Source organism: Sphaerodactylus townsendi, linkage group LG06, assembly GCF_021028975.2.
Source record: "Sphaerodactylus townsendi isolate TG3544 linkage group LG06, MPM_Stown_v2.3, whole genome shotgun sequence".
Taxonomy (NCBI): Eukaryota; Metazoa; Chordata; class Lepidosauria; order Squamata; family Sphaerodactylidae; genus Sphaerodactylus; species Sphaerodactylus townsendi.
Genome location: NC_059430.1, coordinates 118372236 through 118444324, shown reverse-complemented (window position 1 = coordinate 118444324; position 72089 = coordinate 118372236). Strand labels below are relative to the sequence as shown.

The 72089-nt window shown below is 43.0% G+C and overlaps 1 protein-coding gene across 1 annotated transcript; it reads left to right on the top strand.

Annotated features, from left to right (window-relative positions):
- The first annotated feature begins 29573 nt into the window (after positions 1-29573).
- LOC125435462 (translation initiation factor IF-2-like) lies at positions 29574-69470 on the top strand. The gene is made up of 22 exons (XM_048501662.1): positions 29574-29642; positions 30574-30675; positions 30873-31019; positions 33597-33611; positions 35129-35143; positions 35976-35990; positions 36820-36837; positions 38135-38143; positions 40301-40315; positions 42713-42736; positions 48778-48810; positions 51569-51595; positions 51885-51911; positions 53152-53178; positions 53468-53494; positions 55014-55040; positions 56312-56338; positions 58390-58419; positions 59985-60014; positions 63732-63758; positions 67699-67731; positions 69224-69470. The coding sequence occupies exons 1-22, from the start codon at positions 29574-29576 to the stop codon at positions 69227-69229; spliced, it is 750 nt and encodes a 249-aa protein (XP_048357619.1). The 3' UTR covers positions 69230-69470.
- The last annotated feature ends 2619 nt before the right edge of the window (positions 69471-72089 follow it).

Sequence of the window (72089 nt, the reverse complement as noted above, 5' to 3'; positions counted from 1 at the left end):
TAATAATTATAAAATACACAATGAGCTAAACCGCATTTCTTCAGCTTAAAAAGCTCAATTGGCAGACCAATCCAATCCAAAAACCTTTATTAGGCTTAACATAACCAATTGGCAGATCTAAAATATAACTATTATGTAATATTGCTAGCAATATTAATATAATATTGCTAACCATTTAAAAGTTAGTATCCATCTAGGCTTATATCTATAACAGACATTTCGCAAATTTTCACTACATTCTCACAAAAAATGGGATCAAGGTTGTCCAAGATTAGAGGAATCTTAAGAGCATCTGTTAATTGATTATATAGGATTGGAGTGAGGGAAGATTGATTCATTCTAACTTTAGCAAATTTTGCACAATGAAAAAGAGTATAATTGAGTGTCTCAATTTGGACCGAATTGCATGGACATAGTTGTCTATTCGTTGGTATCTACCATAGAGAAGCATAGAGAGTCAGGGTGGTCCGAATCTGCAAGGTTCAGGATTCGGCCAATCCGAGTCCATTGACCCGAATCTGGTCCGAATCCAAACCTGGCTGAATCTGGTTGGTATCGACCAACTCTAATAGAGAGCATTACGTTAAATCGGGCAAGAATCATAGCTCTTCTTTGTTTTGGGTTTACAAGCCAGAAGAGATTGTTGGCTATGTGCCCTTGTTCCAGAGGAGTGAGCAGGGTTAAGGGGGAAAACATTTTCCTCATGGCAACTATCATGTCATAATACTCATGTTCTAAAAGCTTAGGCTGATTCCGCACGGGCCAAAAACAGCAGTGTGAAAACGGTGTGAAAACAGTATAAACCCTTTTACACTGTTTTAAACCCGTTTACACCATTTTCACACCGTTTTCACACTGCTGTTTTTGGCCCGTGCGGAATCAGCCTTAGTTTTCAAACATCTATATACCTTGGATAGAGTAAGAGGATATAGTGGCTCTAATGAGAGGCCTCAGGCCAATGGTACCATTTTTTCTTCAACTAGCTTCATCCATCTAATCCATCTTATATGGACCATCTTGTCAAATTAATTTAGGGGAAAAGGCCAGGTTATAAACAATATGCTAGTGACACCCAGCTATATATGTTGATGCATGGTCATCCAGATGCTGTCCAAGTTATATTGGCAAGTTGCCTGGAAGTCATAGTGAAATAGATGAAAGATGGCTAAAGCTAAGATGGAGGTCCTTTAACTGGACTGGCGGGGGGTGGGGGGTGGAGGAACAACTTGGAGATGTTAGTTGAAACCACCATCAATAGCACTGGACCATTTCTGGACATTAAATCTTTTTCCTTTCTTGATCAATTGCAAGAAATCCCTCAGGAACCACCAGATTGGTTTGGGGAAAATAGAAATAAATCCAGGCAATGAAGGGGACCCATTCAAAGTAAACAATGCCACTATCAATTGCACTTGACCATTTCTGGACATTAGTCTTGTTCCTAAAGGGAAAGCCCAGAACAATGTAATTTGCTCCCTAAAGGCTATAGGGGTAGAAGCTAACTGGAAGAACCAAATTGGAATATGAGGGCATCAACTTTATAAAAAGAATTTACCAGATTCAATTCCTGATGGATGTCCTCTAGCTGGGCTGCCACAGCCCAGGGGAAATAAAGGGGTGGGGAAATATTTGTATTCCCCCAAAACCAATCTGGAGGTTGCTGGGCATTTCTTGTGGTTGATCAAGAAAGGAAAAAGATTAAATGTCCTTTGAAGAAATCTTTGAAAGAGTACATTTTTCCTTTATTGTTACATTGCAAAAAAGTGCCCCTGGGGCTGGGGGGCTGGGGGAGAAAGGGATATAAATACATCCAGACAATGCAGAAAACCTATCAAACAAAATAAAACTGCAATTGATGTGTTGTCAGAGAAACTGACATTTCATACATTCAGAATCATTTCAAGAAACACAAGCAAAGAACAACGTAACATGCTCCCTGTCAGGTCTTGAGACTGAAGACAATAAGTGAACTCTGGTTGTTAGATCAGAAGTCTTTATTGATAACAGCAAGTACCTGGCTTTCAGAAAGCCAGTTCTTCCAGACCATGAAAATACAGTTGCCTTTATTTCCCCAGTTTACCTGCCATAAATTCCCCCTCCTTGTTTCCCATGGAATGTAACAATAACACAATGGAAAGAGATGTTTGGGAGTCAAGCATTTCACGGCCAGGACAATGCTGGTTCTCAGCCACCTCCAGTGTTGCTCCTACTTAGCTACAGTTACTAACATCAAAGGAAAACAAAAGGAAAGGAAAAAGGTCTATTAACATATAAAAAGGTGAAGACAGCTGCCCCCTCCCCACGGCCAGGTGTGAAGCATCGCACCCAAACCTATCCTTGGATGGCATCCTGACACTCCCTAAAGGCAGGGTGGGGCTGGAGCTCACTAGAGGAACCAAAGCAGGGCATGAGGGCACCACGCTTGTACAAAGAAGTTGCTTGATTCAATCCCTGGTGACTGCAGTTCCTACAAAACAAGCAACCCCTTTTTCGTATCAGCTTCAGAAAGCTACTAATGATATTGTGCAAAAAGGAGTGCATATTAAAATTAACATTTTTTATTTTGTCTTATTCATGCCTGTTTTTAGAACATGTTCGCTAACCAATCAGAATGCGTAAGTATTTCTGAAACACAGCTGGTTGAAAAGGCATCTCCTGAATGTGCTAAAACTCGCTCAATGGGGTGGGTTCAGGGGCAGACCTCTCCAACATATGTTTACCACATTTGAGGAGCTGAAAAAGCCTGGTAGATAATGGATATCGAATTTAACAGGTTCAAAGGAATGTGAAATATGAGATTATAAAATATTATCATTACAGAATTCAGGATTTTTTCCTTCTTTATTTGGAGGACAGCACATTCCAATGTTGGAATTTGTGACTCAGTTTCTCCAGGATTGGGAACAGCGGGTAGCAATTAGTAAGAGAACCTCCACATGCCACACTTTGGTATGCGGAGTCCCACTAGGGGCCCTTCTCCGATACTGTTCAACATTTATATGGACCATCTTGCCATGTTAATCCAGGGTTAAGGGTCAGATTATAAATGATATGCTGATGACACCTAGCTATATATGCTGATGTATGGTCATTCAGATGCTGTCCAAGTTATATTGGCCAGTTGCCTGGAAGTCATAGAGAAATGGCTGAAAGAGGCCTGGCTGAAGCTAGAGCCAGCCAAGATGAAGGTCCTGCAACTGGGCTGGGGGGAACACCAGATGACAAATACCAAGTGCTGGCTTTTGATGGCATGCAGTCCAGTTCTGTGCTGGCCATCAGTAGCCTGGGAGTGTTCCTTGATACCTCCCTGACAATGGAGGCTCAGGTTTCACATGTAACTCCTGCGGCTTTTTACCATCTCCAGATTCGCAGGCAGGATATCAATGAATCCAAGCAATGATGGAGGCCTATTGTAAACAAGAATACTACAGTGGGAACTAATATTAATAGAGCTTGACTATTTCCTACTTTAGTTTTGTTTTTTGAAAGAAGTCAAACCAGGGACAATGAAACCTGATTCTTAAAAGCAGCGAGGGGAGCAGCTCACTGGAGAACCCAAGGCAGACTATGAGGGCAGCGACTTCATAGGAAGAAGTTGCTAAATTCATTCCCTGGTAACTGCAGTTCCTGTAAGGACACCCTTTCCTTTTTATTTGGATTGAACTCTGAAAGCTACTAAAAATATTGTGCAAAAAGTTTATAGAACATTTCAGTCATTCGTATTATGACTTTTTTTTTAGGAAAAAGAATTTCGCAGACGATTTGTAAGTATTTGTAAACTGTCAGTTGCACGAGTTGTGCCTAAACCATGAATATATGCATTAGTTGTGGATGCTAAAAATCTATTAACGGTGTGTTGTAGAGGCAGGCCTAAAAATAATGTACTCAGACAACCTGTTGTGTATAGAAATTAATCAGTTACTTATTATGGACACAAATGTTTTCACTGATTGTTCTAGTCCAGGGGACCCCATTTGGAGATCTGATTGGTTGTGCAGATTAAAAAATAATGTTATTTGATAGCTACTACTTCCTCCCTTTTGGTTTTCTTCTCTCTGACACTCTTCTTTCTCTGGAAGCTTTAAAAATTAGTTCACCTGCCCCCTGTACACAAGTATCCTCTATTTGTATATAACAACAACAACAACCTTTATTAGGCATATAAAATAAGTTCCAGAACATTACCAGACATGTGTGATGTACAAAGCAAGCATATGATCAAAACAAAGACAGAGAAACTGTATCTAGCATTAGAGGTTACTTAGTAAGTTCCATCACTTGTAAAATAAATTTATGTATTTGTGGCTCTGCCCTTGATAGTTTCTACGTTCCAGTTGGCTGCAAATTCTGTGGCAGCTATTCTGTAGTTGTACTTATTACCCTATATTAGAAGTCCAAACAGCCCAGCAAGCTAAAAAAAGACTAATGATCTCTTTGCTATTTTGCTGTGTGCAACTTGCCTACTGCTTTGCTCTTCATTTTGGAGACCAGCAGAAAAACTATCGGCAGAAAAACTATGCTGCCCTTCAGAGACTCAGACCTTGATTGACTTCTCCTCTTCCTCTTTATTGTCCTGCCTTTACATCTCCAAAATATGAGGGTTATTGTGATTTCATATTATGTGGAAAATGAAGTCCATGCTCTTAATTATACATTAAACTACACCAAATCATTGGATCACCCATTAAACAAAGAAACTGTCTCAGCATAGATACCTTCCAAATCAACAACAACAACAACAACAACAACCTTTATTTGGCATTTAAAAATAGGTTCTAGAATGTTGCCAGACATTTTTGAGATACAAATCAAGAGTACATTCAAAGCGCAGACAGGAAGACTGTATATAGCAGTATACATTACTTAGAAAGTTCAGTCACTTTTACAAGAAATTTTGCTACTTTTTCCAAGAGAACCTTCCAAATCATTCTTTGTTACTCTCAGCATTCTTATTTTTTATTTATTTATTTATTAGATTTTTATACCGCCCTATCCCCGAGGAGCTCCAGGCGGTGTACAACAAAACTAATACAACACAAGTTCAGGAGCAAACTATACAATTAAAACAACAGCAACCCATAGAAGCTCCATTGTTAAAATATACTAAATTTCATTAAAAACAGCAGTAATATCATAGTAGAAGGCGCCCGGTAAACCCTTTTCCTTAAAACCCTCCCCTAGGGAGCAGCCGGACTCCTCCATAGGAGGGTAATCTAGATGTAATCGAGCGGGGGCACCATACTCAGCGGCTGGTTGCTTCAAAGGCCCAGCGGAACAACTCTGTCTTACAGGCCCTGCGGAATTCACCAAGATCCTGCAGGGCCCGGACAGCTGGAGGAAGAGTGTTCCACCTGGCCCGCGTGGAGGCCAGCCACATCATGGAGGGGCCGGGGACCACCAGTAAATTAGCCTCTGCTGAGCCCAGAGGGCAAGTAGGGTCATATGGGGTAATGCGGTCCCGAAGATACAAGGGTCCCAGGACGCGTAAGGCCTTAAAAGTCAAAACCCACGCCTTGAAAATGATTCAGAATTCCACCGGAAGCCAATGCAGCTGGCGCAACACAGGCTGGATATGGGCTCGGAAGGCGCCCCCTGTGAGCAAGCGTGCCACTGCATGTTGGGCCAGTTTCAATTTCCGAATCAAACACAAGGGGAGAAACCACAGTGGGAAAGGAATACAGGCAAATCAGAACAATGAAACATCCTGATGTAGTTCTGCAGGTTCTGTAAGATAGAAGCCGCTGGGCTTCACAGGGCAGATTGGAGGTCCCAGAGGAAAAGCTGTTTGCCAGCTGCCAACCTTCCTCCCCCCTCCTATTTAGACAGTGCATACAAAATGGTGAAGGCATTCATGGTACAGTGAACTGTTCCACACATCTAAGGTTTAAAAGTAATAATTAAAAATAAAATAGTTACAAGTATGTTTTAGCACTGCACCAGATCAAATAAGAATTTTCCTTTGCAAAAATTAGATATCTCCTTTGGCAGAACTGTATGCTGAAATCAGGAAGACACCATGCTGGAAGGCAGAAAGCTCTGCATACAACCACCTTTTAAACATAACTATTGGGTCTGGGATTCTCCCAACTTTTTTATCAACTCTCTGCTCATGTTTTACATTGTACATGGATGCTATTTGCTTTAGAACATGCAATGGTGAGAGTATCAGATTAGGATCTGCGAAAACCAGGTTTAAATTCTTTTCTGCCATGGCGGGTTGTTGGGTGACCTTGGGCCCGTCACACACTCTTAGGCTCCTTCCGCACATGCAGAATAATCCACTTTCAATTCACATTGTAGCTGTGCTGAATAGCAAAGTTCTCTTGCAAACAATTGTGAAAGTGGATTGAAAGTGCATTATTCTGCATGTGCAGAAGGGGCTTTAGTCTAACCTAGGCCCGCTCCCCACTCACCATAAGCCCCGGGGTTACCTCTTTGAAAGACACGGGGATCCTTGACGTTCCCCACATCACCAGCGCCCACTGCGCAGCTGCCCGGAATTTGCCGCTCTCCCACCTCCTTGCCGCGCGGCAAATTAGGTCCTCAAGAAAGAGCAGCATTTTCAAAAACCCCGCGGCAAGGAGGTGGGAGAGCGGCAAATTCCGAGGCGCTGCTGGAGGCTGAAGGTGCGAGCTGCTGCTGCTGGCTCCACAGGAGGAAGCGCCGCGGCGAGCAGGACTCAGCGACGAAAGCTGGGAAGCTTGAAGTGGCAGGAGGAGGAGGAGAAGAGAGGGCGACGGGACAAAAAAAAGAGGCCAGGAGCCTCCCGTGTCACCCGGTCCGACGGCCAAGCCCCCCCGGCCGGCACTCCTCGCCTGCTGCCCGACTTGCGGAGCAGCTGCAGGACCCCCGAGTGCCAGAGGAGAGGGGCGAAGGGCATCGCTTTGAAGGCTTCGCGCTCCGGGAGCCTGAGCAGTAGGAGACAAATGTCTCCGTGGTCAAAAGCCACGGAGGGTTTTCTAGTGGGGTCGCTGCGCGGTTGCACACAGAAGAGGTAAGTGGGGAGTGGCCCCTACTTTGAGGGTCAAGGTTTTATATGCTATTTAAAAAGGGGAAGTGAACTGTATAGTCTGACCAGGGCAGCCTCCACCTGACAGGGTGTTGGAAGCAACATCAACAGGGATCGAATCACACCGATCCTATACCATCTGCACTGGCTGCCGATTGAGTTCTGGATTATGTTTAAAGTGTTGGTCTTGACCGTCAAAGCCATTCGCGGTCTCGAACCTGCATACCTGAGGGACCGCCTCTCCCCATATTGCCCCATATTTGTATGAAGAAGTTGCTTGATTCAATACAAAACAAGTAACCCTTTTTTTGTATCAGCTCCAGAAAGCTACTGACAATATAGTGCAAAAAGGAGTGTATGTTATGACTAACATTTTTTAATTTGTCTTATTCATGCCTGTTTTTAGGGACCGTTTGCTGAACAATCAGGCCACGTAAGTATTCCCAAACCCCAGCTGGTTGAATATGCATGTGCTGAGTGTGCTAAAAGGTGCTAGATGGGGTTGGTGTAGAACAGGGGTAGGGAGCCTGCGGCTCTCCAGATGTTCAGGAACTACAATTCCCATCAGCCCCTTTCAGCATGGCCAATTGGCCATGCTGAAAGGGGCTGATGGGAATTGTAGTTCCTGAACATCTGGAGAGCCGCAGGTTCCCTACCCCTGGTGTAGAAACAGATCTTTCCAGCATACATTGCCTCAACCACATTTGAGAAAAACAAATAGCCTGGTAGTTAATGCATATTGAATTTAACAGGTTCAAGGGAACTTGAAAGACAGGATCATAACCTATTATTGTGAAAGAATTCAGGATTTTTTTAAAAAGATGTCACATCCCAATGCTGAGAAATTGTGGCTCAGTTTTAAAGTGGCTGTACTCATTTCTCCAGCATTAGAGACAGAGGGTAGCAATTGGTGAGAGAAGCTCCACATGCCACACTTTGTTATGTGGAGTCCCATTCTGTCTCTGATTCTATTCAAAATTTATATGCAGCACCTTGCTGGGTTTATCCAGAGGTGAGAGCTGAGCTGTCATCATTATGCTGATGACACCCAGCTATATATATATTATTTATTTATTTATATTTTAGATTTCTAGGCTGCCTCTTCCCCGGAGGGCTCGAGGCGGCTCAACAACATGGCTGTTATCAACAGCAACTCAAACAACATAACTTAAACATTAAAACTCCAGCAGCAGTTACATACAATTTAAGCAATCCACACAATCCAAACAGTTTAAAACAGTTTAAAACTGATGCATGATTATCTGGACAATGTCCAGGTTGTACTGGCCACTTGCCTGGCTGTTGATGGCATGGAGCCAAGTTCTGTGCTGACCATCAGGAGTCTGGGATTGTTCCTTGATGCCTCCCTGACAATGGAGGCTCAGGTTTCACACGTAACTCATGTGGCTTTTTACCATCTCCAGATTTTTGCAGGCAGGATATCAATGAATCCAAGCAATGATGGAAGCCTATTGTCAAAAAAAAATTACAGTTGAAACTCACATCAATAGAGCTTGTCTATTTCCCACTTTAGTCTTGTTTTTTGAAAGAAGTCAAGCCAGGGACAATGAAACCTGATTCTTACAATCAGCAAGGGTAGCAGCTCACTGGAGAACCCAAGGCAGACTATGAGGGCAGCGACTTCATAGGAAGAAGTTGCTAAATTCATTCCCTGGTAACTGCAGTGCCTGTAAGGACCCCCTTTCCTTTTTATTTGGATCGAGCACTGAAAGCTACTAAAAATATTGTGCAAAAAGATTATAGAACGTTTCAGTCATTCGTATTATGACTTTTTTTTTTAGGAAAAAGAATTTCGCAAACGATTTGTAAGTATCTGTAAACCGTAAGTTGCACGAGTTGTGCCTAAACCATGAGTACATGCATGAGTTGTGGATGCTGAACATCTATTAATGGTGTGTTGTAGAGGCAGACCTAAAAAATAATGTACTCAGACAACCTGTTGTGCATAGAAATTAATCAATTATTTATTATGGACACAAACGTTTTCACTGATTGTTCTAGTCCAAGGGACCCCATTTGGAGATCTGATTGGTTGGGCAGATTAAAAAAAAATGTTATTTGGTAGCTGCTACCACCTCCCTTTTGGTTTTATTCTCTCTTATGCTCTTCTTTCCCTGGGAGCTTTAAAAATTAGTTCACCTGTCCCCTGTACATAAATTTTCTCTATGTGTATATAACAACAACAACAACAACAACAACAACAACAACCTTTATTAGGCATATAAAATAAGTTCTAGAACATTTCCAGACATTGGTGATGTACAAAGCAAGCATATTACACTATTTGCTGGACAATCCTGATCCTTCTCTCTGTATGATAGTGGCAGACTTTCTTCTGGAAATTACTAAACTTACAGCAATTCCACTTACCTTAAGCCCCGCGCTACTCTCCTCAAGTAGCGCAGGGTCCCCCGGCACTCCCCACTACAGGGGCAGCGACAACGCAGCCGCCCCGACGCTGCCACTCTCGCGCCCCCTCAGTGCACGGCATCCCTGGTGCTCCTCAAAACAGCACCTTTTGATGTACTTTGCGCAGAGCACGGAGGTGCGATGGGGATCTGTCTGGCGCTTTGAAATGAGATGCCGCGCGCTGAGAGTAGCGCGCAGCAAAGGGCAGCAAGGGTAAGTGGGGAAACGCCCAGAGAAACTGTATCTAGCATTAGATGATACTTAAAAAGTAACATTACATTACAAGTAACATTACAAGTAAAATTAGATGTTACTTAAAAAGTAAAAATACATAAGAAATTTATGTAAATATGGGTCTGCCCTTGGTAGTTTCCACTTTCTAGTTGGCTGCAAATTTATACCCACAAGCTGGAAAAGATTGATGATGTTTTTGCTATTTTGCTATCCGCAACTTGCCTACTGCTTTGCTTTTCATTCTGGAGATCAGCAGAAAAAAATATCTGCAGAAAAACTATGCAGCCCTTCAGAGAATCAGACCTTGATCGACTTCTCCTCTTCCTCTTCATTGTCCTGCCTTTACATTTCATAAGAACCTAAGAACATAAGAAAGAGCCTGCTGGATCAGACCAGAGTCCACCTAGTCCAGCATTTTGCTACTCGCAGTGGCCCACCAGATGCAGGATATGAAAGCAATGGCCTTCTGCTGCTTCTGCTCCTGAGCACCTGGTCTGCTAAGGCATTTGCAATCTGAGATCAAGGAGATCAACTAGTGTTGGAGAGTCGATGAAGCAAATACCACATTCCCGCAATGCACCGTAACTGGCTCAGTTTCATGTGTGTCCGTTGCCCCCACACACAAACACACCTTCCCATCCCATCTTGAATTCTATGGGGCGGTGTAGGGGCACCCTTTTCAGACCTATTTGGGTGACCAGTGAGGGGTGCATAGCCCAGTTTTTCAGGAGATCCCTAATTGTCTACAAAGTACAGAAGCCATGAACTTAGGTCAAGGAAAGAATGCATAGATGGCAGTGGTTACATATGTCAAGAGTTGGTTACATATCATGGAAACATGGGTTAATGCCTGTTTTCTTCTGCATGGAGAAATATCTCCTGATATGGGAAAAATTGTGTTCATTTGCATCCTTTTTCCTGTTTACTCTGGAAACTAAAGTCAATAGTTAATGATGGCAAAGATACTTCAGCTGTTGAGCATTACTTAAGTGTCTGAAAGTGTACAATAACTCATTTTTTTTGTAATCCAGCATTTCAAATTTCCCACGAATATTTGTGTTACTATTAATGTATATACTAAGATAATTCTCTCAAGATTCCAAAGTACTTCCACAATTCTATAAATGTATTCTAGTCTGAAACACAAGACTTATATGTTTTGATAGATAAGGATCCAAAAAGATCAGGTTTTTTAATGATCTATGCCTCATTCACAAAAAACGAAGCCGTAACAATCTTCCATGTTATTATTTATTTATTCAACATATTGATTAGTCACATTTCTTCCTTTAAGAGCTCAAGACATCTTACAATATTAAGAAAAAAAATAAAATGTTATCAAAGATATAAAACCCAATTTTCAAATCACAATTTGAAACTACTTTCATTAAATGCAATCCTAAATAAAAACATTATACAGTGTTTTTAAGAGAGTGCATCATGCACAATGGGGATTCTTATATATGCTATACAGATATCTGTTGTGTTTGAATGTATAATTTACATCAAAACTTATCACCAATATGAATGGGCAGGAGCACAAGAATGATATATTTTTAAAACGGTGAATGGAGTGGTACCCCTTTGAACTTCTACCCAGTAGCCATAAGGTAGGCTTTGTAAAAGAGGGCTGCACTTTGATCAGTTGAACTCCCAGTTTTCAGTTGCACTTACTGTCTTCAGGGGATGTAGAAGGAAAAGGAGATGGACAGAAATGGGACGTGCAATCACCAGGTAGTTATTAGAACTCCTCTCTAAAACATGGCACTTAAATGGACTGTGCCTTATCCATCCTATTCCCATGACAATTTTGCTCAGTGGACACTGAAAGCTTCTAATTTTTGTATTTTAGGGACAATAAGCTTCTACTGAGTCAAAGGTGAGTATTTCTATGACATCGTTTCTTTCTTTGCGTGAAGATCTCAGTGAGAACTTTTCCTTTGCCATACAATCTGCAAGGAGACTCAGGGACCATGAAAACACATGCAATACAGCCCCATGAAGTAGGACATTAAGAAATAAAACAGCATCTGTCCTGACAAAAATTTCTAATACCACATGAAAGTATTACCTTGAACAAAATGGATATACATTCCAAAGAAACTGTCCTTATTTTGGAAAACGAAAATGACGAAATTCTGCTCTCCAAACCAATTCTGGTTTACTATCTTCATGAGATGCTTCTGAGGAATGCAGGAGGCATCATATTTGCACCTGGAGGTTGTACCCACATGCAAACAGCTGCTTTCACCATTTGGGAGGATGGTTGCTTTGGAAACGGCTGGTGTGGATCCTTCCCCAGTCCTACAACTCCATTGAATAAAGGACAAATGCTTCCTCCATCCTAAATAGACTTCCATTAAAGTCAGTCATTCAAGTTGGAAGAAGTTTCTTTAGGAAGGAGGATGTTTGGATTTTTTTCACTAAGGCCATTTCCGCACGGCATGCGCGCCTGCTTGAGCATCGCAGGGCAGGGGGGCGTGTCCCCAGGCCTCGGCGACGCGCCGGAGGGCCGGGGACCAGGTAAGTGAAGGGAGGGAGTGGGGGGGAGGGCGCCTTGGAGCCACTGCCGTTCACACGGCAGCGGCTCCAAGCCGGCATTTCCCAACGGGAAATGCCGGTTTCATGCCAGTCGCCCCCTGTGCGAATGGCTCCCTGGGGACAGCGTTTTTGCCGTCCCCAGGGCACCATAAAACGCCCGTGCGGGAAGCGCCTAACATTTTGTTATCCAAAAGCTTCCATGAGCAGTCATTTTGTCTTTGGTCCCACCTATCTTGGCAGCCATTTTGTGGTGCTACCCATTACCCTCTCAAAACTCCAAAAGTGATTCCATGATCAGCATGAGCGGGAACCCCAGAAAAGTAGGTGGGTTTTGGTTGAAAACATAGTACAATTCAGCAAAGCTTAACAATTCCATTTTTTTCCCCAATGGGAGAAGAACGTATATAATTAGAGGCTTAAAGTCTTAGCCCTTCTTAAGTCTGTAGTAAACCAGCAATCTACTTTCTTATTAAAGTTTTTAGCTCTCATTCCATAGGAATGTTTCTGCTAACAGTTATCCTTTGCTTTTTAAATCAATTAAAGGGAACGTCTTACTGGAGATGCTGGATCCTGACAATGACAACGGAACATGATGGCGATGACTTGCTTCTCTAAAGCCTTCTGCGCTATTCCTTCACCCAATCAAATAAAAATGAAAAGCCACCAACCACAGTAGTACAATTTAGACAAATTCTATGATTGTTAGTGATTTTGTTTTCTGTATGACAAAAAAGGCCAAGGACAAGGAGATCTGTCCTTTCACTGCCTTCGAGAGTGTCAGACGCTTAGAAAAAATAAAATAAAAAATTGCAACTGCAATAAACTGGTATGTGTGCTTTTGTATTGGTCTAAGTAGAAAATTATATTGTCATCCTTGGTAGAGCAAGATCCACTAACTATTATTCAGGAAAAGATTAGCTATGCAGACAGAGAAGGGATTGTTTAACTCCTCAGGTTAGCCATCAGAGGGTACCTTTTCATATGTTTCATGCTGTCCCTATAGGGTGTTATTACAGTTATTTCACAATTAATGAAAGTAGAAATACACTAGGTTGTTTGAACAGGTAAACATCATTGAAAAGCACAGGTGTTACTTGAAATGGTGCGAGTCTCTCCCTGTTAGAGGAATTAGCGAGAGCAGACTCTTGACTTAGCAAAAGGTCGGTCAAGCTCGTGTACTTTGTTTTCTAAATATGCCAAGCTCAGCTTTTGCAAGAAATTTTGCTGGAGAGTGAATATAGTTTTACAATTTTATTTAGGGAAAATTGGGGTACACAAGCACAATATAATCAAAACAGAAGAACACACACACAGTCCTAAGACATAAGCATTTGTGGGGGGATAGGCTGAGAATAGTGGAGAAAATGGGGGCATTCTTAGGAGTAATACCATACCAGATACCAGTGGTGGGATCCAAAAATTTCAATAACAGGTTCCGATGGTGGTGGGATTCAAACAGTGGCGCCGCAGCACACACGCACCTCCAGCCCCTATTGGGCAGGGAGGTTGCTTTAGTAACCCCTTCTCAGCACTCAGAAAAAATTAGTAACCACTTCTAGAGAAGTGGTGAGAGCTGGTTGGATCCCACCTCTGCCAGATACACAAGTGGGTTTCGGTTTGCAAGCAGAGCCCAGTGACCTGCATTGGGGTCCAGGGAAGCAGAGTAGATAGCAAGTGGCAAGCAGCAGCAAGTGAACTATTTCAAAGAAGGTGCTTCCATTCTCCCATTTTTCCCAATTGTTCTCAAGGGGAGATGGGGGCTACTCCTTTGGGGATCCATAAAATTGGAGCCCCTGAACCAAACTTCACCAAACATTGGTGCTCTTATTAGAAAAGCCTTCTAAAGCTACCCTGTAAGCTTGGTACCTCTACCTTAAAAATGCTCAACCAGAGCTCAACCAGAGCACCCCCCCCCCAAATGGAATCTTCAACACAGATCCAACTGAGCATAACAGAGAGCTACCCCCCCCCCCCCGCAACACTGCTTCCAGTGGAAGAAAAAACTTTTAGAACAGGAAAAATTTAGTCTTAAGTTATCGCTTCTCGGCCTTTTGGCCAAGATCAAGTAAGCCCTACTGTGCAGGTACTAAATACAGCCTCAAATTCCAAAGGAACCTGAAAGGACTAAGTCGCTAGTGTCTGAGTCAGGCCACCTTCACCAGTTGGGGCTGAATGCAACAAGGTTACTTTTACACTATTTAACTATTTGCAAACACAAAACCTCTACTCTTATTTGAACCCTCTAATATCCTATTAAGAAAGAAACTGAAACCCTGAGGCACTGAATGAAATGAAACTCTAACAACTCCTACCAAGCCCTTTACATCTAGCCTCTAATTAATTCTAACAATTGGAAAACTGTAGCTCAAATATGAAAAACCCAGAAATATTACAACAGTGCTACTACATCTTTCTCAGCAGTGAAACAACCCCTTCCAAAAAAAACCCCTAAACTATAAACACCAGTCTGAAAATTGAAGAAAACCAGCAAACAAAGATTCCACAGGAAGAAAAACTACCAAAGAGGTTGGGGAACAAAATTCAAATATTAGAACTACACTACCTGACAAGCCTTAATTGAAAATCTGCAAGGAAACACCACAAAACCAGAAAACACAGAAACACCAGGGGAAAGTCCCAAGGGGGAGGGGGAATGCAAATGCGGGAAACCTTTATCAGAAATTTTCAAACTGCAAACCAAAACAAGAACATAAGCAGCAAAAAATGCAAGAACACCCAAGGGGGGGGGGGGGGAGATTTAACTAGAAGCTTACATCTTTTTCTCACAACAGCATCCTTAAATCAGAAAAAAACACAGAATTTTTTAAACATACAATAACAGTCAAGTTTAAACAAAAACAAAGGAAAACAAGCAAGTTCTTTCCTCCTTAAGGAAACCTTTCACCAAAAATAGGTCAAACAAGTCAGTGTAGGCTTAGCCTAAGGCTGTGATGGTGAACCTTTTAGAGACCGCGTGCTCAAACTTTGCTTGTGATCTTCAGAATCCTCAATTACTGTTCCTGGTCTTTAGTATTCCCAATAAAGACTAGTATAGTTAATATCTACAGTTGCTTTATTTTGGACTAAAGTTTGACAGCCTCATACAAATCCAGTTGCAAAAGGAGAGTTTTCAGACATTACTGGTTGCAAGGGAGAGAAAACAACACACACACACGCAGATAACTATAACTGCTGCAAGGATAACCTAACAATACTACCTAATTACTCTAACAAGGGAACTGGCTACACCTGTCCAACCTACCGTCTATACAGGAAAAAACTAACTGCACTCCTTAACAATATACAAGGAGGAACTAACTAACAAATTAACAAAGCCCATATTGAAAGGGCCAGTGTCTTTCCCTCACTTCCACAGTCTACTGAAGGTTTCTGCCCCCAAGCCCTGCTGCTTGGTCTGTTGTTGACTGGTCTGTTGTGGGTCACAGTCACAACCAGGGCAAAGCATGGATGACATTCCTTTGGGCCTTAGTCATCAGCCTCCCCCCCCCCCCATCAATCCACCACCAAGAACAGGTGAAAACAAGTAAAACAACAGCAATAGTTTTTTTAAGTCAACTATTTTTTTTAAAACTTAAACTTGTTCAGTCAAGCCATTTGGCATCTTCTCCAGGCAGGTCTCCTCTGAAAAACTGATGGTGTCCCATGCAGACAAGTTGTCTAAAGACTAGATAGAGGGAGAATAAGTTCAAGGGAAATCCTGAGCTATCACTCTACCTTATTTTGGAACATAATGGGCTGACTAGAAACCAGCACTGTAAATTTTACACTGTTGGGCAAGCCAGGCACCCAAAATCCAGGAATTTGAAACTGAAAATATCCCAAGGAATATTAAAAAACCTTTCCTGATTGGTCAAGGAACACTGTTGACAGTTATGGTCAGTGCTCACCCTTCATTGGTTTCTTTCAATGCACCTGTTATGGGTACATATTTAAAGCTAGTGACACCAAAATATCAGGGTATCATCTGGAGACTGTCCTGATGATACCACTCGAGTGTGGTGAAATTTGGTTCAGGGGGGCCAAAGTTATGGACCTCAAAGGGGTAGCCCCATCTCCTGTTAGCTCCCATTGAAAACAATAAAGGATGGGGCACCCTCTTTGGAGATCCATAACTTTGGCCCCCCTTAACCAAATTTCACCATACTTGAATGGTATCATCAGGTCAGCCTCCAAATGATACACTGAAATTGTGGTGCCACTACCTTTAAAATGCACCCCCCTGCAGGTCAAAATGCAAAAAAATACCAAAAAATACCCCCAAAAGCCTGAATACCTTGCATTCGGATTTGTTCATATTTGGGCAGGACATATTTGGCCAATTTTAGCCCAAATTTGCCCAAATTTGCCTAGATTCAGGCTTAATCTAGTATTTGTTGCACCCAAATCTCCAAACCTAGCACCTAGCTAAACAAGATATACCACAACTTTCGAAAGAGCAAAGAGAGATAATGAATGCCCCAGTCTCAACTATGCAACTAACAGAGGCTTTGAAGCTGCTAAAGCTGAAAAAAGCACTGGGGCCTGATGGACTACGTCCCTTTTATTACAAAACTTTTGCAGATGCATTAATGGAACTTTTTCTTGAAATTATTAATGGTATTTTACAAAAATGTAAGATTCCAGATTTGTGGCCAATATAACCTTGATACCTAAAGAGGACCAAGATTTAACTGACGTTAAAAACTATAGATCAATATCACTTTTAAATAATGACTATAAACTGTTTGAAGTAAACGACGCCGACGCATGGACGGTCTGGGGAGGGAGGCAGGCAGCGGTGCAGCCTTCGCACAGGCTGCGCCGTCTCTGCAAGCTTACCTCGTCCCCTGGCCTCCAGCTCGTCGACAGCTCTGGAGTTGCAGGCCAGGGGGGCATGTCCCCTGGCCTCTGCGATGAGCCAGAAGCCAGGAGAGAGATAAGCTTGCAGGGATGGTGTGGGGGACATGGCGCCTTCCAGCTGCTGCCGTTTGCACAGCAGCGGTTGGAAGCCACTGTTTCTGAAAAACCTTGCTTGGGGAGCAAGGTTGGGAAACAGCGGCTTCGCGCCGCTGGGGGGGGAGCGAGGGCGGCACTGCAGCAATACAGCAGCACCCCCATGCGAACAGCTCCCTAGAGACGGGGTTTTTGCCGTCCCTAGGGCGCTGTTGTTGGCCAGTGCAGAAAGGGCCTTAGAGTAAAACTGAATGTGATGGAGTATTATGAGAAACACAGAGATAAGCAAGTAGCCCTGCTCTTTCTGGATGCAGAGACTTTTGACAACATTTCTTGGAGGTTTATGCAAAGTGTTTAAAGAAAAATGGGCTTAGAGTCTATAGAGGCAATCTATACTAAACAATATGCTAAAATAATTGTAAATAGGGGAATGTCGGGAAAATGTGAAATAACAAAAGGTACTAGACAGGATGTCCTCTGTCACCACTACTTTTTATATTTACATTAGAGATTCTTAACAGAAATATAAGAAGGGTAACATAAATATAAGATGGGGGCTACCCAGATGATACCCTGAAATTTTGGTGCCGATACATTAAAAAATGCACCCCCTGCAGGAACATCCCAGAAATTTGCCCAAGAATCTTTGTTCTGCATTCAGTTTTCTGCATTGCTATCAATGGGGGTTGAAGACTGGGGGGCACATTTCTAAAGGCACAGTCTCAAAACTTTCAGGGTCTCATCAAGAGACTGCCCTGATGATACCCCCCAGGTTTGGTGCAGTTTGGTTCAGGGGGGCAAATTTATGGACCCTCAAAGGGGGTGCCCCCATCCCCCATTCTTTCCAATGGAAGCTAAGGAGATGGGGCTACCCTTTTGAGGGTCCATAATTTTGTCCCCCCTAAACCAAACTGCACCAAACTTGGGGGGTAGCATAAGGATGGTCTCCTGATGATATGCTGAAATTTTGGTGCCCACATGTCTAAAACTGCACCCCTTGCAGGCACCAATGACCTGGTGCAAAAAATGTTTGGTTGTGGTGGGGTGGTCGCCCATGGGGGGGGGATCCAACTCAGGTTTTGCCCAAGGCTCCAGTTTGCCTTGTTACGCCCCTGGTTGCAAGTGCCTTGTTTAGCATGTTCTTTTTAGTAAAGTGCTCCTGCATTCAAGATTCTTGTGTCTGTCGTCATTTCCATTGGGAATCCATCTCTTCTTGCCGGACCGGGTTTTGCTGCCGCCCAGTTGATACTGTTTCAGTTCAACAGCATTAATTCTTACTCTGGCAGCGGGTAACACCTTCCCACAAACACACTTTTATGATGGCCAGACTGAATTCCTTTCCATCATCTTTTCATCATCTGTCCATCATGTGGGAGAAATATGTCAGATTCTATCTTCCACATACTGTTAGACTGCAAGCTATTTACTAATCTGTGAGAGAAACTAATTATCCCACTATTATAAGTTAAAACAACCCAAAGAACAAACTTTTCTTAGGCCGTTTATGCACGGCCCAAATACGACGGCCTGGGGGCGGTAAAAACGCCGCCCCCAGGCTGCCGTTCGCACAGGCGCCGCTGCTGCAACGCAGCAGCGGCGACCTGAATGCGCTTCCCTCCCCGCAGGGCGGCCTCAGGCCGCCCTAAACAACAACCCTTTAAAGGGTTGTTGTTGGGAAGGGAGCCGCTCTTCCTGGCGGCGCGGTCGCGAATCAGCGGCCACAGGGAAGACGCTAGTTCCCCCTCCTCCCTCCCACTTACCGTGTCCTTCACCGTGCGTCTGCAGTTGCGTCGCAGTTCGCTTCCATACTGTCCTCCCGACCTCCAGGGGTCGGGAGGGGCAGCGATGGGCGGGGCTGCGTTAACGTTTCCCCGCAGACGATGACGAAGGACACGGTAAAGTGGGAGGAAGAGAGGCTGAAGCGGCTCCGTCTTGAGCCGCCTGCCTTCTGCCACGGCCTCCCCTGCAGCCTGCTCGCGACGGCTTCCGTGCGAGCAGGCTCCCGACCACGCCGGCTAAGCGCTCTGCGCCCGGCGTGGGGGGGCAATAACCCGGAGGCCGTGCATAAACGGCCTTACACTTTTCAAATAATGTCCCAGTCTCTACCAGTGCTGTTGTAAATTACTTTCACTGGAATTAAAAACCAAAACTTGTCAAAAACTAGAACAAAATGGGTAAGCTGTACAACTATTAATCTCTCTTTTAAAATGTATTGATTTTACTGTTCAACAACTTCTAATTTATTTTTGTGTGCCAGTAAAGTTATCTGAATTTGGAAAAGGCTCTTTTTCTATGCTCTTCCTAGGGAAAGACTCTGGGAGAAATTTCAGTATGGTTAGAAGATTGATATGACATACATAAACTTCATATGATTTTTACAGCTCAGGTTTGCTGTACAGACCAAGGGGAATTGAACAAGCCTTTTGACTTGGTCAGATATTTGGATAAGGTTGCCTCCTTACTACTTTATTGTTTAATTTACATTTGAATTTACATTGAATTTTCAAGAGGTTTATCACCCTCAAAAGCAAGCTAACCATTTCAATCTTGCTTTACTCCTCTGACATTGTTCTTTTTTCTAGTACAAGAATTGGATTTCCAAAAAAATTTCTGAGTAAATAATCACAAATCAAATATTACGGTCTTCTCTAAGAAAAGAAAATTGCCCTCTTTCCAGTGGGTGCTGGTTGGCATTGATGCTAATTAAGTGTTAATCTTGGTATTCTCTTATAATCTGAGCTGGAAGTTCTATCAAAACATATGTCAAATAAAATCAAACCTGGTACTGGGGAAATTGTTTATTATTTTTATACCAAAGGTGGAAAGTGTGTCCCTGGAACTAATTTAGTTTTTAATCTAAAAATCATTCTCATTATTCTTTTTGGTGCAGCTATTTGAATAATTGCTGTTAATGAGTCTATAGACTCAAAGGCTCATTCCGCACACGCAAAATAATGCACTGTTCCAAGCAATGTTTTCGCACCCAACTGTTTTCTTAATTCCGCACAGCTTCAAAGAGCCCTGAAAGCAGCTTGAAAGTGCATTATTCTGCGTGTGTGGAATGAGCCATATTTTTTTTCAGAGGCTGTTAACACCCCTTTATGCATCATGGGTGTTGTTCTTTGTTCTGGGCTTGGCCAAATCTCTCTTGAAGCATGAATATGAGCAAGAATAATCAATACAATACAATACAATACAATACAATACAATAAACCTTTAATTTGCCTTTAATCTACAATTTAGGCATTGAGACTTTTTTGGCATTGAGGGATATCTAGGGCCGTTTCCACACGGGCATTAAATGGCGACCTGGAGATGGCAAAAACGCCGTCTCCAGGCCGCCATTCGCACAGGGGGCACAGCTGCAACGCTAACCCAGCGCCTGCTCTTGCGCCCGCTCCCGCCCGGTTGAAGTCGGCGTTTCCCCAGAAGCGCTGGGAAGCGCTCTTTTTTGGGAAAGCGCCGGTAGCAGCCGAATCTCGGGCATGTCCCCGGGCCTCCGGCGCGTCGCCGACGCCTGGGGACATGCCCCCCTGTCCCATGCCCCCGTGTCCCTGCGCGCCCTGTACAGATCCTCATGGCAAAAATTGTTTGATGAGAAAATATATTGTAGGACATGTCATGGGCTATTATAAGGGGTCCTCAGGAAATCAGAGGCTTTCTTGAAACAAAAAGGATATTAAAGAGATTTTTTTTAGTATGTTGTTTCATGCTTGTCACATTTGTTCATCTTAGTTCTTTGGAATTCCTCCCACACATTGCTTGCCTGTTTATATTTATCTCTTGACAGCTCCTCATTCTTAACAGCTTTTTTCTTTCTAAACTAAATGCCATCCCTTTTTGGATTATGCAAGGTAGGTCCATTAACCTACAACCTTTGGAAGGGTCTGCCCTGGTTTTTCTAGTTCTATTGGTTCTCTATGTTCCTGGAACGATGTTTTTTGAGGATCTTAGATCAAGTTATATTATTCCTCTTCTAATAGATTGGACAAGTACCTCTGGCCATTTCCGCACGGCCAGGAGGCGCCCCCACGCCGGCAAGAGTGCTGCCGGCGTGGGGGCACAAGCCCGCCAAGACGCCAGTTGCGAAGCAGGCTTAAGCGGAGGCTCTGCAGACGGGCAGGCTGCTCCACACCGAGCCGCCGCTTCGCCCTCCTCCACCCCACTTACGGTGTCCTCCTCGTCGCCTGCTGGGCGCCGCAGCCTCGCCATCGCTGCCCTCCCACCCCTGGAGGTCGGAGGACAGTGTGGGCGGGGCTGCCACTTCCAGCAGGCTTAATCATCATCATCACTTCCAGGAGGACACCGCGAGAGGGGCGGAGACGGGAGATATGTCTGCCTCGGGCGCGCGGTTTGCACCACGCCGCCGGGAAGACGCTTCCTCCCCAACAACAACCCTTTAAAGGGTTGTTGTTTAGGGTGGCCTGATGCCGCCCTGGGGGGAGGGAAGCGGAGTCAGGTCGCCGCTGCTGCGTTGCAGCAGCGGCGCCTGTGCGAACGGCAGCCTGGGGGCGGCGTTTTTACCGCCCCCAGGCTGTCGTTAATGGGCTGTGCGGAAACGGCCTCTGTGTCTGAGTTAATGTCTTATTTATTAACAGAGATCCCATGGTTGCAATGATATTGGCAAAATTTATCTCAGTCCTTATCCATAAACAATAGATTCAGAATTATGCTGCTCAAGATTTTTGAATCAAGGAGTTTCCAAGGGAGAAAGAAAAGGATAATCCTTTTAACCACTCAATGAGACATTGTTCAGACACTTTTTACCAATCCACAAAATACTGTTCTATTCAGGTTCCCAAAGCAATCCTGTTGCATCTAGAGGTATAAATAGAATTGCTTTGAAACAGCATAAATGTGGACATTAATGCAGGAGATATTCTATAAAATATGAACTAAATGGATTTTACAGGATAGCAAGTGTTTAAAAAATGCATATATTTGATAGCCCCAGGTCCAATTTACTAGAATGGGAGACTTGTATGTACACTGAACTCAAAGGGGTTTTTTTAGCTGGACCTTGCACAGATGTGCACTAACACTAAGGCATTGATTTACTGATTAATGTCCCCATCCTTAATTTCTGGAGGACATTTGGTCAAATATGTATCATTTGTTTTTGCCTTTCTAGACCTAAGGATATCAGTCCTCTAGCAGAGTGCTCTGGAGTGGATCTGAGAGGTGGGGGGGAGGGTGTGGACTTGTGATATCCAAGACAGAGGATTCTTCTATGGGAGCTCACCTTGCAAAAACAATAAAATGTTATGTAAAAGGTAGTTTGAAGCCAGTTTTTGAAAAACTGGATATAAAACTTATAATTAATACATATTTTATTTGGGTCACCTTGATACACTTATTTTCTTAAGTAGTGAAAACAGTAGATACATTGATGTGTCCCTATAAACTTTGTTGCCTCAGGCAGTTCCATCAGTTCATCTCTCTTCTTGTGAACAAAGGATCCAATAAATGGTTACAAGCAGATGAGATCATTGCTTAGTTGTGAGTGTTTACATCCTGACAACCTTATCCCTGAGCCTGGAGGCTGAGGATAAACTGTTGCATGATGATGTAAAAGAGAGCTTTCTGCTGCACTGCAAATTTAAAAACTGCCTGATGTTAATGGGGGTCCCTAGATGTGTGCCTTATGCTGCGTTGTGCATAGAGATGGGCCAAACAACTCTAGAAACCTTGGCATGGATAAGGGCCATAAAATATTGGCTGCATATACATTTTCTAGTGGGATCCAATAGTTATATTCCCTCTCTGTTATCAGATCACTTTATTTCAGAATGGTATACTTTGATCTTTAGAAAGATTGAAGCTATTGGTTTCCCTTTGGAATCACTCCTTATGCTCACAAAAGTGGAAGCCTTCAGACTAGTTAAGAATAGGCTCTTGGATCTTGATTTTCATAATTTGACTCTTGCAGCCAAGACAACCTGTTCCCCGACTACATTATTAATCCCATGCGAGCGTGGAATTATGGCAGCATATCTTCGTCTGCTGATTAATCCCACCCAAAGGAGAGCCTTGGCTACTGCAAGATGTAATGTGCTGCCATCAGCTCTCCTGGAGGGAAGATTCAAGAATATAGAATGTTCTAAAAAAAATTGTTAATGTGATCTGATTACGGTTGAAACACTTGACCATTCTCTGTTTGTATGCCCTAAATAAGATATGCATGAAATACATGAATTCCATTTTCTTGCAATGTTCTCAGTGGCAAGAGTGTTATAAGATACCCAATCTCCTGAACAGCTCTGATGTGCTCTTTTGTGAAACTGTTGCAAATTTTATACTGGAAATTACTGGAAATGTTGGATTTGAGGTTTGTAAGTGCCTACTCCGAAGTAACATTGGGTTTGCCCTGACCTTTGAGGAGTGGTTAGATAATGGCTGCTGCCACCAGGCTCTGCCATTGTGTACTCCAAGGTAAATTAGGTCTGAACTGTCAGTGCCAGCCTGTGTTGGACCATCCCTGAATTCTACTAAACAAACTACAAACCACAATACAACATTGTGAATCCAATCTGCTGTTGAAAAGGGAAAGAGGAGTTCTATTTGACCAGCCCAAAAGGCTATGCTGGGGATCATTGGACCTGCATGGACATCTGTGTGGGTTGTGGACTGTGATGAGGAGGACATTTGCCACAGCAACGCGTGGCCGGGTAACGCTAGTAGCTTATAAACACTCAGACCAAGACAAAAAACCATGAAGAGACTAAATGGGATTACTTCTTACCATATAAAGAATTTCCAAATCAAACTTAATTATTGCTGTGCTAAGACTATTTAGTCAAAATTAAAAATAATTATTGTTTCTGAATTCTTTTATTTTACTCAGTTATCAAAATTAAGGATATTTCTTCACAATAAAGTAAGTTTTACGTTCATAACTAAATGTTTTACTTCACACTAAGTTACAGTGCACTTCACACAAATGGCTTGATTCAGTTTTTTCATCAGTCCTATAACCTATAAACGTCAATAGGGTTGGCACTAACATAGCCGTTGAAAGAGAAAGGACTGATGGAAAAAACAAAGAATTTAACCCAACCTTCTCTCATTTTACAACCATTGTACAAGAAAAGGCAGTCCTGCCTGCTAATATCTTGACTAATTTGCAAGAAAAGGGCATTTTTACCTTTTAGGGACAAGACAGTTTTGCCAACTAATTTGAACTTCTATCCAATTTGCATGAAAAAGCCAACTAGACTTTCAAGAATCTTTGAGTGCATCTAAATTAAAAGCAGCTGGAACAAAGGCATCATTAGAGATTCAAATGCACTTGATTAGGAATTTGTCAGCCTGTAATAAGCTGTAGTAGCTACATGATGGGCAGCCCAATCCAGATGGGGGCTGTAGAAGAGGCCCCAGGGTGTTCCAACATGTTTGTCCTCTCTGGTGGCATAAGGGGCACCAGGGACATAGGTATAGGATTTTTATGGGGGGTTCTGGGGCAGGGCTCAGGGGGCAGGGTCACATGCCACCCACCCCTGGGGGCATGACCACACCTTCTCAAGGCCTGCCCCTCAGCTCTGCCCCTGCCTGGCTCCAACCCATCCCACCCACCCACCCACCCACGCCCATCACCCACCCCTACCCCCCATTCATCCATTGGCTGGGCTCCCTGAGTTTGGCGCCCCCCATATGGGTGGCAACCCTCCCCCACCAAGATCAAACCATGATTTTTTTTGCACCAACTCACAAAACGCCTCCCATCCCCAGCAAAACATACATGGCTCTCTCTTTCCTAATTTTGTCCTCACACCAACTCTATGAAGTCAGTTGTTAGCCTGAGAAACAGCTCTAAGCCAGTGCAAGTGGGTATTAAGCATGCATCATCTCTCACAAAACACCTCCAGTGGAATTCACCCCCAAACAGTATCACTTTCAATGCCGTTTAAACTAGGGAGCCTAGATTCCTCTTTTAAATCCACCATCAAGGGAGACTCTGGGGTCCCCAGTTAAAACAACATTGAAAGAGATTCTGTTTCAGTGTGCATTCTCCCCCACCCTAAAACAGCACCACTTTCAATGTTTAAACTGGGGACCTCACATTCTTCCTTTAAGTGTATGCCAAAATGGGTGGATTTAAAAGGAGAATCTGGGGAAATTTAGAGGGTGTCTGCTGTCATGGGTGTTCAGCTAGCAGCACCAAAATTTCATGGTATCTTTAGGAAACTCTCCTGCTAATGCCACCCAGATTTGGTGAAGTTTGGTTCAGGGGGTCCAAAGTTAGGGTCCCTCAAAAAGGTAGCCCCATCTACTATTAGTTCCCATTAAAAACAATGGGGGATGGGGGCACCCTCTTTGGGGGTCCATAACTTTGGACCCTCTGAACCAAAATTCACCAAACCTGTGTGGTATCAGCAAGGGACTATCCTGATGATACCACCTAGGTTTAGTGAAGATTGGTTCAGAGGGTCCAAAGTTATGGACCCTCAAAAGTGTAACCCCATCTACTATTATTTCCCATTGGAAACAATGTGAGACTGGGCACCCCCTTTGGGAGTTTATAACTTTGGACCCCCTAAAGCAAAATTCACCAAACGTGGTTGGTATCATCAGGAGAGTCTTCTGAAACATCCCTGAAAATTTGGTGCTGCTAGCCTAAAAACGGCGCCCCCTGCAGGCAAAAAACCAAAATACTAAAAATTGCAAAAACCACACAAACGTGCCTAGGAGCTTTGGACATGCAATGGGGGGGGTTGAACCTGAGAACCCCCCTCCCCTTACCTGCGTCCATGGTCCTGGCCTATGGCTATTCATATACAGGGTCCTAATACTGACTTAGAACTTTTTCACTGTACACAGTTCACTGTACACTGTACACAATTAGATAAAATTCTCAAAAACAAAACGTTAACTCTCTACTGAGATAAACTCAACCCAAATCCCTATACCCCAGACCCACTGGTACTCTAGAACTCTCCTCTCTTTAGAAACCATTTTTATGGCCTTCAACTTGGTTCTCCAATAAATCTAACCCCACCAGTATATGTTGTCTGTGTATGATTGTTTTCACATAGCACTCAGGCTGATAACCAGTACAATCAGTTATTCTCTTTGACTGATCTATTCCCCTCAGAGTTAAACACAGGTGGATTCTGCACAGCATTTGTATAACTGGTTGTAGTCATTATAAAGGAACCCTGTTTTCCTTTTTCCCATTCATATGCATTCCATGCAGGAAGCCATTGGAGCCCATGGAAACAATCCAGGTTGCTTTTAGTGCCTTTGCATGGAGACATTCTTTTAAAATTATTTCCCGCAACACATTGGCGGATTCTGCATGGGCGGGGGCAGCGTTAGGGTTAGCATTAGGCGCTAGGGTTATATGCTGGTGGAGTCCCAAGGCCGTTCGCATGCTGAGGTGTGAGTGGCCCCAGAGTGGCCGCTGCCCATGGAGGGTTGAAGGGCAGCATGGGCGTGCCTCCCCATCCCTGCAGAGCTCAGCAAGGAGAGAAGGTGAGTGTGGAGGAAAATGGAAGCGCCAAAAAGCATTGCCTCCAAGCTGGTGCTGTTTGCATGGCACCAGCAGGGAAATGCTGTTTCCCAAATGCCTCACTCATCGAACGAGGTAGGAAAACAGCATTTCCTTGGAAAAAGCACAGGGCTGTTTTGATTCAGAGGCAGAAGTCATGCAAACAGTGCCCCTGTAATGGTGTTTTTATCATTCCAGGGGCACTGTTTTTCGCCCATGCAGAATCCGCCATTGTGCAGGTCAACAGAAATGAACCCCCACATCCATGCCAATTGTCTCACAATACGATTGTTGCACCTGTGCATATTCAACAAGCAAAATTAAATAAAGAAAAAGGGACTTCCCTGCAATGGCAGGGCAATAATGAATGCATTGCTGTGGCAGGCAGATTCTCCTTGACTGTGGATAGCATTGTGGAAGAGAGGGAAATAAAGCATGGCCATTCTGCATGCATTCTGCATGGCCATTCGAGCAGCAGCAACTCCAACCCAGGATTAGGCAAAATAATAACTGATTTAGTGATTGTCGAAAATCACGGGTTGAGGGAAATAAAACAGGGCAAACTTGTTTTGGGGATGAGGTCTTTGTGAACTCCCCGGCCCCACCCACAAAGGTTTGTATTATACTCTACACCCAGTACAGTTAAGGGAGGCATAACTTAACCTCTGGAACATTTCAGGCCAAAAGCCTCAAACAATGTACTGACATTGCTTTCACATCCTGCATGTGAGCTCCCAAAGGCACCTGGTGGGCCACTGCGAGTAGAAGAGAGCTGGACTAGATAGACTCTGGTCTGATCCAGCTGGCTTGTTCTTATGTTCTTATTGTTCAATCTTCTCCCTCTCTGCATCATGCAGTTATCTGCCCAATCAGAGTGCAGGAGGCCACAGCCAATCAGGTGGTTCCCCTGTTCCCAGGCCTTCACTTTGGAGGCAAACACTATTATATTCTGACAAAATGGCACTTTAAAACTGTACATTTCTCTGCAGTCCATCACAGCAGGTATAAGTAGTACCCACTTCATTCAGCCCTATATTGGTTGGTTCATCTTTGCTCAGTATGTCTTCCACTTTTGGGCCATGCTGTTCAGATGGCCACTGTTGGTCCCAGCATGGTAGCTAAGTGGCCAGTGGCCACTCCTGGTACCAACATGGTGTAGTAGTTAAAAGCAGTGAACTGTAATCTGACGAACCATGTTTATTTCCCCATTCTTCCAAATAAAGTCAGCTGGGTGGTCGTGTACGGGTCACAGTTCTCTAAGAACTGTCCCCACCTACCTAACTAGGGGCCTGTTGCATATGGGAAAAGAAGCTGATTGAAAGCTATTTTGAGGCTTTTTTTGTTAGAGAAGAGTGGGATATAAAAACCAACTCTTCTGCTTGTTCTTCCTCATCCCCAACTGACCTCTTCCTTGCAGCCTCTTTGCTGTATGACACCTTGGCTCATTCCGCACATGCAGAATAATGCACTTTCAAACTGCTTTCAGTGCTCTTTGAAACTGTGCGGAATGGCAAAATCCACTTGCAAACAGTTGTGAAAGTGGTTTGAAAATGTATTATTTTGCATGTGCGGAAGGGGCCCTTGACTGGTAGTTTGCTTCCATGCAGGAGACAATGATTACAAGTTCACCCTTTCCCAGACCACTGACAAGTCCAGCAACCTCTTCCATTTCATTGCTCCAGTAGTGTATACTTTGGCTGGTATTCTGAATGGCTTCTTTTAAAAGATTAATTTCAGCTTTCACATCCTTTTGCCTGATAGCTTTTAGTACTTTATTACTTTCAAAACTGAGTTGCTGTTTCCGTAGATGAAGAGATAGCTTTTTTCTCATGTTGAGAATCTACATACAAATGATGTAGAGTGGGGAGGGGTGTTTCCTGACTTTACCCAGGTACCACTGTTTCACTCTTTCTTCACTGACAGCTTTTCAAATAAAAGATCATCTGTCACCTGCCTGTCACGTAAATAAGGATGCATCATGATCTCAACATTCTCACTCCATAATCCTGTTAGAACAGAGTGTAACAGCAGGTTTTGTAACAAGGCAGGGTCATACTTCAAACCAGATTTTGCTGCTAAGGTGGCAAATATATATTTTTTTGGTCTAAAATTCAGCAATCTGACAAGGATATCTCAGGGTGACTCTCAGGATCTCTGCAGTTCAAAGTATGGTACAGTTGCACTCCCCCAATATTAGGAACTCAAGATGTGCCTTAATTTTGTGAAGCTGAGATCCCCTCCAAATAACTCCTCAGACTGAGAACAGGAGAAATGGTCTTGATGGCAGTTTCTATGGTCTCTGTGTCAGTGTATCCTTCTAAAACTCCTGCGAGGTCAGGAGCAGCAGTTGTGTAGTGGTTAAGGCAGGTGTACTCTAATTTGGAGGAACCAGTTTGATTCCCCGCTCTGCCACTTGATATGTGTTGGCTGAATTCTGGGAAATATATATATATATTTATATATAAATATATAAATACCATGAGTATCATGGTATTGTTGAGAATTCTTGAAAAATATACCCTTCAAAATTTTAGTCTAGCTCTTCTCTGATAATCTTGCTCTGTTATTAGAAGGGAAATTGGCATTTCTACCTCTTTTTTGCTCTGGCGAATGCTAGCTGGCAAAACTTGCAAAAAAAAAGTTCCAGTTGGGGCACGTAAGCACTCTAGTCAGGAAGAATAATGTCACTGACACTTTAGGATCAAGTTGGCCTCTGGATTATGGCATCAATCAACGTTCCTCAGGATGATGGTTAACCTTTCATGATTGTCTAAAGTGACAGAAACGTTCATTATGGAGGCACTGTACTTTACCACATAGGCCTAAAATTCAAGGTCAGGGACATGGTATAAATATAGGAGCTACTGGTGTCCTCACACCAGTGCATTCATTCTTGAAAGGCACCCAAAAGAAGCCAAGATGAAATTCCAGGCTGTGGCAGTCATTCTTCTCATCTCTCTCCTTTGTCTAGAGGTCAAAGGACAATGGGTAAGTAGCATGTAATGTGTTTCATTAATCTCTGTATTCAGAGATGTTCATTTTTATGCATATAAAACCCCTGAGCCCCTTGGGGGAGGGCAGTATTTAAATTGAAATAAAATAAAATAAAATAAATATATAGGTTTGCAAGCTTTCTAGGGGCAGAAAATGCTGCTTACAAAATTGCTGTACAGCAGAGGTGTCAAACTCAATCACATGGGGGGTCAAAACTCAAAGCACACTTTAGGTTGCAGGCTGAACAGGGTAAACATCTATTGAACTGACTGAAACAAAATGGTTTTTGAACATTAATATACATCGAAACACAGGATATCATTCCAATATGGAATATGCTGGCACAGGAGGTAGTGATGGCCACTAACCTGGATAGGTTTAAAAAGGGCTTGGACAGATTTATAGAGGAGAAGTCGATCTGTGGCTACCAATCTTGATTCTCATTGATCTGAGATTGCAAATGACCTTCCACTGACCTTTATGTCCAGCATTGCTCTGGAGGGCTGCAGAGACCCACCCACGCTGCCCTCCGACCCCTGGAGGTCCCTCCAGAGCGATGCTGGACATAAAGGTCAGTGGAGGGGACTGACTGAAAGGAGGATCCGTGCAGAGCTGCCTCTCTTGCTGGGGGGGGGAAGTGGGGGCCGCTCACACACTAGTGTGCGAACAGTCCCTGAGCCTCTACCGGCATAAATTATGCCAGTGGATGATCGTTTCCACATGTGTGCAGAAAGGGCCCCAGAGGGAGATTGTACAAAAAGAAAAGGAGGGGGGGCATGTTCAGATCAGCCCAATGGGACACTTTGACGGAAGCCCTCCCACGCCATCAGGTCTTCCTTTGATTGATGTCACCTGGCATGAATTTGACAAACCCCACCTTGGCAGGCTCTTCATTTCCCGTTCAGAGATGCCCCCTGTCTTGCAGCCTGACTTTTCCATGTGCCGGTTCCTGCCACCCTGCCCCAGGAATGAGTTGGCAGCTCAATCCCCGACAGAGGGACTGGCAGCCATGCAGTCCGCTCAGGGGGTGCAGAGCTCCTTTTTCCTGCCGGGTAGTGCCACGTGGCTTTGCTCCCACCCCCACACCAGGTCCATGGCTATAGCACGGGAGATCCTCCTACACCACCTGGATGCTTGGGAGGTGGGGATGGGAATGGGTGCACCAGCCTCACCTCCATTCCCTCGCCTGCCAGTTCACAGTTCCTTGCCTTTGTCCCGTCCCAGGGGGCGACAGAGCCCAAGAAGGGGAGCCGGCAGTCGGGGGTGTTGCAACTGCGAGCAAGTCCTTATTTTGATGCTCAGCCCTCCTTCCCCTGCCTGCACAGAGATTTACTGCCACTTTTTGTGGAAATGGCCCATTGGCAGGTGCAGGTGCGGTGCCTCCAACTGCAGTCATGAGGTGCCTCTTCCTTCCCTCTCTCTTGGCCTACAGCTCTGCTCCAGCACCTGCGCACAAGTGCATCCCCTTGACCGGGCCAGACAATGGGAGTTTAAGTATGTGCTGAGGGACAGATATAATTATATGGAGGGCCGGATGTGGCCCGGGGGCTGTGCGTTTGACACATGTGCTGTACACTATTAAACTGAACCTTCTGTTCTATTTTCTGGGCGGGTCATGGATATAGTAATACTATTTTCATGCTACAGCTCAATTTATGTTTGCATCTGGTAAACGGGGGGGGGGTGACATGTGATTTCTGTTTTCTCAGTGGTAAAATAGATGGAGCTGACAAAGACATGGTAGTGAATAAAAATAGTAACAGCACCAGAAGTATGAAGGAATAACACAGTTTCAGACATTGACCACTTCCTGGGAGGGGCTTTGTGACTATTACAAATTATCTCTATATTAAGATAATACTCCCAGATTTTCAATATACTTCCAGAATTCTGTAGATATTTCTTACATTTAAAAAATAAGAATTGTGCTGCAGAACTGTGTTCAAAAGAACACAAGAATTGGGTTCAAAAGAAGCAGCTCATTTTTGAGCAATTTGTGTCTTTTTCATAATACTAAAGTCATAGCTAGATTGCATGTTATTATGCAATACTATTAATACGAGACACCATTCACAATGGTATTCTGATCTATGCTATACTAATATCTGCTGTTTTTGAATGGGTAACCTGATGTACATCTAAACAGCACCTGAAATGTAAAGGAATAACTGCATGGGGGCGGGGGGAGCAAAAGAGGACCACTTCTTTTAAAAAAAGCTCTGTAAGGATTGCAAATTATTTATAGTTCAAGATAATTCTCTCAAGTTTCCAAAGTACTTGCATTAGTCTATTAATGTTTCCTTTTACCAAAGAGGAAATGTATATCCTGCTGCAGATAAGACTTATTTCTTGCTGCAGATAAGTATCCAAAGAGAGCAACAAGTTTTCTGAAGAGTTTGTGTCTCTGGCCGTTTCCGCACTGCCACGTTGTGGTGGGTGCATCGGCATAAACAACGCCGACACACCCCCCCCCCCGGGACCGTTCACATGGATGGTCCCGGTAGGGGTGGGGAAGATGGTGCAGCCTGCGCAGAGGCTGCACCATCCCCTGAATGCCTTACCATCCCTCCGACCTTCCAGCGCATTGCCCAGGCCAGGGGACATGCCCCCCCTACCCTGCACGACAGCTTTGGAGTCGCTGGGCAGGGGGGGGCGTGTCCCCTGGCCTGGGCGACGCACCGGAAGGTTGGAGGGACAATAAGGCGTTTGGGAAAGGGGGGAAATGGCGCAAGGTTTGGAAACAGTGAGGTTCAGAAACAGCAGCCTTGCGCCGCTCGGGGGTTGTGAGGCCGCTGCTGCTGTGATGCAGTGGCTGCCGTGCAAACCCCTCCCCAGGGACGCTGTATTCTGCCCATGCGGAAACAGCCTCTTTCTCAAAAATCCTGCCATATCCAGCTTGCATGCCATTATGCAATAGCTACTATGCAATGATATTAATAGTGTATACTGTGCAAAACATATTCAAATATATGCTATACGAATATCTGTTTTTTTAAATGGGTATCTAGCAGCCATTTGAATAGGAGGGGCAATACAATTAATTAGATTTGCTTTGCAAAAATTAGATATCTCCTCTGGCAGAACTTTATCCTGACATCAGTAAGACAACATGCTGGAAGGCAGAAAGCTCTGCAAACAACTGCCTTTTAAACATAACGATCAGGTCTGGGGTTCTCCCAATTTTTTATTAACTCTCTGCTCATATTTTACATTGTACATGGATGCTATTTGATTTAATGGTTAGAGTGTCAGATTAGGATCTCTCTCTCTCTCTCTCTCTCTCTCTCTCTGTGTGTGTGTGTGTGTAATGATCATGACAAGAGATATAATCTTCCTTCCAAATAGTACACAGGGGAAGGATTGAAAGTTTGTGACTGGCCCAAAGTCACCTTAGAAGCTTCCATTGGGTGAGAGGAGATTTGAACCTGAGTTTTCTATGAGGTTTGCCATCCAAAGAGTAATGGGGGTCAGGGCGGACACTAAACATTACTTACAAAAGACCCCGAAGCTAAAAATCTGAATGTTTTGCTCTGTTCCCTGAGCATGGGGTTGAGAGAAGTTTCTTGGTATCATGAGGGACTGCCTCCAAAAGTAATTACAGTTAAGAACATAAGAACATAAGAACTAGCCTGCTGGATCAGACCAGAGTCCATCTAGTCCAGCATTCTGCTACTCGCAGTGGCCCACCAGGTGCCTTTGGGAGCTCACATGCAGGAGGTGAAAGCAATGGCCTTCTGCTGCTGCTGCTGCTCCTGAGCACCTGGTCTGCTAATATTGGTTCAATATTGGTTTGCATTTGTAATAAGGGGTGGGGGGGGGAAGGCAAATTTGATTCCTATTTCCTTGTGGTAAAAAAGATGAAAATCATTAAGAGACTGTGGTGAATAGAAACTGCATCAGCATGTGACGTAAGAAGGAATAACTGTTTTGTTCTGTTTCTTAATCCAGAAATTTCCTATCGACGTAAGTATTGCACTTTATTTATCTCTTTAGTTAACTCTGTCTCCACTGAGCAGACTGATTTGATGCCCAGGTGTTTTGAAAAGAGGCAGCAGCTTGCTGAATAGTCTGTGTCACCTTCACAGCAGTCAAGTCAGAACCAACTTGTCTACTATTGCGCAACATTACTAGTCGTGCACCCCTTACACAACAGATATTCTGATCTATGTCATGGTAATCTAGTATGTTCTTTAATGGGAAATCTAATGTATATCTAAATGTAGCACAAATGAAGCCTGAGAGGAAGAAGAAAGTACACCTCTGACCTCGGACAGAATTCCCTTATAAACGTGGGGATGCTTTGCGGTAGGCCAAACAGGAACATTTGGAGGCTCACCTTTTCTTTTCCTGGTTTTCCAAATAGATTGGGAGGGAGCCGTGATTTTTCAGGCTAGCAAAACTAATTACATGTTAGTAGTAAGTTACCTAAAATCCACTTTACAGTAACCTTCTAAATGCAACAGAAAAGAGAACGAAGAGCCCATCCACCCTTTAAAGAAAGCCTTTGAAGGCTGAAAGAGGACAGACAGAGATGCAGCCAGTTCTTTTCAGCTGCTTTATAAGAGCTTTGATTTCCCCAGAAAGTCCAGGTACAGCTTTGGGAAATCCAATGCAAAATTCTTTTGGCTTAAATTTAATAGAGTTTGGAGCGATTCCCTCCAGTTTGGGAGGCGGGTTGGGGACGGAGCTTGGGGAGGCAGGCCCCCTCCCCCTCCCCCCTGAACCCACCCCATAAAAATGTATACCCACGTCACTGATTCTCCCATTCTGAAAAGACAGGTAAAGAAGAAAATATGGAAAGAGAGAGAATGAGGAGGTAAATATAGGGGAAGGAAGAGAAAACATAATGAGGAAATAGAGAGAAAGGGAGGAAGAAATAGAATGGGGGAAAGGGAGAAAGGGGGAAGAGGGAAAGGAAGAGGAAGGGGGAAATAGAAAGGGAGAGGGAAGTGTAAAAATAGAAGACTTGTGTGTGTGTGTGTGTGTGTGTGTGTGTGTGTGTGTGTGTGTGTGTGTGTGTGTGTGTGTGTGTGTGGAATGATCATGACAAGAGGTACAGACTTCCTTCCAAAACAAATGCGCAGGGGAAAGACTGACAGCAAAATCACCCCGCAAGCTTCCAATGGGTGAAAAGGGAGTTGAGCCTAGCTATCTTAGGAGGTGTCCCATTGAAAGAGTAGCCAGTGTCAGGGCTGACAAAAACATTACTTACACAACATCCTTGAGCTAAAAATCTGAATGTTTTCCTCTGTTCTCTGTGCATGGTGTTGAGAGAAGTTTCTTGTCGTCATTAGGGGCTGCCTTCAAAAGTAATTAGTGTTCAATATACATTTCCAATTGTAATAAGGCACAGCACTTGTGATTCCTATTTTCCTGTGGTAAAAAAAGATGAAAAACAATTAAGAGACTGTGGTGAATAGAAACTGCATCAGTATGTGACATAAGAAGGAATAACTGTTTTGTTATGTTTCTTAATCCAGAAAATTCCTATCGACGTAAGTATTGCACTTTATTTATCTCTTTAGTTAACTCTGTCCCCACTGATAAGACTGATTTGATGCCCAGGTGTTTTGAAAGGAGGCAGCAGGTTCCTGAATAGTCTGTGTCACCTTCACAGCAGTCAAGTCAGAACCAATTTGTCTACTATTGTGCAACATTACTAGTTGTGCACCCCTTACACAACAGATATTCTGATCTATGTCATGGTAATCTATTATGTTCTTTAATGGGAAATCTAATGTATATCTAAATGTAGCACAAATGAAGCCTGAGAGGAGGAAGAAAGTTCGAGAGGGAAACGTGAAGATCCAACTGTAATGATTAGCTTTACATGGTTTTATTGTGATCAATGGTTTTTATCAATTAAGCATTTATTAAAACCAAAGGAAATGATTCATGTATACATAAGGTAGTGGAATGTATTTAGGCACCACTTGCAAGTGGTCACCAAGTAGTCTTCTCTATAGGGATTTGAGAGGTCATTCGGACCTTGTTTTCCTAGAAGGTCTCCCATCTAAAGAGTAATGAAGGTCAGGGCTGAAATAAAACGTTACTTACACAACATCCTTGAGCTAAAAATCTGAATGTTTTGCTCTGTTCTCTGTGCAGGGTGTCGAGAGAAGTTTCTTGTTATCATTAGGGGCTGCCTCCAAAAGTAATTAGAGTTCAATATTGGTTTGCATTTGTAATGGGGGGGAGGGGCACATGTGATTCCTATTTTCCTGTGGTAAAAAAAGATGAAAATCATTAAGAGACTGTGGTGAATAGAAACTGTATCAGTATGTGGCATAAGAAGGAATAACTGTTTTGTTCTGTTTCTTAATCCAGAAAATTCCTATCGACGTAAGTATTGCACTTTATTTATCTCTTTAGTTAGCTCTGTCCCCACTGAGCAGACTGATTTGATGCCCAGGTGTTTTGAAAAGAGGCAGCAGGTTCCTGAATAGTCTGTGTCGCCTTCACAGCAGTCAAGTCAGAACCAACTTGTCTACTATTGCGCAACATTACTAGTTGTGCACCCCTTACACAACAGATATTCTGATCTATGTCATGGTAATCTATTATGTTCTTTAATGGGAAATCTAATGTATATCTAAATGTAGCACAAATGAAGCCTGAGAGGAGGAAGAAAGTTCGAGAGGGAAACGTGAAGATCCAACTGTAATGATTAGCTTTACATGGTTTTATTGTGATCAATGGTTTTTATCAATTAAGCATTTATTAAAACCAAAGGAAGTGATTCATGTATACATAAGGTAGTGGAATGTATTTAGGCACCACTTGCAAGTGGTCACCAAGTAGTCTTCTCTATAGGGATTTGAGAGGTCATTCGAACCTTCTTTTCCTAGAAGGTCTCCCATCTAAAGAGTAATGAGGGTCAGGGCTGAAATAAAACGTTACTTACACAACATCCTTGAGCTAAAAATCTGAATGTTTTGCTCTGTTCTCTGTGCAGGGTGTCGAGAGAAGTTTCTTGTTATCATTAGGGGCTGCCTCCAAAAGTAATTAGAGTTCAATATTGGTTTGCATTTGTAATGGGGGGGGACACATGTGATTCCTATTTTCCTGTGGTAAAAAAAGATGAAAATCATTAAGAGACTGTGGTGAATAGAAACTGCATCAGTATGTGACATATGAAGGAATAACTGTTTTGTTCTGTTTTTTAATCCAGGAAATTTCTAAAATCCCTGTAAGTATTGCACATTATCTATCTCTTAAGGTAACTCTATCCTGACTGAGGAGATTGATTTGATGCCCAGGTGTTTTAAAAAGAGGCAGCAGGGTGCTGAATAGTGTGTGTCACCTTCACAGCAATCAAGTCTGAACCAACTTGTCTGCTATTGTGCAACATTATTAGTAGTGCATCCCTTGCACAACAAATATTCTGATCTCTGTCATGGTAATCTATTATGTTCTTTAATGGGAAATCTAATGTATATCTAAATGTAGCACAAATGAAGCCTGAGAGGAGGAAGAAAGTTCGAGAGGGAAACATGCAGATCCAACCATAACCATTAGCTGTACATGGTTTTATTGTGACCAATGTTTTTTTTCAATTAATCATTTATTAAAACCAAAGGAAGTGATCCCAAGTATACATAAGGTAGTGGAATGTATTTAGGCACCACTTGCAAGTGGTCACCAAGTAGTCTTCTCTATAGGGATTTGAGAGGTCATTCAAACCCTGGCTTCCTAGAAGGTCTCCCAACTAAATAGTACTGAGGGTCAGGGCTGAAACAAAATGTTTCTTACATAACATCCTTGTGATGGAATAGTGCTGTAAAACTAGCAGTGTCACACCTACATGTTAAAATGGTGTTTGATCAGCCAGATGGGGAAACCAAAAGGCCATGGAAATGTACCCAGGAAAGGAAGATGCCCAAATAAGGCACTTCAAAGGCTTTAGGGACCGCATGGCAAGCAGGGAAGTTTTCTTGGAAAGTAAAGGACAAAGACCAGGGTCACACTATCATGGGCTAAGCCAGGAGGAGTACCTCTTAGGCAAGAGGTCCCAACAAGACCTAAGAATGTATTCAGCTGAACAATCGTTGTAACTGCATTTATGTTTTATTTCTTTTATTTCTGTTTTTCAATAAATCTTTGAGAACTCAGCTAGTCTGGAATCATTGGAGGAAAAGGACCCAGAATTGGGGTGAGATAGCATGGCTCTCCCAAACTTCATCTCAAGCTTGGGAGAACCACACTATCTCAGCCTCAATCATCAAAATCCTTGAGCTAAAAAGCTGAATGTTTTGCTCTGTTCTCTGTGCATGGTGTTGAGAGAAGTTTCTTGCAATCACAAGGGGCTGCCTCCAAAAAGTAATTAGAGTTCAATATTGGTTTGCATTTGTAATAAGACATGGCACTTGAGATTCCTGTGGACAAAAAAAAACGATGAAAAACATTAAGAGACTGTGGTGAATAGAAACTGCATCAGTATGTGAAACATGAAGGAATAACTGTTTTGTTCTGTTTTTTTATTCCAGGGAATTTCCGTAAGTATTGCACATAATCTCTTTAGATAACTCTATCCCCACTGAGGAGACAGATTTCATGCCAAGGTGTTTTGAAAAGAGGCAGCAGGTTTCTGAATAGTCTGTGTCACCTTCACAGTAGTCAAGTCAGAACTAACTTTGTCTGCTATTGTGCAACATTATTAGTAGTCCACCCCTTGCACAACAGATATTCCATGCTGATTGTGGAGATTCACTTACAAATGACCACAGACTCAGGTTTCATTGGAATGAATTTTGGCCCCCACCAATTTTATTAAAACCAACAAAGGAAGCAGGGCGAGGATAAGGGCACATCCTAGGCTCTGGGCAGCATGCCTGCTGAACCCAGCCCTCGGGCAGCAAGTGTGCCGAACCTGCCTTCAGGCCACAAGCATGCTGAACCTGGCACTGTTCCCAACCCCTATTGGGGAATTGGAACAGAAAGTTAATAGGTGCCACCTGAGTACATAACCATTACGTGACACCCCATCCTGTCGGGGGTAGCAGGCTCCCTTGCAGATCCTCCGCAGCTTGTGTTATCAAGCCCATCTCTCCCCCAGACCTCTTATTGAGACCCACAGCCGTGGGGAGGTCCGGCATGCAAGCTCAACCTCCCCATAAAGGATGAGCTCCTATGCCCAAAATAGCCCAGCCTTTGGTGAAAAACAAAGTAACAGTCAACAATAAATGCAACCAATCAATCCGTAGCTCTGGAGGGAGGGTGGGTCTGCAAGCCTGGTGTGGCCACACCCCTCCGAAGCCAGGTCTTTCCAGCTCTTCCCTTCCCCCACCACAATTTCAGCCCCTGGAAAGTCCAGGGTTGCATTTTCTGATCAATGTCATGGTCATCTGTTATGTTTTTCCATGGGAAATCTAATATATATCTAAATGTAGCACAAATGAAGCCTGAGAGGAGGAAGAAATGTGCAGATCCAAGAGGGAAATGTGAAGATCCAACTATAACCATTAGCTTTACATGGTTTTATTGTGAGCAATGTTTTTTTATCAATTAAACTGTATTTAAACCAAAGGAAGTGATCCCATGTATTGCATAAAATAGTTCAATGCATTTAGGCACCACTTGCAAGATGCCACCAAGTAGTCTTCTTGATAGGGATCTCAAACTGATCAATTAGTGAGCTTCAGTATTCTTTAAAGTCTTGAAGCAACAATGATGGATTATTCACAGTGCCAATATACCATCTTTAGAACAGCTGTCTTCCCCAAATAAGTTCAGCGCATGATAGTTTCCTCAACCTGGGTTGTTCAATAATTGCTAAACTGGCAGTCTGCAAATATATTTGAAATTCCCCTTGACACCACAGTTCAATTTTTCCTCTTTATACCCATAATTTGCCTTCGGTAGGAAAAGAAGGTACAAAGCAAGGACCAACATTCTCCCATTCTGAAAAGAAACATAAAAAAGAAAATATGGCTAGAGAGAGAAGGAAGGGTTAAAGCAGAATGTGGAGAAAGGGAGAGGATGGGGGCACATAATGAGGGAATAGGGAGAAAGGGGGGAGAAATACAATGAGGAAAAGGGAGGAGATGGGGAAGAGAAAAGAGAGGAAGGAAGAGAAAAGAGGGAAATAGAGAGAAAGGGAGAGAGAAGAGTAAAAAAAGAGAGAAGACTTTATGTGTGGGTCTGTTTGGGTCTCTCTCTCTCTCTCTCTCTCTCTCTCTCTCTCTCTCTGTGTGTGTGTGTGTGTGTGTAATGATCATGACAAGAGATACAATCTTCCTTCCAAATAGTACGATAGGGAAGGATTGAAAGTTTGTGACTGGCCCAATGTCACCCCAAAAGCTTCCATTGGGTGAGAGGAGATTTGAACCTGAGTTTTCTAGGAGGTCTCCTAGAAAGTAATGGGGGTCAGGGCAAACAATAAACATTACTTACAAGCTAAAAATCTGAATGTTTTGCTCTGTTCCCAGTGCATGGTGTTGAGAGAAGTTTCTTGAAATCATTAGGGACTGCCTGAAAATGTAATTAGAGTTCAATACTGGTTTGCATTTGTAGTGGGGGTGGGGGAGGCAAATTTGATTCCTATTTTCCTGTGGTAAAAAAGATGAAAATCATTAAGAGACTGTGGTAAATAGAAACTGCATCAGTATGTGACGTAAGAAGGAATAACTGTTTTGTTCTGTTTCTTAATCCAGGGAATTCCTATCGACGTAAGTATTGCACTTTATTTATCTCTTTAGTTAACTCTGTCCCCACTGAGCAGACTGATTTGATGCACAGGTGTTTTGAAAAGAGGCAGCAGGTTGCAGAATAGTCTGTGTCGCCTTCACAGCAGTCAAGTCAGAACCAATTTGTCTACTATTGTGCAACATTACTAGTCGTGCACCCCTCACACAACAGATATTCTGATCTATGTCATGGTAATCTATTATGTTCTTTAATGGGAAATCTAACGTATATCTAAATGTAGCACAAATGAAGCCTGAGAGGAAGAAGAAAGTTTGAGAGGGAAACGTGAAGATCCAACTGTAATGATTAGCTTTACATGGTTTTATTGTGAGCAATAGTTTTTATCAATTAAACTTTTATTTAAACCAAAGAAAGTGATCCCATGTATTGCATAAAATAGTTCAGTGCATTTCGGCACCATGTGCAAGATGCCCCCAGATAGTCTTCTCTATAGGGATTTCAATCTCATCAGTTAATGAGTTTCGTAATTGCTGTTCGAGGGTGGATCTCTTTTGTGAGAGGCCCTTTACCAATAATACACACTACTCAATTGCTGGGGTAATAAATTGGCCATAGCCATTTTATTGAGCAGAAGCATGAGGCTAAGCATGGGTCTGGATCTGGTCATACGGGTACGTGCTACAGCTCAGCAGGGTGGGTGCCCCGTCCCGAGCTTTGTTCTACTATGTGGCTCTGCCAGAGATGTTTCCCTTCGGCCCGGTTCAGCAGGGGCGGTCGCCTCTTGCAGCTGTTGCAGTTCCCGAGGGGAAGGCATAGCTCCCTAGCTCCCTTCCCCTTGCCCTTCCAGAGCCATACCCATGTGCCAAATGGCCAAGAACTAATCTATGACAAAATAAGCATGCATTAACATAGAAAATTAGGGAAAGGCGGGTGGGCAAATTGTCAGCCGGTGAGCACATGGCCTGGACAAAGGACAGCAAGCCGCTTTAAAGTCTCAGCTCGCCCCTCCTTTCTTCTGGTGCCGCTTGCCCTTGTCAAGCATGGCTCTCCTCCCCCTTCTGCCCTTACCAGGCGGCATCAGCTGGTCTTGCTTTTTCTCCACCCCGAGCAGCAACCACACCTCGTGGTGATTCACAGGCGTCTTTATCAGTATTGTCAAAGGCTTTCACGGTAGGATTCAATTGGTTCTGGTGGGTTTTCCGGGCTGTGTGGCCGTGGTCTGGTGGAATACCGAAGGAAACAAAAATCCACCAGACCACGGCCACACACCCCAGAAAACCCACCAGAACCAGTTGATCAGTATTGTTGAAAGAAGCACAAATGGTGGATTCTTCCCACTGCTAATGTAATGTCCTTAGGACAGCTGTCTCCCCCAAAATAAGTTTAGGCCATGATAGTTTTTCCAACCTGTTTTTTCCCAATAATTGCTAATCTGGCAATCTGCAAATATATTTGAAAATCTCCTTGCCACCAGAGTCCATTTTTCCCTCTTTTTACCTATAACCTGCCATCAGTAAGAGACAAAAGGTACAAAGCAAGGACCAACATTCTCCCATTCTGAAAAGAAACATAAGGAAGAAAATAAGGAAAGAGAGAGAATGAGGGGGTAAAGCAGAATGCGGGGGGAGGGAGAGAACAGGGGGCACTTAATGAGGGAATAAAGAAAATGGGGGAAGAGCAGTGGTGGGATTCAGCAGGTTCGCACCACTTCGGCAGTGGTAACCAGTTGTTAAATTATTTGAATCCCACCACTGGAACTGGTTGTTAAATTATTTGAATCCCACAACTGGGGAAGAGGAAAAGGAAAAGGGGGAAGTAGTGAGAAAGGGAGAGGGAAGAGTTAAAAAATACTTTACATGAACCTATGTTTGGGTGTGTGTGTGTGTGTGTGTGTGTGTGTGTGTGTGTGTGTGTGTGTGTGTGTGTGTGTGTGTGTGTGTGTGTGTGTGTGTGTGTGTGGAATGATCATGACAAGAAATACAATCTTCCTTCCAAATAGTATGCTGGGAAAGGGCTGACAGTGTGTGACTGACCCAAAATCACCCCAGAAGCTTCCATTGCGTGAGGGGGGATTTGAATCTTGCTTTCCTAGGAGGGCTCCCATTCAAAGAGTAGCTAACGTCAGGTCTGGCACAAAACGTTATTTACAAAAGACACCAGAGCTAAAAATCTGAATGACTTGTTCTGTTCTCTGTGTATGGTGTTGAGATAATATTCTTGTTATCGTGCCTAGGGAATCTCTTCAAAAGTAATGAGAATTCAAATTTTTGGGGGTGGGGGGTTTAAAGGGGGGAGGGGCACCTGTGATTCCTGTTTTTCCTGTGGTACAATTGATGAAATTGACAGAGACTTTAGTGGCTAGGAACTGCAAGAGCACCTGACGTATGAATGAATAACTGTTTGTTCTGCCTTTTTAGGAAATCAAGAATATTTTTAGTCCTGTAAGTATTTCACACTATCTAAATGTTTAGTTAAGTCTTTCCACATGGAGGAGTCTGGTTTCATGACAATGGTCTCTTCCACACACGCAGCATAATGCACTTTCAATCCACTTTCAATGCACTTTGAAGCTGGATTTCACTGTGCGGAATAGCAAAATCCACTTTCAAACAATTGTGAAAGTGGATTGAATGTGCATTATTCTGCAAGTGCGGAAGAGGCCAATGTGTGACAAAAGGCAGGTTGTACAAGATTAAGGTACACACAGCACTCAAGTCAGAAAAAACTTGCCTGCTATTCTGCAATGTTATTAGTGGGGTGCGGCCCACCATTGGGCACGCCCCGTTTACAACCCGTATTCTGATTTACGTCATCGTAACCTCTACTACTTTTGAATGGGCAATATATACATCTAAACCTTGCATAGTGCAAGACTGTGGAGAGGGGGAAAGTGCATGGGGAGAGGTGAAAATGCAGCCATAACCATTAATATTACATGGTGTTATTGTGAGCAATGGTCTTTGTCAATTAAACATATATTTAGATCAAAAACAAGTGATGCTTGTGTAGTTTATGGTAGAATAATAGAATCAAAGAGTTTGGACAGATAAAGCTATCAACCTTCGCTTCTCCAGATTAAACATCCCCAGCTCTGTAAGTCTCTCTTTGTAGGGCAAAGATTCCAGACCTTTTACCATTCTGGTTGCCCTCCTCTGGACACGTTCCAGTTTGTGAATATCCTTCTTGAATTGTGCTGCTCAGAACTGAACACAGTACTCTTGGTGGGGTCTGACCAATGCAGAGTAGAGTGGTACAATTGCTTCCCTTGATCTAGACATTATACTCTTCTTGATGCATCCCAAAATTGTATTGGCTTTCTTGGCTGCCATATCACACTGCTGCCTCATGTTCAGTTTGTGGTCTACTAAGACTCCCACATCCCTTTTACATGTAGTGTTGTCAAGCCAAGTGTCACCCACCCTATATCTGCCTAAGTGTAGAATTGTACGTTTGTTTCTGTTGAAATTCATTTTGCTTGTTTTGGCCCAGCTCTCTAATCTGTCCAGATCATTTTGAATCCTGCCCCTGTCCTCCAGCTACACCACCTAATTTGGTATCATCTGCAAATTTGATTAACATGCCCTCTATTTCATTATCCAAGTCACTGATAAAAATATTGAATAGCACTGGGTTCAGGACAGAACCCTGTAGCACTCCACGACTCACTCCTCTCCAGGATGAAAATGACCCATTGATTAGCACTCTTTGTGTCCGGCCAGTCAACCAATTATAAATCCATCTAACAGTTGCATTGTCTAGTCTACATCTTTCCAGTTTCCTTGCAAGAATATCATGGGAAACCTTGTCAAAGGCCTTACTAAAATCAAGGTATACTACATCCTTCATCTACCAAGTTTGCCACTCTATCAAAAAAAAGAGATAAGATTGGTCTGGAATGTCTTGTTTTTGAGAAACCCATGTTGATTTTCAATGATCATATTATTCCCTTCCATGTGCTTACAGACTGTTTCCTTAATTATCTGCTCTGGAATCTTTCCTGGTATTGATGTCAGGCTGACTGAGCAGTAGTTGTTTGGGTTTTCTTTTTTCCCCTTTTTGAAGATGGGGACATTAGCTTTCCTCCTGTCCGCTTTGACTTCTCCTGTTCTCCAAGAATTCTCAAAGATTATAGCAAGCAGTTCTGAGATTTCTTCTGCCAGTTTTTTTAATACCATGGGATGTAGTTCATCAGGCTCTGAAGATTTGAATTGATTTAAAGTATTTAGGTATTCCTGCACTAGCTCTTTACATATTCTGTGCTGAATTTCCCCTACTGTATTTTCTGATCCACTCCCCCCCCCCCAATTGAGCACTGTTTTTCTTTTGAGAAAAAACTGAGACAAAGGTGTTGAGCAGTTCTGCCTTTTCTCTGTTCCCTGAGAATTTCACCATCGTCTCCACACTGTGACCCTATCATATTCCTTTTCTTTTCTTTTTTGCTACGGACATAACAAAAAAACCTTTTTTTATTGTTTTTAACGTCTTTTGCAAGTCTATGCTCATTGTGAGCTTTAGCATTTTTGACTTTCTCACTGCATGTCTTGGCTATTTGTCTGAATTCCTCTTTAGGAATTTCTCCCCTTTTCCATTTCTTGTACATGTCCCCGTCATAGCAATCTTAAGAGTTCTGTAGACATCCATCCTGGTTTCTCTAGACACCTCCCATATTTACTTCTCATTGGAACTGTTTGAAATTGTGCCTTCAAAATCTCACTTTTAAGAAACTCCCATTCATCTTGTATCCCCTTCTCTTTCAGTATTCGTAAACATAAGCTCACACCCAGTAGTTTCTTAAGTTTACTGAAATCAGTTTTCTTAAAGTCTAGAATGCATGTCTGACTATATTTGGCATCCCCTTTCCATTGTACAACGAACTCCATGAGAACATGATCACTCCCACCTAAGGACCCTACCACTTCCACCCCATTAATTAGGTTATCATTGTTGGTTAGGAACAGATGTAAAATAGCTGATCCCCGTGTTGCTTTGTCCACCTTCTGGACCATGAAATTGTCTGCAAGACAAGTGAGGAAATTGTTGGACCTGGTGGCCATGGCAGAGTTTGACTCCTGGCAAATATCTGAATAATTGAAAACTCCCATTACTACTATTTCTCTTCTTTGTGAAAGTTTGGTCATCTGCTCCAGGAAGGCGTCATCCAACTCTTCAGTCTGGCTTGGGGGTCTGTAATAGACCCCCACAATGAAATCACTGTTGTTTGTCTCCCTCTTAATTTTTACCCAGATGCTTTCAACCTGCTACCCAGAATTTAAGTCATGGAGCTGCTCACAGGTGTAATCATCCCTGACATGTATTGCTACTCCACTGCCTTTCCTAGTTGATCTATTTTTCTGGAATAGGTTGTAACCCTCAATTATTACATTCCAGTCATGAGATTCATCCCACCAGGCTTCAGTGATGCCTATTATATTATAATCATTATGCCCTGTTAAGAGTTCCAGTTCATCCTGTTTATTTCCCATGCTTTGTGCATTAATGTAGAGTAATGTAGAGGCTTTGGTTCATGCCCCGTGGATGCGTATTTAAGGTTTTATCCCCATCACTGCTGGGGTTTTGAACAATTCACTCCATAACCTTCAGCCTATTCTCTCTAGTACTAGAACTACTCCTTCCCATTTAATATTGTGAATCCCTCCCCCACTTCTCTCAGTTTAAAGCCCTCCTGATAAGGTTTGTCAATGTCCATCAAAAATGTCCTTCCGTATAGCCATGAGGTATAACCCATTCCTTGCCAGTAGTCCCTCATCATGAAACCACAGACCATGGTCCAAGAAGTCAAAATTTTCCTGGTGGCATCATCTGTGATGCCAATTATTCACCTCCACTATTCTTCTTTCCCACCTGGACCCATGTCCTTCAACTGGAAGTAGAGATGAAATGACAACCTGTGCATCCAGTTCCTTCAGCTTTTTTCTGAGAGCCTCAAAATCCTTTCTGATGTCCCAAAAGCTACGTCTAGCAGTGTCATTTGTTCCAACATGAATTAAAAGTAAGGGATAGTGGTCAGTGGGCTTGACAAGTCTTCTCAGCCTCTCTGTAACATCATGGATTTTTGCCTGAGGGAGACAGCACACCTCCCGATACATCTTGTCAGACCTGCAAATTGCTGCTTCTCTCCCCCTTAGTGTGGAGTCTGCTACCACCACCACAAGTCTCCTCTCGGGTTTTGCAGGTGACATTTCATGGATTGAACCTTTTGTCACTTGTGCATTCTCTGAGAACTTCATTCTGTAGACCACCAGAAAAAACCTCTGCAGAAAAACTATGCTGCCCTTCAGTGAATCAGACATTGATTGACTTATCCTCTTCCCAGAAATGAGAGTTACTGTGATTTTGTATTATGTGGAAAATGAAGTCCATGCTCTTAAATATACATTAAACTACACTGAATCATTGGATCATGCAGTAAACAAAGCTACCTCGACATATGTACCTTCCAAGTCATTCTTTGTTACTTTTAGCATTCTTAGAAACCACAGGGCGAAAGGAATACAGGCAAATCAGAACAATGAAGCATTGGGACTTCCAGCTTCTGGCATCATGAATGGCTGCTGCTCTCCTGAAAAACAGATGACTCTGTCATCTGCTTTTTGCTCAGGTGCTCTTTCTGAGCAACTGTGGACCCTATGGATTAAATGAATCTACAACAGAGAAAAGTATGCTCTTGAGAGATGGGAAAGGAGGGGTGAGGGGCAATCAGTAAAAGCAAGCACTTCCATCCCTCATGCCCATCAATGCCTGCTCACTACCATCTCAGCAATTGAAAAAGAAGCAGTTCAAATTGCTTTGAGCTGTAAGCTATACTATTTGTTTTCTGAAGAATGAAAACAGTGAAAAGGAGGTCTCTCCTGATACCAGTGAAAAGGGGGGTCTCACCCAGTGTGAATTTGCTTCCTACAATAAGATAAGTATGACTGAGTTATGTGCCTCATCTATGAATGGGATCACAAATTCTGCCATGTTAGAATGAGATACTTTATGTAGAGGTCTGTCCATGCAATAATGCTGTAAACCCTTCTGTAATTTAATCAAGTAAAAGGTGAAAAAACTCCCCTCCAAAAAGGACTGATAAGTCACCCAGGGAAAAAAATGACTTAATCTTGATACAGCTGGAAAATGGAAGAAAAAAAGGAGAAAAAAACTACTTAAAAGTGATTGAATAAAAGGTTGGGGCTTTGAGGACATCTAGTGGGGAAACCTTAGAGGTACAATGGCTGATTCAAACACAGACTGAGAGTTATTTCAGACCTAGTGTCTCCAGACCAAATGCAGAGAATTGAATTGATGCTAGTAGCTGTGAAGAAAGATTTATCATAAATAAAAAATAAGATTTAAAAAGTTGATAAATGCTTGGAAGACATAGCAGAATTGAAGAAAGAGATTAGAGGTCTGGCTAGGGATTTGCAAAAGTCTCAGATGACTCTAAAACCATAGAAATAAAACTGGAAGTAAACCAGAAGGAAGTACAAAGTTGAGCTGAAAAATTAATTGGTCTGCAATTGACAAAAGAAATTTGTGTTGAGAATTCATTCATTGCCAGGATTAGACGGAGAAGATCCTGGTAAGAGTTTTGTACCAGAGTTAGCAAAATATATGTCTATTTCTGTTCCAGAAATTCAAGCTAAGCTTGACAAAATATAGCATCTGAAATTACTTTCTGAAAAAAATAAAAAGGTACCCCAAGATTGCATGTTATACCTGACATTAAGATAAATGAAAGAAGATATACTTCACATGCATTTCAACAAGAGGATGCAGTATCTGTGGCAGGATTTGATAATCATGAAGGAACTCCCATGGGAGACATTGGTGAAGAAGAAAGAATATATATTCTTCACAGAGGCATTGAAGAAGAAAAACATTCCTTTTAGATGGTGGCTACCAGAAGTACTGTTTTTCATCTTCAATGGAAATCAACAGAAGATCTCTGATACACAAGATACAAGAAAATTCATCAGCAAGAATAAAAAAGACTTTTCAAGTATAGTATATCAAGAAAGAAAAGTTAAAGGTTTAGAAAATATGATGGAACGGGGAACTATTGAAATTATTTATAAAATATATTTTTTAAAGTAGCAATGATTAAGTAGAAGACCACGAAGAGCAATAAAATATATGTGAGTACACATATGTGTGAGTGGGTATATAATAGCAGAATTCTAGATAAAGAGATAATGGCATAATATAGATTATGCAGGCAAGTATCTGTAATCAGGCTATAAAATAAATGGTATAGAAAAAAGTCTTAGTAGAACATAGAATGTTGGTATAAGAAATTTGATTACTGGATATAGACTATATTGTATATTATGCGGGGAGTCAAGTAGCTTTATCTGTTTTGAATCTCTAATCGATTTTTCTCCTATTCTTTTACTGTTGTCACAGTATGTTATGGCATAAATGTTGGGGGGGGGGGGGAACTGAGGTTGACATTCTCTTTTTCTTTCCTATCTCTTTTTAGCAACGAAAACGACGAGCTTTACCACTTCCAGCTGTGAGTATTAATAAACCAGGGCTACTTAAATAAATAAAAGCATTAGTCTAAAATACATGAATTAAGAAAAAATATAGGGTTACTGTTAGGGTGAAGATTATTATGTACAGGTAAATGAGAGTACAGGTGAGGGATAGAGGAAGAACTAAACATTGGAACCAGTTATATTGGATAGAATAGCATAAGGAGGGGAAAGGGGGCAGGGTAAACCACTGGCATTACATTATTAGATTGTGAGTTCTAATCTCTGTGAATTAAAAAAAGTTTCAATCGAATGAAGTGATCCAGTGAGTCAGGGTTTAATGCAGTTTAAGAACTACGGCCACATGGTGACCCATAAGTCTTTTTAAAAAAGGTTCTCACACTAATCTGTTGGTGAGTCTCTCAGTTATCAGTGGTGCTTGACATCTTCAGGCTGCAGTGATGTACAGATGGACACCAATCAGGTCCATCTCTCAATGTGAAAAAAAACCCAGTTTCACCTGACAAACCATGAAAGAGATGTAATGCTGTAATTATTTGGGCATTTCTGGCAAAGGAAAGAGCCAAATAAATGTTTTCAAGCTTTTGCCATGAATTTGTTTGCTGGATGCATCCCTGGTCACTTTCTTCTTTATTCCAGAATCCTTGAGACCACTTAGGAACAGGACTAAAAAGATGTTTTTCACTGAATTAGGGATGTAAAGGAAGAATAGTTGAACAGTATATTTTATATCTTCCATCTATAATAGTTGTTTCCAACCTGGAGTACACATACCCCCATGGGTATTCCCCAGAGTGTTTGGCTGTACATTAGAAAATTACATAATGGGTTTGCTAATATGGGAGCATAACTTTAGAGAAATGGCCTGCCAAATGGTACACAAGTGCAAAAAGGTTGGGAACCACTGCTCTACAACATTTGAGATAAACAGTCTGGAGCTGAGGAAATGAAGAATTTAGAAGGTTCGCAGGAATTTAGAAGTTCTAAGCATCCCACTATTTTCTAAATACTACAGATAATGTTGCCTAAATTAGTCTTTTCTGTTTCTTTTTGGTTGGGGGAATTAACTGGGAACAGACCTGCAGTGTAAGAGGTTGTTAAGGAGATCTTGCACCAATGTATACTGAGGCTACTCCCCACAGAAATCCTCTGGGGGGAAAAAAGCATGTGTGTGTGTGTGTGCAACTTCCATGTGTATTTTATTATTTAAGGATTAAAATAATAAAATAAACATGCAGATTGCAAACATACACACGAGGTTTGGAGAAGCTTAGGATATTGATTGAGAGATGATCAATAGTGGGAATAGGAGGCAGTGTTGAGGGAAGAGTAATATTTATTGATCCAGAAGGGGTCTGAGGGAGCGAGAGACAGCAGCCAGTACTGCTCACGTGTGCAAGGAGAAAAAAAACAAGTGCAATTTGCCATGGATTTGGGGGGTGTAGTTATATTGACCCGTTGTCTATAATAAGAGGGGCAATCTTCCTAGAACAAAGCAAAGTTCTATTCCCGGACATGACAACTGCTGTGGGAAAAGGCTTGATTGGATGAAGACTTTGGAAGGCCCAACTCATGATGAGTTTTGGGCTGTGCTGATGGAATTAAAACCAGGGGCATTCCTAAGCTGGATGAACTTGGAATGTTAAAATGAAACAAACAAACAAACACAGGTTCAGGCCTCTTTAATGGGTGGGCAGGAGGTGAAAGATTAAATTAACATTGAGGAGAAAAGGGTAAGGGTGATCTAGCGAATCTGCTAATGGAATCAGAGGCCCTTTCTGCACGGGCCATTTACAGTGGCCCAGGCACAGCAAAAACACCATCCCAGGGCAGCTGTTCGCAGCGCCGTCCTGTGTAGCCCCGAGTGGCATGAAGGCGCCGCTTTCCACCTGCCTTCCCGATGGAGGTTTTTGGAAAGCAGCGCCTTCCCATCAGCGTGATGCGAACCGCACCACGCTGAAGGGGCCGCTTTCCTGTCCCCCTCCACTCGCCTCATCCTCCAGCGTCGGTCTGGAGGGCTGCTGAGACCTGCCCACACTGCCCTCTGATGCCTGGAGGTCAGAGGGCAGCATGGGTGGGTCCCTGCAGCCCTCCAGACCGACGCTGGAGGACAAGGTGAGTGGGGGGATGCAGAAGAGGCAACTCGGTGCGGAGCCACCTCTTCTGTGCTGGCCTCTGGGGGGCCGCTCGCACGCTCCCATGCGAACGGCCCCCTCCCCTCCACCGGCATAATTTCTGCCGGTGGAGAGGCGCCCTTTCCACTGTGCGGAAAGGGCCAGAGTGTGGGCATTGGCAAGTTCTATATATACCAGGTCACATTCTCAAGGTTGGACTTTTGTTATCCAGGAGCTTCTGAGTCTTTAGGGGAGACATTATCTGATGCTATGCATACTTGATTCAGGAGGGGAGAGACTGATGTCATTTGTCAGACAAACCATATTGATATCAAAGCCCTAGAATTACTACATGGCTTCCATCTTACCTTTGCCCTGCTTTATAAATCTAGACCAGGGGTCTTCAAACTATGGCCCTCCAGATGTTCAGAGACTACAGTTCCCATGAGCCCTACCACTTGGCCATGCTGGCAGGGGCTGATGGGAATTGTAGTCCATGAACATCTGGAGGGCCATAGTTTGAAGACCCCTGATCTAGACTGTCAATACTATCAATAACAAGTCATAGGGTCTTCAGCAATTACCCTGCTGTAGGCTCTCACGGCAACATCATTTAATCTAATTACTATTTTGTTTATTTGGGTTCTTCATGCTTTTTTAGGGAGAATTGCCCGCACCACCACAACCTGTAAGTGTTTCTAAGCTATGTGTGCTTGTATATGCATGACATGCAGACAGTTAAAAGTCACAAAATGGGGTGGGTATAAAGGCAAACTTCAGGGTATCATATTCTATTGCATGCCTCTGTCACTTTTGATAAAAACAAATGGTTTGGCACTGAGTATTTGGGGAATTTAAAAGGTTCAAGGGCATTTGGAAAGCTGAAGCACCAGAATTATTTCAATACTGCCCAGAATATTATGTGTAAAGGAGCACAGATCATGGTTAACATTTGATTTATTCATGCCTGATTTTAGGGACAATTGCCTGCAGCACCACAACCTGTAAGTGTTTCTAAGCTATGTGTGCTTGTATATGCATGACATAAAAACAGTAAAAGTCATAAAATGGGGTGGGTGTAAAGGCAAACTTCAGAGTATCATATTCTATTGCATGCTGTAACAGGAGGTTGCTAGCTTCTGTTATAGGAAAGGATTCCCAGTAGTTGTTTTAGGAACCTTCCTATTACTTAATTTGTTTTTGCTGCCACCAATCTGTACTGTAGCCCATAAACTGATTAAATGGACACCACACTTTCTAGGAACACACACAGACAAAAATAGACTGGAACGGTTGTAACTTAAACAAACTGGAAAAAGTTTATTACTGGCTTAGATGTAGGCTTCTCAGGTAACCTGAGAGGATTTTAAAGCTTGTTGGTTTCAAAAGCTTATTGGTTTCAAGAGCTTAATGGTTTCAGAGCTTAATGGTTTCAGAGATGTTGTTGGCACTTCAGTTTCAAACATTCACAGACACACGCAGGTGTCACTTCAGAAAAGATGTTACTTCAGAAAAAGATTTGACTTTAGAGTATCACACTCCCTTTTCTGTCAGACACTAGTCTTTCTGTACCTAACCACACTAAAACAACACACCCCAGTCTATGCCTTGTGGGATTCTGGCACACAAGCCTCCCTCTCCCACCATCCAAACTGGCCTCACTGCCACTGGACTGGGCCTCCCAAGACTGGTGTTGTACTTGTTAGGACAGACTTTAGTCTGGACAGAGGTTTTTTGTCAAACACCTGAGTGGCGGGTCACTCTCCGACAAACTCAGGGCTTCCTAATGTCTCTGATAAGCTTCCTCACCTTATAGAGTACACTGTCTGATTCCTGCCAGACCAACAGCAGTGACAGATCTCTGCTTGATCTGCTCACTCTACCAAAATGCACCCAAAGGCACAAAAGCCAAAAGACAAAGAGCAAAAAGTCCTCAGCACTCTGGCTGACTCTATTTATATTCTTGTCATTTCCCTCTAGCCAATCAGGGCTGGCCAGGGCTTAACCCCTTCAGGGCAGACTCTCACCCTGGAAACTGAATGCCTTATAAGGACATTCGTCACACATGCCTCTGTCACATTTGATAAAAACAAATGGTTTGGCACTGAGTATTTGGGAAATTTAAAAGATTCAAGGGCATTAGGAAAGCTGAAGCACCAGAATTATTTCAATACTCCACAGAATATTATGTGTAAAGAAGCACAGATCATGGTTAACATTTGATTTATTCATGCCTGATTTTAGGGACAATTGCCTGCAGCACCACAACCTGTAAGTGTCTCTAAGCTACGTGTGCTTGTATATGCATGACATAAAAACAGTAAAAGTCATAAAATGGGGTGGGTGTAAAGGCAAACCTTCAGAGTATCATATTCTATTGCATGCCTCTGTCACATTTGATAAAAACAAATGGTTTGGTGCTGAGTATTTGGGAAATTTAAAAGGTTCAAGGGCATTAGGAAAGCTGAAGCACCAGAATTATTTCAATACTTCACAGAATATTATGTGTAAAGGAGCACAGATCATGGTTAACATTTGATTTATTCATGCCTGATTTTAGGGACAATTGCCTGCAGCACCACAACCTGTAAGTGTCTCTAAGCTACGTGTGCTTGTATATGCATGACATAAAAACAGTAAAAGTCATAAAATGGGGTGGGTGTAAAGGAGGACCTGTAGAATAGTATATTCCAAGGGTAGCCAAACCACAGATTGTGAGCTGCATATAGAACAGTATATTCTCTAGCTTCCCTCTACTTTGTTTGAGAAAAACAAATAGCCTGGTGATAGTGAGAGGAGGAATTAAGTAGGTTTAAGGGCATTTGGAAGGCTGAAGCAATATCATAGTGGTATTGAGCCTTTTTAAAAAAGAGATGGGCTGCCACATCTCAGGTGTGTCCATAGCATTCAAGAGATCATTTCCTATATTAGCCATGTATTTGAGGTAACACAAATATAGCCTTCACCCTAAAGGGGTAGAAGTTCACTGGAGGAACCAGAACAGAACATGAGAGAACCAACTTTGTACAAAAACTGACTTCTTTGGTTTTTCCAGGCTTTGTGGCCATTTTTTTAAAAAAATTATGTGGTTGGATTTATATCCCACCCCATTCTTGAAGGGGATACTGTAAATTCCTTGACTCATACCCAACCACCACCTCACCTCATTCCTCTTTCTGAGATGAGTTACCCACATTCAAACAACCAGGACACATAACAAATTGCAGCTGCAAATGAACTCCACTTGGACATTTGCAATTGTGCCTTGCCCCATCCCACCTAGGAGGAGAACAAAACAGATAACCAACACACACATCAAATTACACTGTGCCATGGAGAGAAACGTATCTTACCATGACATTCCTTTGAAGATGCCAGCCACAGATGCCATAAAACAGTGATGGCGAACCTTTTCGAGACTGAGTGCCCAAATTGCAACCCAAAACCCACTTATTTATCACAAAGTGCCCACACAGCAATTTAAGCTGAATACTGAGGTTTTAGTTTAGAAAAAATGGTTGGCTCCGAGGTGTGTGTTACTCAGGAGTAAGCTTGGGGGTAGTCAGTGGCTTTGCTTTGAAGCAACCGTACAACTCTTCCAGCGGGTGAATCACAACACTAGAAGGGTTTACTCAGAAGCAAGCCCCATTGCCAGCAACCGAGCTTACTCCCAGGTAAAGGATCGTGCTTTAGTTCTTTGCATGAAAATCAGTGGGGTTTAACAGCGCTTAACAGGGTTACTTACACTGCTTCCCCAAAACTAGGTCTTAGGTTTAATGCTAATAATCGAGCCCAGCGGCCCAGGCCAGCCTAGATGTGGTGGTGGGGACTCTGTTTGTGCGTGCCCACAGAGAGGGCTCTGAGTGCCACCTCTGGCACCCATGCCATAGGTTCGCTACCATTGCCATAAAATATCAAGAGCTAAAACCACCAGACTACAGCTGCACAGTGCATTTTAACCACAAAAGCCTTCAACAATACTTTGTATGAAGAATCTGATAGATTCAGCCCCTGATAACTGCAGTTCCCAACTTCTGCATGCTATAAACAATATCATACACAAAAGATTGTGCATCATAATTCTTCTTCTTTATGCCTGTTTTTAGGGACAATTTCCTGCACAACAACCATTTGTAAGTATTTCTATTCCACAGCTGGAAGATGCATGACTTGTAGATGGATGGCTTAATGCATTAAAGGCCACTAAATGGGAGGAGCGATGTTATCAAAATGTGCTCCTTGTTTCATGCCAGTCGTTGAAGCAAAGACGCCTGTGAATCACCCACAAGGCGAGGTTGTTGCTCGGGGTGGGGAAAGGCGAGGCCAACAGATGCTGCCCCAGTAAGGGCAAAAGGTGAGGGGAGCCATGCTAGAAATGGGGGCTAGCGTCACGGGAAGGAGGGGCGAGCCGAGACTTTAAAGGGGCTCACCCAGCTTTGTTTGGGCCATGTGCTCGCCGGTTGATGATTTGCCCACCCTCTCTCCCTAATTTTCTATGTTAATGCATGCTCATTTTGTCATAGCCTAGACACTTGGCGGTTTGGCGCATGGATATGGCTCTAGAAGGGCAAGGGAGCTAGGGAGCTACGCCTTCCCCTTGGGAACGGCAACAGCTGCAAGAGGCGACCGCCCCTGCCAAACTGGGCTGAAGGGGAACATCTCTGGCCAGGAGCATCCACCCAGCAAAGCCCCTCAGTAGAACGAAGCTTGTTCGGGACGGGGCACCCACCCTGCTGAGCTGTAGCATGTTACCCGTATGACCAGAGCCAGACTCATGCTTAGCCTCATGCTTCTGCTCAATAAAATTTGGCTGGCCAAAAGGCCGTAATAATAAATATCTATCTTGCTCAATAAAATGGCTATGGCCAATTTATTATCCCAGCAACGGAGTAGTGTGTATTATTGGTGAAGGGCCTCGCACAAAAGAGATCCACCCTTGAGCAGCAATAAAAACTTAACCTGTACAGTTGTATGGCAAAAAGATGCCCTTCGGAAGCTCCAAATGTGTTGGCTGGAAATATAAATTAATGGAGGCAGTGAAGGGAGTGATCAAACAAGTGATATCAAAATTGAAACCAACATCAACTGAACTTGACCAATTTGTACATTAGTCATGCATTTACAGACAGACAAACCAGGAAAAATGAAGTCTGTTCCCAAAAGGCAATGGGGGTAGGAGCTCTCTGGATGAATCGGTTCAGAATATGGGAACACCAACTTTGTATGAAGAATTTGCTAGATTCCATCTCTAATGATTGTAATTCCCACAAATTACCATTTTTAAACATTCTGTAAGCTACTATCAATATTGTGGGAAAAGATTGAGAATCATAACTAAAATTTCAGTCATTTGTGTTATTACTTTCTTTAACTTTGTGTTATTATTACTTATTACTTTCTTTAGCTAAAAAATTTTGGTGGATCAAAATTTGTAAGTACTTCTAAAAAAATAACTGCTTGTATATGCATGAGTTCAGGGGCCAAAAGCCATTAAATTAGGTGTGTGCAAAGGCAGACTTATCGAAGAGTACATTTCACAGATTGCCTCTATCACATTGGAGGAAATTGGGTGTTTAGCAGATGTGGAAATTAATAGGCTCAAGTGACTTCGGAAGGTGAAATCATAGCCTATTACCAATACAGTATTCAGGACTTGGGGGGTGTGTGTGTGTGTGTGTGTGTGTGTAACACTGATCAGGTGGACTCCCAGATGTCAACAATACTTAGAACCTTCAGGAGTAATTTAAAGAACTAAGGATGGACACAAACAGAATGGACAGTGGCTATGTGCAAAAGTGGAAGTGCTGAATTGTCTCCTAAGCTTGGCATTCATCTATTTGTGTGGTTATGTGAGATTCTTTAGCAAAGATGAGGAGCCACTTTCCTCTATATTCTGCAGACTGTGGGAGAAATTAACAGTATGGGCCTTTCCCCACTTACCTTAAACCCCACGCTACTTGAGGAGAGTAGCGCGGGGTCCCGGGGCACTCCCCATGACAGGGGCGGCGACAGCGCAGCCGCCCCGAAGCTGCCGCTGTCGCACCCCCTCACCGTGCGGCATCCCTGGCGCTGGAGAAAACGGCGCCTTTTGATGACGCGGGGTCGTGGGGATGCCCAGGCGCGCGCCAGGGATGCTGCGCGCTGAAAGCAGCGCGCGGCATAGGAGGGATCAGGGTGAGTGGGGAAACACCCAAAGAAAGAAAAGATGCTGTTCACTGCATCAGACAACCATCCTTTTAAATGCTTCCTCCATATTTAGAGACTTTGGCCACACTCCTTTTTCCCTCAATTATAAGTGAAGACATGGGAAAATGGGGATTGTGATGATTGTCTCCTCCATGCACAAGTAAGGTTTTGAAACCGGTGACACATAGTAGTGCAACAAATATCCCGCACACAGACTACATGCAGCAACTCAGATCTTTTAGATGTGTTTTAAAAGGTAGCTCCATTGAATAACAGACAAACTGAAGTGATCCTTGTTTCATGCAAGTCTTTGAAGCAATAAAAACTTAATCTGTGCAGTTGTATGGCAAAAAGGTGCCTTTGGAACCTACAAATTTGTTGGTTGGGAATATAAATTAATGCAGGCAGTGAAGAGGACCTGGTATCAAACAAGTGATATCAAAGTTGAAACCAGAGGCGAAACTACCAGGGGGCGCGTGTGTGTGTGTTGCACCAGGCGCCCCCTTGTGGGGGGCACAAAAATTGGAGGTTTATGGTTTTTTGGTATTTTTGGTATGTTTTCAGTTTTTGGCCTGCAGGGGGTGAGGTTTTTAGGATAGCAGCATCAAAATTTCAGGGTGTCTTTAGGAGGTTCTCCTTATGATACTACCCAGGTTTGGTGAGGTTTGGTTCACGGGGTCTAAAGTTATGGACTCCCAAAGGGGTGCCCCCATCCCCCATTGTTTCCAATGGGAGCTAATAGGAAATGAGGCTACACTTTTGAGGGTCCATAACTTTGGACCTCCTGAACCAAACTTTACCAAACCTGGGTAATATCATCAGGAGAGTCTCCAAAACATACCCTGAAATTTTGGTGCTGCTAGCCTAAAAATTCCATCCCCTGCAGGCCAACAACTGGAAAAACACTAGAAATACAAAAAACACTAATGAACATGGGGGGGCAAAACTCAGACTTTGCACCGGGCTCCATTTTCCCTAGCTACGCCTCTGGTTGAAACCAACATCAATTGAACCTGACCGTTTTGTACATTGTCAGGTGTTTACAAAAAGGCAAACCAGGAAAAAGGAAGTCTGCTCCTTAAAGGCAGCAAGGGTAGGAGCTCTCTGAATCAATCAATGCAGAATGTGACAGCACCAACTTTGCATGAAGAATTTGCTAGATCCCATCCCTGGTGATTGCAGTTCCCACAAAGAACCATTAAAAAAAGTTCTATAAAGCTACGATCAATATTGTGGGGAAAGATTGACAATCATAACTAACATTTCAATCATTTGTGTTATTATTACTTTCTTTAGGGAAAAAAACTCCGTGATGGATCAAAATTCGTAAGTACTTCTAAAACATAGCTGCTTGTATATGCATGACTTCAGGGTGCCAAAAGCCAGGAAATTAGGTGTGTGCAGAGGCAGACTGATCCAAGGGTACATTTCACGGATTTCCTCTTCCACATTTGAGGAAACTGGTATTAGAAGAAGAAGAAGAAGAAGAAGAAGAAGAAGAAGAAGAAGAAGAAGAAGAAGAAGAAGAAGAAGAAGAAGAAGAAGAAGAAGAAGAAGAAGAAGAGTTTTGGATTTATATCCCCCTTTCTCTACTCAAAGGGGCTTACAATCTCCTTGCCCTTCCCCCCTCACAACAAACACCCTGTGAGGTAGGTGGGGCTGAGAGAGCATCCGAAGAGCTGTGACTAGCCCAAGGTCACCCAGCTGGCATGTGTGGGAGTGTACAGGCTAATCTGAATCCCCCAAATAAGCCTCCATAGCTCAGGCGGCAGAGCTGGGAATCAAACCCGGTTCCTCCAGATTAGATACACGAGCTTTTAACCTCCGACGCCACTGCTGCTCCTGTGAAAATTAATAGGTTCAAGGGACTTTGGAAGGTGAAATCATAACCCATTACCAATACAATTCACGATTGAGGGGGGGATGTAAAACTGATCAGGTGGGCTCCCAGATGTCAACTATGCTTAGAGCCTTCAGGAGATGTATGAAAAACTAAGGATGGACACAAACAGAATGAACAGTGCCTATGTGGAAAGAGTGGAAGTATTCTATTGTCTCCTAAGTCTGTCATTGATCCATTGGTGTGATTATGTGAGAGTCTTTAGCAAAGATGAGGAGCCACTTCTATATTCTGGAGACAGTGGGAGAAATTAACAGTAGGACAGAAAAATCCACTTCTGAATGCTGCTAACAAAAAGCGCATGTGAATTACCACGAGGCGGAGTTGCTGATCGGGGTGGGGGATTGGAACGAGCCCAGCTGACACTGCCCAGACAAGGGCGGAACTGGAAAGGGAGCCACTATGGGAAGGGGCAGCGTCACTGGATGAAAGGAGGAGCGAGCTGAGGCTTTAAAGGGACTTGCCCTCCTTTGTTCAGGCCATGTGCTCGCCGGCTGACGATTTGCCCACCCACCTCACCCTGCTTTTATATGTTAATGCATGCTGTTATGTCATAGCCTAGTTCGCGGCAGTTTGGCGCATCTGGAAGGGCAAGGGGAAGGGGGCTAGGGAGCCGCGCCTTCCCCTTGGGAACGGCAACAGCAACAAGAGGCGACTGCCCTGTCGAACCGGGCCGAAAGGGGGAACATCTCTGGCCAGGAGTGGCCGCCCGGCAGAGCCCCACAGTAGATCGAAGCTCGGGACCGGGCACCCGCCCTGCTGAGCTGTAGCATGTACCCGCATGACCAGATCCAGACCCAAGCTTAGCCTCACGCTTCTGCTCAATACAATGGCTATGGCCAATTTATTACCCCAGCAATGGTATGATGTGTAGCATTATAGAGGGGCCTCGCACAAGAAGTGATCTACCCTCGGGCAGCAATATAGTGCAAAAAGACTGAGGATCATAACCAACATTCCAGTAATTTGTGTTATTCATGACTTCTTTTAGGGAAAAAAGTTTTGCCGTTGCCCAGAATCGGTAAGTCCTTCTAAAATATTGCCGTTTGTATATGCATAACTTGAGGGCTCTAAAAGCTACTGAATGGGGTGGGTCCAGAGGCAAACCAGTAATACTTTTCAGGGAAGTATAGCTTAGTGGTTAACAGATGTGGAAATTAAGATGTCCAAGGAGATTTGGCATCATCTCTATTACTATTGCAGTATTTGGAGGGGTTGCTTGGAAGATGGTGCACTGATCATTTGGAGATGTACCAAAAAATCAGTCTGGAGATATACAAAAAAATTAGGATGGATGAAAAACATAATGGACAGTGACTTTGTGCAAAGAATGGAACTGCTGCATTGTATACAAAACCTGCATTTATCCTGGTTGTTGTGGGTTTTCTGGACTGTGTGGCCATAATCTGGTAGATCTTCTTCCTAACGTTTCACCTGCAAATATGCATCTGTGGCTGGCATCTTCAGAAGATGCCAACCACAGATGCAGGCAAAGTGTTAGGAACAAGATCTACCAGACCACGACCACACAGCCCAGAAAACCCATAACAACCAGTTGCATCTGGTTGTAAAAGCCTTCGACAATACACTGCATTCCTCAGTCAGTCAGTCAGTTTTATTACGGCCATTAGGCCAGCAAAAAAGAATAGAGAAGAACAAGAAAAAGGAAGAACAATAAACAAAAGAAAAATCGAATTTGTACAGAAATCCACGATACAGAATCCACACAAAGAATATCATAAGCTTGTAGCGTTACCACGGTCACCCTCATGTGGTCCGGCTCTTGGTCCCAACATGACTCTTCTCTTACTATATGCCAGCATACAAAATTTAGCTACCTGCTGAGATATAAGAGAAACTCGGTCTTCCAGCAAAATTCTCACAAGAGCTGAATCGGAATTAACTCTAGTTAATTTTCTGTACTGGATAAACAATGGATGAATTAAAGCCTCCCTTTCCCCTTTATGGAGTTCACAATGCAATAAAATATGTAATACAGAGTCCACTTCCCCTGAGTTGCAAACACATAGTCTCCTATGTCGTGGGATTTTTTGAAATCTGCCCATTAGATTGGCTGATGGAAAAGCATCAAAGTGCTTTATTCTGCATTCCTCCATTTGTGTGATCCTGTGGGAATCTTAGGCCCCTTCCACACATGCAGAATAATGCATTTTCAATCCACTGTCACAATGGTTTGCAAGTGGATTTTGCTATTCTGCACAGTGAAATACAGCTGTGAAGTGCATTGAAAGTGGATTGAAAGTGCATTATTCTGCATGTGTGGAAGGGGCCTTAGGGAAAAAAAGGACCTGCTTTCCTCTGTATTCTGGAGACAGTGGGAGAAATTCACAGTGGGATGTTGTTCACTAAATCAGACAAACATTCCACTTAAATACTTTCACCACATATTGAGCCTTTGGCCACACTCCTATTTTACTCAAATATGAGTGAACGCATGGAAAGATGGGGATTGTTGTGGCTGTCCCCTCCATGCAAAAGCAAAACACTGATTCTGGTGACACTTCGGCAGAGCAACAAAAATCCCTCACACAGTCTATACCAGTGATGGTGAACCTTTTCTGACTGAGTGCCCAAACTGACTGACTGACTGAGTGCCCAAATTGCAACCCAAAACCCACTTATTTATCGCAAAGTGTCAACACAGCAATTTAACCTGAATACTGAGGTTTTAGTTTAGAAAAAATGGTTGGCTCCGAGGCATGTGTTACTCGGGAGTAAGCTTGGTGGTAGTCAGTGGCTTTGCTTTGAAGCAACCGTACAACGCTTCCAATGGGTGAATCACAACACTAGGAGGGTTTACTCAGAGGCAAGCCCCATTGCCAGCAACCGAGCTTACTCCCAGGTAAAGGATCGTGCTTTGCATGAAAATCAGTGGGGTTTAACAGTGCTTAACAGGGTTACCTACACTGCTTCCCCAAAACTAGGTCTTAGGTTTAATGCTAATAATCGAGCCCAGCGGCCCAGGCCAGCCTAGATGTGGTGGTGGGGACTCTGTTTGCGCGTGCCCACAGAGAGGGCTCTGAGTGCCACCTCTGGCACCCGTGCCATAGGTTCACCACCATTGGTCTATACATAACAAATCACATATTTTGAATTTAGTTTACTACATAGGGACATAGGGAAGTTACTACATAGTCCAACAACGTTGACTAATGGACAGTTTAATGATTCTTGGTTTCTACAAGGATTTGAAGCAATAAAACATACTCCCTTGGTATCCCTATGAACTTGGTATTCCTATGAACCTCCAGATTTGTTGTGCAAGAAATTTACATAAATCCTGTCAATGAAAGGGATCTTTTCAAACAAAACAGTATCACAATTGAACATTCCATTCATAGAAGTTGAACACTTCCTACATTAATCATGTGTTTAAAGAAAGGCAAACCAACCACAATGTACCCTGCTCCCTAAGGGCAGTGAATCAGGAGCTCACTGGAGGAACCAAAGCAGAGTTTGAAAGCATAAACTTTGTATGAAGAACGTATTAGGTTCAAAGCCTTGTGATTACAGTCCCAACAAAGAACCCTCCCCACTTTGTTTAATAAGATCTGGAAAGCTACAAAGGATATTGAGCAAAAAGAGTGCATGTCATAAATCACGGCACTAGATTCAACTAGGCCCGTAATTACGACAGGGGGCAGAACACGTGGTAAGAGCTCCAGAGGAGGGGTATGCGTGTCTCTGGGGCCGGACAGGCGGCTGCTCCTTACCACCTGGCAATAAGCGTGCTGGCACACGTGGGCAGCAGAGTGGAGCAAGCTACCTATGATAGGCAACACGTAGTTGCTTCGGCCTTTTTGGCACCTGAAAGCAAACTGACCCACCCGCCCTCCTGGAAGGGATGGGGATTTAGTATTTTCATCATTGCAGCCCTAGTGGGGGACGGTTTGGGCAGAGGAGCGCATCTTTTGGGGGAGGCCCGAGCTTGCATGTCAGACCTCCCCGCCTGTGGGGGCCTCCATAAGAGGCTTGGGGTTGGGCGGGCTTGGGGAGCATGCCCTAAAGGCCTCTGCAAGCGAGCCTCACACCCCAGCAGTGTGGGGCCACAAAGAATGGGGAGAACGCCCCACTGGTCCAGTATCTCTGTCCTACCCAACAGAGTTGGGCTTGAAGCCGGGATCAGCCAGGAACGCTGACCGGCAGGTAAGATGCACTCCTCTTGATCGCCGAGCTTCTGTTAATAATTATAGTTATTAATAAAGGCAGTGGTGGGATCCAAAAATTTTAGTAACAGGTTCCCATGGTGGTGGGATTCAAACTGTGGTGTAGCGCCAATGGGGCTGGGTGGGGCACGACAGGGGTGTGGCCAGGCATTCCGGGGGTGGGGCATTCCTGGGCGAGGCTGTGGCAAGGACGCAGCTGCTGTGCCAGTCCTTGGGTGGGAAACGAATGCACGCAGGCGCAGGCTGCCACGCACGCCGGTGCACCTCCTGCTAGACTGCTTCAAGTTCTGCATGCTACTGCTGAGAGGAGGGCATAACTAAAGCAAAAATCATGTTGCAAAATCACCAATTAGTAACCCCCTCTCGGCACACACAAATAATTAGTAACCTACTCTCAGGAACCTGTGAGAACCTGCTGGATCCCACCTCTGAATAAAGGGCTGAGGCCCGTTTCAATCCAAGCCGTGTCTGTGGTTCTTACAAGAAAAACCTCTGCACATCTGGCCGCAATTAACATTTTACTTGTTTAACTTATCCATTCCTGTTTTTAGAAACCAGTGACTGAGGCACCAGCACCCGTAAGTATTTCTAAACCATGGCTGGTTTTATATGCGGGACTTGCAGGTGCCAAAAGTCAGAAAATGGGGTGTTGTAGAGGCAGACCTATCAAATAGTATGTTCCATAGATAGCCTTGGGCATATGTGAAAAAAAGAAATAGTCTGCAGCTGAGTGGAGGCAGACATTAAAAGGTGGTATGTGCAAAGCGGAATCATCACCATTATCATTATAGAATTGAGGGTGGTTGTGTTTTTTTGGCGGATGCCACATGGATCAGGTGGGCTCCCTGTGGATCATAATTAACATTCTACTAATTTATCTTATTCGTGCCTGTTTTTAGAAACCACGTTCCACTGACTCCAAATATATTACTATTTTTAAACCAGGACTGGTTGTTCATGTGTGATTTGAGGATGCTAATAAGCAGGAGATGGGGTGGGTGGAGAGGTAGGCCTATAGAAGATTTGTGAAGATGAAAAGACAGGCTGAGCTGATGACACATTTGACGTGTTTGGGGCATTTGAGATGTTGAATTTGTTAGATGTAGTTTAGATTAGAGTCATGGATCTGCCCAGTAGTGTGTGTGAGTGCAGTTTATAAAAACTTCCCAAGAGATAAAGGTAAAAGGTAAAACTTACATTTATTCAAGCATCTCCAGTTCACAGCTTTTGTTCCAGGAAAAAGGTAGATAGAAAGAAACCCTAGTCTAAAGAGATTACTTTCCCTATGACAAGTGGGCACAACTAATGCGCCATCATGTCTGTGCAGGTAAGAGAATGCTGCAGTGAGAAAGCCCCACTGTAGCAGGCTGCCATTGACCATGGGCTCAGGTCAAAGGCTAGAGCAGAAGTGAAACCAGCATGGGGAAGAAAGGAAGTTAGTGGGCGGTCTCCTGGCCCAGACAAGGAGGGCAAACAAGAGAGGCAACATCACAGTTAGAGTGAGATACACAGCACCGCCCAGTGTCCAGGCATGCAGAAGTCGCTTATTCCAACAGAATGGTCATCTTTGCCATTATGATCTAGAAAGTTCTCATATCTCTCTGCTGAGAACAATCCTGTCTGGCACAAACGAAGAGCTTGAGTCAGCTGTATTTTTTAAAATGTAATTGATTTTGATCTCCTGTGGACCTCTACCTGGTGGCCATGAAAAAGAGGTCAGAACATTGATCAGCTGGACTCTCAACTGTCCACTGTGCTTGTAGCCTTCAGGGGATGTAAAAAGAAAGGAGCAAATGCAAACATCAGATGGGAAGTCACCATGTGCAAACATGACACTCTTCACTGAATCAGGAACAGACATCCCTTTACTTTTCCGTTACAACAGGATTTTTGTGATTCTCTGTTACACGAAAAATTGAGTCCATGCTCTTATAAGCTCTTTAAAATATATTAACACATCGAATCACTGGTTCAGCGATGAAAGCTGCCACAACATGCAGCATTTCACAGCTGTTATTTATTTTTCTTAGATTTTAGATGAATCTTTATTCTCTGTCCATCTGTCAAAAATTGAGCCAGAAGAGACTTTGAAACCATGAAAAGGGGATAGAGGCTTCTTCGTATAATGAGGCAGCAAATTATTGAAAGAAATCTTCTCACAATTAGGGCCAGCAGCAGATAGAGCTTATTGTACATCCAATTAGTCAAATGTTTAAGAAAGGTAAACTAGGAAAGAGGTCACCTGCCTTCTAAAGGCGGGAAGTAGGCAGAACATTTTTGGAGGGGCTGCCAAAAAATGTCATGAACCTAACTGACAATCATATAATCTTTGAGACTGAGTATCATGAACACATGAAGCTGCCTTCTAGTCTATCAGGCCATTGGCCTATCAAGGTCAGGGTTGTGTATTCCAGCTGGTATCTAGTTGCATTGTTTTATTGCAAATTTCTATTTTATCAATTAATCACTGAAGTAAGCCATGGTGCTTCTTGCTATTGTTGTTTTTTATTGTTTGGGGGAATGCTTTGATACTTCTAAAAACACAGCCAATTACTCACGACTGATTGAGAACATAAGAAAGAACCTGCTGGATCAAACCAGAGTCCATCTAGTCCAGCACTCTGCTACTCGCAGTGGCCCACCAGATACCTTTTGGAGCTCACATGCAGGATGTCAAAGTAATGGCCTGCTGCTGCTGCTGCTGCTGCTGCTGCTGCTCCCGAGCACCTGGTCTGCGAAGGCATTTGCAATCTCAGATCAAGGAGGATCAAGATTGGTTGCCATACATCGACTTCTCCTCCATAAATCTGTCCAAGCCCCCTTTAAAGCTATCAGGATGAGACAACTGGAAGGCCACAATTTCTCCTTTGCATCACTAACAAATTATTGTATGAAACAGATTATAAGTCATGTGACTGGTGGTATTCAGAGCAGATTTCAGAGTGGAACTCTCAGTCATTCTCTTGATCACAAAAGCCTAAATGTAGGCTGTAGTTTGGAATGCTAGTGTATACTTCAGAGGCAAAACTACAGCCTACTTCTATGCTGTCATGATCAAGAGAATGAGTGAGCGTTTCACCCTTTTGAGGAATACATTAGAATTCCAAGGTGGGCTCTTTTGAGGCCATTAAATAGAATTCAAGTAACCTAACAGCCCAATCCAGAGCTCCACATGGTCTGGAACAGCACTGCTGCAGTGTCACCATGCCACCACCAAAGGGTATTCAGATGGTGTGGGTAGATAGCAAAAGAAAATAACCCAGCAACTGGAGAATTCCTCAAAACCTTAAACAAACCTAGGACACCCAAAAGGCTGGCATAAGTCTGGCTCCTCTGGCAGTGGCGGGCCCAAGTCAAAAGGGTGGTGGAAGCCAACTAAGATTGACTCCACCCCCAGGATCTCCCCCAGAATGCTTCAACCATGTCAGAGTATTCCCCTGCACCAGCAGGGCTGGGAAATGGCAGCTGCTTCCAGGGTCAGGCACTGCAGAGCCATACTATTCTCAGTCACCTGCATATTTACCCCCCGCTCCGCTGGTGTATTTGACATTTGAGCCAGCAAGGTGGGCACCCTCATTGGCGTGAGACCATACCAGCTCCAAAGGTGAGTTTGTCCCCCCCCCCTTCTGGATTGGGCTGAATGCTCATTAACCTTCTTCTTTCACATATTGAAATTATTCTAGTGATTATGATAGTGGCAGCAAGGATCCAATTTGCCAAAAAAATGGAAGACGTCCTCAACACCTTCTGTGGAAGACTGGCTGTCACAATTAATAGAATTTGCTGTTTATGACAAGTTATCAAATCTACTGAAATGTAATATGTTGGAGAAATTTTTAGACATATGGCAACCAATAATTAAATTCTTACAAGTAAAAGACGAATATAAGAAATTATTTTCATATCTGCAATGTTAAAAAATAGATAAATGAAATTGAGAAACGAAGATAAGATGTTTCTGTTTAAAATAGAAACTAAGAGGAAGTCAATTTTACTTTCCAATATTCTGTTTTTCTCTTTTTCTTCACCTTTTTCTTTTCTCTTTATTCTCCAAACACTTCAGTTCTTTGTCAGTCTATCTAATGCTACTTTTCTCTTTCTATTTCCTTCACTTTATGACTCTATATATGTTTTAATCTTAATATATAAGTAAATGTAATTCTTATGTTTAAGAGACTATATTATTAAGTACTAATGTATAAATGCTTATTATATGGGTTCTCTTGGAAAAAAATGGTAAGACTTCTGTAACTTTTGTCTTTATTATAATAAAATTAATTTAATAAATTAAATTATTCTAAATAAACAGGGCAGGGCGGTAAGGTATTGGTCTCTTGTACTGCAGCAGATGGACCAATATTTGGGCCACTGTTTAGTGGTTTCATTGGCAGGACTGAGAAGGTAGCTCCATTTTCCTCAGAACAGACAAAATGAACTAGGTGAAAATATTTCGTATGGAAATGTTGAGGATTAAATTCCACAGACTGATACTGAACAGTTCTCATTTCTGTATTATAGGCTGAGCAGCAGCAAATTCATGCTGAGCCAGAGGTGAGTATCACTAAGTTCTCATTTCTTTCTTTGTACAAAAATCTCAGTAAGAACTTTATGTTCAATTTCCCTTCTCCAATTCAAGGTTTCTCAGAGGTGATGAAAAAACATATCAGTCCCATGAAGTTGAAAATTATGAAACAAAACAACTCAAGTGCAAATATCAGGAAGTTTGCACATGGCTTGGAAAAGGCAAAACAGTGTAAATTTGGTCACAATGAACACTAACACATCTCTAGAAAATGTATCAATCTCATTACTAATTATTTGGGGTCTGAAAAGGAATCCAAGGGCAACTCCCATACAATTTACACATCCACTCACATTCTATTTCTACTCACCTTTCTATCATTTCAGAATCTCTCAAATATGTTCAAGTGTTCATCAAGAATGGGAGAAATTTCTATTTCATGATGTACCGGTAGTTGGTGAATATAGAATTCATAAAGCTGAGAAGTTCAGAAAACTAATCAGTAGAAGATCTTTACAGGGCATAGTCCATACTGAAGTGAGGGGGAACTGCTCATATGTCCAGTAAAATTTCCTGTTTTTCTTGAGTTCTTTTTGCTTAGAGATTTGGAAAAAGGACAACACTACAAAATACTACTCAGCTCACCATCAATGTATCTGAAAATGTTTGTCATACATTGGGGGAGGGGTTGGGGGCATTATTTTTTTGATAATAGGCTGAGATTTCTTAGAGAGATTAACTTCTTGTTTTATTTATGTGGATAACTTATTAGTCGTTTGGGGAACCGCCTTCCGCACAATGCATTGGCTCTGCAGCTCTGTCCCATTAAAGACTTTTTGGTGCTGGATGCACTGGCTCTGTTGGTATACCACTCAGTATGAACTCTTCCTCCAGCCTAAGAGGCCTTTCTTCAGAGTCAGAGCCATTTAAATTGGAGGCGGATTCTTCAGAATGGAGAAAATCTCTCCAGAGAGTAGCTGAATTCACCCTGTTGAGATTCTGAAAAAATTCCTTCCAGAAGACATAATTGAAGATTGTTCCATTTTAAAATATTTTTCTAACTTCATTCCATATCTTATAATTATTTTGAAGCAACATACAATTCTGACACCCCCACGTATTTCACCTTCTTTTCCACTTTAAATTCTGTTCTATTTGTCAGCTCCATTCCTTCCTGAATATTCATATTTTTGGTTAAAACTTTTGTTTTACTGTTTATTAATTTTAAACCCTGCTTAAGTATCCTGTTCTTTCAACCTAGACATAAGAAATTCAGCCCTCTTTTTGTCGGATTTTTTCACAAATCAGCAGGTCATCAGCAAAGGTTCTTAATTTATAAGATTCTTTTTTAACATTCTTATGTTCTTAATCCTCTCATTGGTTCTGTTTAATATTTCTGAGACTATTATAAACAAGAGGGGAGTGCATCCTAGCTTTCATACAGTCCTGCTCCAAGTCTGTGGTAAAGTTCTCATTCCATGGGACTGTTTGTACTAACACCAATCCTTTCTTCTTCAAAAGAATTAAAGATGACTGGATCCTGACACAGATGCTGGAACACAACAATGCTTTGCTGCTCAAGTCCCTTCAACCCAATCAAATGAAAATGGAGAACCACTAATGACAGTAGTAAAATTTAGACAAATTCATTAACAGTTACTGATTTTGTTTCCTGAGTAACAAAAAAGGCTGAGGGTAAAATGTACTGCCCTCCTACTGCCTGACAGAATGTCAAACGCTTTGCAAAAATAAAAAAAATGAAACTGCACTAAAATGGTGTGTGTGATTTTATTATTTTATTTTTGGCTTGAGTGGGAAATGATATTGTCATTGCATTGTCGAAGGCTTTCACGGTCGGATTCAACTGGTTCTGGTGGGTTTTCTGGGCCACCAGACCATGGCCACACAGCCCGGAAAACCCACCAGAACCAGATATTGTCATTATTGGTGGAACAAGAGAAGCTATCTCTGTACGGATGCCCAAGCCTGGCTCCTTGTTATTTAAACTGAGCATGAATATTGTTTTAGCTCCTCAGATTAGCTGTTAGGGAAAATCTTTTTAAATGCTTAATGCTATTCCTAGGGTGTGTTTTGAGGGTTATTGGTAAAGACAGAAATTCACTGGATTGTATGAGCAGGGAGAAAATATTGGAAAGCACCACGAAGTATCTAAGGATGAAGGACTATTCCTTAAACAGCCCTTCATTGGCTGGGAAAAGGTTGATATAGCAACCATGCTGCAACAATGCAGATATGGGATGGGTCTGCAGAAGAATGGAGCATGTGCTGGAAACTGAATTCTATGACTGAAGAAAGTAGGGATACAAGTAGTTTTCCCAATAGTCTAGAGAAAAAATTGTCTTGTCCCTTTAATAGAAACTGAAAGGGAAATGGCTTACAGGACAAGCTGGACCTCACAGACAAGGACTTCCTGCTCTGTATCTCAATTCATTCCTCAATAGATACTAATTTTGTTCCCAGGTACTGTGGGAAGAATTTCCCAGATTACGATCTGTTTGTCAGATGTGGCTTGTGAAGTGCAGATTGGCCCTGGGGACTTACCATGCCAGCCTGCCATTATGATTGAGTTTTACAATGAATGCGTATGTATGAGGTTGATATATATATAGGTGTGAGGAGCAACTTGAGTGCACATTAGAGGGGTGTTGAAGGTTACTTCAGGGACATATCTACAGAAAATAGCACGAAAATATCTACAGAAAATAGCACTATAGAAAAAGCACTAAAATTGTGCCCCTGTCCAACAACTGATATTCAAAGCTTCTCTTTGGACCTGGTATAGTGTGTGGGGGGTGGGGGGGAGAGATACACTGAATTAATATGCTACCCACGGTGGGCGTTAAACAGCCCGAGGAGAGGTTTGTGTCAAGGTAGTTAGTCATCCCTAGGTGGATGGAAAACAAAGGAGACTTAGCAAGCCCTACTCATTGGTGGCCACATGAGTGGCTGTTGGCATGGCAAGCCCTTAAACCTGTGCCTCAGAGGAAGTGAGAATGAGGGATTTTTCAAAGCAGAAGCACTCAACTGATCGGCCACATAAGCCCACCTTCCAGGTCCCCAATACTTGGGTCCTCTGTGGGATGCCTGGCCAGAGGGATTGAGTGTTCATGGGCTCAAGAAAAGTACAACTGTCATCAACAACGGTCATTTCCAGTACATCTGATGCCTGGAATGTTCCATTAAAAACAGTTTTTGTTTTTATCAGGGACAGCATATTTACATTAAAATCTCATGTTAATTTCTTTTTTTAACATGGGTGTCCCCTCCTTTACACACAGATCACCTCAACTGGCACATTTCTCCATATGTCAATAAGAAGAGACCACACAGGTGCCTGTACAGACAGAATTCCCATTTCTTAATGGCTGGACCCTGAAATGAATGCTTGGGGTCAGGGGGAATTGTCCACTTGTCATTGCCCAAAGAATGGAATACCCCAAGATGGAATTCACATCCAAGTTTTATTTAAAATAGAATTAAGATATTGGAAGTGTAACCTCTATCTGTGGGTTTTGTGGGGCAGAACTTGAAAATGAGTTTGCAACAACAAATTTTTAAAAACCAAATGGTTTACTTTCTTAACATATAACATCAAACATCAACATTTAACATCACACTTCCAGGTCCTGTTCAGGTTGCATTTTCAAGTCCTTATAGTTACAGGCTACTGATACTGCCAAGTCCAATTCTTCTTTGCAAGTGGGTTGGCTCCTGAAGACTCCAAGGGCTTGATGAACAGGATTCAACATGATGAAGGTTTCCAGGAGAACTCTCACCCATTACAACCACAAAAAGAAACCCTGAAACAATAAACTCCAACATTGACAACATAGCAAAAACAAACAACTACCTTCCCAGTAGTTCCCAACAACATTGCAGTTACCTTAACAAGGTGTTAAGGGCTTATAGAAATCAAGGTCCGAGTCTGGTAGCCTTGTCTCCTCCAAAGAGCTCTGCAGCCTTCTGCTGCTTTGAGTCTCCACCCCTTTCTGGGTCAACCCATTCTGAGCATGGGGGTTACAGAAGCACAACTAAATTTGGGGAAGCAAGTTGCCTAGGGGATGTAGCTTCAGTCCCCAGGTAATATGATAGGTACTGGAAGTAAACCCTCTGATCTGGCAGTGTGTGGATGTTGACTGTCACTAGCTGGCCTCCTTGACTTGAAAAGGTGGGGGCTGCCACACAAGCCTGTGTGGCCACAGGTTCAGGGTGAAGGTCTGTTGTGCCAAGGCCCAAGGGCCAAACCTTGCCCTGTCCCATGCGGGCAGCACCCGAACATGCAGTCCACTGCAGAGACCTGCAGCTGGAAGGTCTGGCTTAGTTGGTGGAGAGGGTTCTGGGTGGGCATCTTGACTCCTGCCTGCCT

Coding starts and splice junctions, on each gene's coding strand:
- LOC125435462 (XM_048501662.1), top strand. CDS start 29,574: ATGAAATTCCAGGCTGTGGCAGTCATTCTTCTCATCTCTCTCCTTTGT. Junction 51,912..53,151: donor TGCCTGCAGCACCACAACCT/GTAAGTGTTTCT, acceptor GCCTGATTTTAG/GGACAATTGCCTGCAGCACC. Junction 53,495..55,013: donor TGCCTGCAGCACCACAACCT/GTAAGTGTCTCT, acceptor GCCTGTTTTTAG/GGACAATTTCCTGCACAACA.